This window comes from Saccostrea cucullata, unplaced genomic scaffold, assembly GCF_032062105.1.
Source record: "Saccostrea cucullata isolate Sc308-1 unplaced genomic scaffold, CSIRO_AGI_Scuc_v1 ctg636, whole genome shotgun sequence".
Lineage (NCBI taxonomy): Eukaryota > Metazoa > Mollusca > Bivalvia > Ostreida > Ostreidae > Saccostrea > Saccostrea cuccullata.
The window spans coordinates 611-72,699 of NW_026931726.1; the positions used below are offsets into that span (position 1 = coordinate 611).

General features: G+C 33.2%; 1 protein-coding gene, 1 long non-coding RNA gene and 1 pseudogene across 7 annotated transcripts; 2 read left to right on the top strand and 1 right to left on the bottom strand.

Moving 5' to 3' along the window:
- The first annotated feature begins 867 nt into the window (after positions 1-867).
- LOC134233362 (uncharacterized) lies at positions 868-3,766 on the top strand. The gene is made up of 5 exons (XR_009984979.1): positions 868-1,011; positions 2,581-2,614; positions 3,172-3,272; positions 3,475-3,544; positions 3,637-3,766. It is a non-coding gene; the product is annotated as an uncharacterized LOC134233362 (long non-coding RNA).
- A 6,137-nt stretch (positions 3,767-9,903) lies between these two features.
- Positions 9,904-31,291, bottom strand: LOC134233348 (uncharacterized). 6 transcript variants are annotated; one of them, XM_062715312.1, is made up of 21 exons: positions 31,009-31,289; positions 30,760-30,771; positions 29,353-29,382; positions 25,629-25,664; positions 25,317-25,355; positions 25,039-25,083; positions 24,198-24,242; positions 21,271-21,327; positions 19,225-19,266; positions 17,540-17,599; positions 16,446-16,484; positions 16,228-16,284; positions 14,102-14,140; positions 13,917-13,952; positions 13,777-13,827; positions 13,397-13,429; positions 13,258-13,302; positions 12,370-12,420; positions 11,464-11,493; positions 11,108-11,218; positions 9,907-10,192 (listed from the first exon to the last, which is right to left on the bottom strand). In XM_062715312.1, the coding sequence occupies exons 1-21, from the start codon at positions 31,088-31,090 to the stop codon at positions 9,996-9,998; spliced, it is 1,137 nt and encodes a 378-aa protein (XP_062571296.1). In that variant the 5' UTR covers positions 31,091-31,289; the 3' UTR covers positions 9,907-9,995. The 6 variants fall into 6 exon arrangements, with proteins under 6 accessions (XP_062571299.1, XP_062571298.1, XP_062571296.1 ...); XM_062715311.1 differs by having other exon boundaries at positions 9,908-10,192; positions 11,108-11,224; positions 31,009-31,288; XM_062715315.1 differs by lacking the exon at positions 21,271-21,327 and having other exon boundaries at positions 9,904-10,192; positions 11,108-11,224; positions 31,009-31,291.
- Positions 31,292-49,786: 18,495 nt separating this feature from the next.
- LOC134233344 (uncharacterized) lies at positions 49,787-59,071 on the top strand (annotated as a pseudogene).
- Positions 59,072-72,089: the final 13,018 nt, after the last annotated feature.

Below are 72,089 nucleotides of genomic sequence, written 5' to 3' on the forward strand. Positions count from 1 at the left end.
TCTATGAGGGACTATTTCTTTTGGTGGAAGGATATTTAGCAGAAAATTCTGCAAATCTGCACATTTATAAAATTTAATGTAATGGAAATTTAGCCTCACATACTTTTACTCGGAGAATATTTTCCGTTTTGATATTGCTAAAAATATTTAATATAGGTCTTAATTTATATTTTTAGACTAAGTTTTATACCTTCCCTCAACAAACTTTTCCAAAAAATGAAAATATATTAAAGAAGTCAAGGTCAAATTTACACCATTTTTTGCCTGAAAATCACATATTTTGACAAATATTTCAAAATTAGCATCACTGACCCCACCTTTTTCTTTCATTATTTTAAACTACTCGATACTTGTGACTGATCAGCACTCAAGTCGTAAAAAGTTTGATATAAAAAAAATTTTTATTGCCTATTAAATTTTTCAATACCCCAGATATGTTATTTTTTAGTGCAAAAAGGTCACTCAATAATTTACGCGCATTAATTTGCAAGATTTGTTTAATGATAAATATTATTCAAACTATTTTACGTAAAATAAGATTATATTTATTGCCATGCTTACATCTAATCAAATATAATAAGGGTTAAAGTAATTAACCAAAGAGATGAAATTTAAGTGCAAAAAGGTCAACTTAAGTGTACCGTAGATCAGTAGGATGCACAATGACCCCCTATTTTCATTGCGATTTTGAGTTACACTTTATGAGTACTTATCCAAAATATACTTCTCAAAAAATCCTTGATATAAGAAATTTCAGGAGTGACTTACCTTAAGAAGACCATCATCAATTTAACATTTGTTTTTATTATTTTCACAATCATTACATGTATATTTTATTTTCTTTTAAACGAGTATATAATTTATTTCATGAGATTTAACATATTTCTTTTGTTTCAACAGTTAATTTTCTGAGGGAGAACACAATTCTTTTGGCTGGAGTTGGAGGAGGGGTTCTTACATTGATCTTAGTTGTCATAGTGGCGGTTATAATATGGGATATTAGAAGAAAAAGTAAGTGTAGTATACATTTATAACTATTTTAATTCTACAAATAAGTTTATGAAAACATGATTACTAAAATTATTCATAAAAATAAGATTGTTTGCTGTTCAGTGTGATAGCTATTCCATCAATGGTGGTGATTTAGTATACTGCTTATCACGTGAGCATAAATAGCCTTTTTTTCTCTCTCTCTCTCTCTCTCTCTCTCTCTCTCTCTCTCTCTCTCTCTCTCTCTCTCTCTCTCTCTGCATTATCAAATTGAAAATCAGAGTCAAAGAAAGGAATAATTAAAATGCATTCTACGAGACAAACAAATAAACAAATAAATGAGTAAGATTATGGTATTTAAGAAATAAGGTATCATTTTTTGAGTTTTATTGAGATGTAAAACGGGTTGGTCACGTGATCAAATCCCATAAAGCCCGAAGGGCTTTATGGAAGATTTGATCATGTGCCAACCCGTTTTACATCTCAATAAAACTCAAAAAATGATACCTTATTACTTATATTTACATTTGTGACTTATTCATACTTTATATTTGCCTGATTGTTACTTTTAACGTGTGAAATGAGTTATCTTTTCAAACCCAACGGCATGTATGTAATCCACTAAACGCGCGTCGACCCTTTATGACGTCACAGAGAAATTACGTCGAACGTTTATCCAAAACGCACATCTATGACCTCTTGACCCCATACCTGTATTTACACAGTTATAAAAACGCTTGCCTTTAGTAGTGTTATATAAAGGAAAACATTTGCAAATGTAAATATTATGAGATAAAGCCTAGATCGCCCAGGAACATCATGCTACCAGGAGCTTTTTGGGGAATCTAAAGTACAAATGAAATGATTGTAAATTGGACACATGAAATGGGGAAAACTTAAAAATGAGCATTACGAAATAATGGTGTAGAATTTAGTTTTCTACCATATTTACAAGTTTGCTATCCCCCATTTAACAAAAGGGTTATATCTCACGGATGACAACACCAGATCTTAATGTCCAAGGAAGGTAGCCATCTATATCAATAATGACAATGTAAACTACCAGTTACATCCAAACGAGATCAGATACGTGTATATACCTTTAAGTTACTGAAAAAAGATATACTTAATAAGTTGGAGAGCGAATAGCATAAGAAATTCTTAGTCATTTTTTTTAATTCTGGAAAAGGTAAAGAGATGCAGGGTTTTAGAGTTCACAATCAAAAGTCGGTGTATAGATTCCAGTTTTTGTTTCAATTGAACAACCGGAAAATCACATGTTATTTCCGTGAGCCTCAGGTAGAGAACAAAACACGGGCTTTTCCGTCAAGTCGATTAAAAACCGATGCTTTGACTTTTAACTTGGTTGACGAACGAGACCAAACAATTTTTGATTTTTGTTAAAATGCATTTTAATTGCAATTTGAGAGGTTAATGTAGTTAATAGATTAAAATAAACTTTCAGTATGTTATATTCAGGTTTGCTGTTAAGGGTTTTCTTGAAAGCAACACTTGTCAATGGCAGCTTATTAATATCAACATAATTTTTTTTATACTTTAATATTATTAATTCTATCTTTGTTTTTTCAGAGAGGCAAAAACACATTACACTAAACGGAAATCAGTGAGTAGATGGAAAGCGTTGGGGGACATTGATTTAGCTATAATGAATATTGAAAAATTTTGAAAATTTAGATTTTATAAATACAGATTAGGAAAACAACTGGGTATTTTTTATACTCCTGTATTTTGGGAAAACAACTGGGTATTTTTTATACTACTGTATTTGGAATATTTTGATTTTTTGATATGCCGTTAACAAAAGCAAATATTTAATAGATGTATTAAGAAATCTGTATGTGCATATAATTTATCCCTTTAGCTTAAAACAATTCTTCACCTCTGGTGATGCTAGTTCGTAAATGAAAGCATTGCATTATTTGAAATGATGCAAGAATGAAGTCATTATCACAATATATTATCTTTGATGCCGTGATTGAACAATGCAAGCTATTCATATAAAGTCAAATCAACTATTTCCCTTATTTTTAAACTGACTGATTATAATAATCAGAACTTGCAAAATTATACTTCTGTGAAAGGTTATGTTGAAAGCATTCTAGGAAAGGTTAAAACAGGATAAGCTTGTTTTAGATAATAAACTTACGTATTCTTTTTAAGTAACCAACAAGGAGAAGCAGAGAATTTGACGACGGTCCCATCTTCCGATGAACGAATTTACGCGAGACCGTTTTCGTTTGGCAATAACAATAACGGAAAAGGTTATATATTTATACATACACATGTACACCTACTTGTAATACAATTGAGTTCTTAGTTTTTATTTTGTCCATACTTTTACAGTTCTTAACAATATTAAAATTTTAGTGGAAGACAAATTCTTTACAATATAAAGATTTTAGTGGAAGACAAATATTAGTTTTATTGATGTCCTGTAACTATAATTTTTTTTTATCTTGGTAGCTTCTACAGAAGCCCAAAGATTAACAGATCGTGAAAAGCAAATTGAACTAGAACGTAGACAATGTGCAAGGTAAAGCTGAAAAGGTAGAATTCAAAGAGAAAAAAATCAAATACAGTTCATAAAATATTAGACGTGATCCATACACATATTGTCTATTTCAGCATGTACAGCTATGGAGGATTCTCAGTGAATGAGTTTCAAGATGATGAAATCATGTACGACAACCAATTTGCCCCAGAGTACAAATAATATTTAATACTATAATGACGTTTTCAATGCTTTATTTTGAAGCTTTTTTCATATCTCTATATGTATATAAACATATACCAAACAATTTCACCCTCTCACTCCAACAATTACACAAACTCACACAATGCGCTTTCTAAACTTAAATAATGAACATCAATGTTAACATACATGTAAAACACTTAATCATAAAACTTATCCAAAATGAAAACAAATGTAACAAAAAGTGAAGATATATAAAGAAAATACAATTTTGATTTTTCATCACTTGTACGCAATATCATACAGGGCCTATGAACTAATAAAGTATATTGTTCTTACATTGAAATATTTTTTCATGACGTTTTTGAAACAATCTTATTAACTAGTAAAAAAAAATACTTCTTTCTTAGAACAACCTTCATATTTTAAATACAAACTGTTGTAATAAGTATATCAATGAAATGTCGCAAGTAAAGTATGTAAGATTCACACCCTCCCACCCACCTCAACATCAACCCAACCCCATTCACTTAAATAATTTTTCTCTGATAAAATGATTATGTTTTTTAAAGAAATTTAATAAATTAATCAGTTTCGCCTTGTGGGGCATTATTTGACAAGAAATACGATTTTTTAATGAATGAATTTATAAAAGGTCTAAACAAGCATTCTACGATTCTTTTTATGATTAAATACTTTTAAACGCTATTACAGGGCGTGAAAGCTCCCAATAATGAAGTTCGTTTTCTCATGAATGGAATATCACATTTTTAAAAATCTAATATTTGTTTTATTGTTTAGACGTTTCGTGATTGAAAATTCAAATATAATCTGAAACAAAAAGTATATTCAATACAATAACTTTTAATTAATATCTTATACATACGTAATGATATAGATAGTAGATAATATTCAGGTTTTTTGTGGTTTGATAGCAAAATGGATTTTATAATACATGTATGAGTTGGACAAAATTATTTTATTTTCTAGCAAACGAATGAAAATAAAAAAAAAATTCTACCTGGCTGAAATAAATTCAAAATCTTGCTCCACTCACTGAATTTTCCATTTTGTAGGTTTTGCCCCTCTCTTATTCGAAACGCATTGTCATACCTAGTTGACGTGGGGTCAAAATTGTGGTGAATTAAAACTATTTGGAGGATTTATTTAAGTCTATTTCAGAATGGTTACTATGCTCTTGTTGTAAAACAATGATCGATGTCAAAAGATCTATAAACAATTCAAATCTGTGAAGAGGACATAACACGGATCCTTTGAATTAAATATAGTATACAAAGGCTTAATATTCAGTATGAAACAACATTAGTCAAAATACGAACCAGTGATATTTTAGATTTGCTACATGTAACAAGGTCATATAAGTACGACACACATTTTAAGAAATGTCTACTGTATACGAGATTTTTGAAATTCATAACCATATCACAGCAACAAAAACAAAATAGAAATTTAAAGTATTTATTGCATTCCCTCAAAGAAACCTTCCTTATATTTAATACAGAGATGAAGTCGTTTAATCCAGTCAAAAATACTTTTTGCAAGTTTTCTTTGGTATACCCCTTAAATTCTGAAACACAGCTGATCCCAGCGCTGACCATGATTAAAAACGCCTTCCAGAGAGAGAGAGAGAGAGAGAGAGCTTCTTTTAGTTTTGGAAACAAGAAAAGGTCACAAGGAGAAGGACCAGGTGAATATGCAGGGTGTGGAAGTTCTATAACTTTGTGTAGCTGTAAATAGTCTCGAGTAACCTTTGTTTTATAAGCAGTAGCATTGTCATGCAGAAGTTTAATGCCTCTCAAACTGGTATTAGGTCGTCTTTTTTGTATAAATTATTAAGTCTCGGAAGTATACTTGAAGAATACGTATTTCCAGTGACATTTCTGCCCTGTGGGACTACATATTGGACTACCAAGCCATTTAAGTTGAAAAATATTGCGTATAGAGCTTTCTTAGAAGTTTTCAAGTTCTTTTTGCAATTGTTGGACTCTTCATATTCTTTCCAATCCAAACTTGATTTTTTACTTTTCTTTCTGGCTGGATTAAAAAATGGATTCATGTTTCCTCATCTCTGGCATTGCTTCCTAGAGTCCATATTTTCAAACATTTTAAAAAATTTTTGGCACTTTTATAAACGATCCCTCCTCTGATCTTTGGTAAAAATATGTGGAATCCACCTTGCACAAATGTTACATAACTTTAATTGTCCCCCGCTTGAAAAGTGGGGGATTTTAATTTGGGTCTGTCCGTCTGTAACGCTTTCATTTCCACACAATATCTCAAGAACCCTTTGAGTTTTTGCAATGAATTTTTGCATAGCAACTCCCTATGGACTAAAAAAGAAGCCTAGTGATTTTGAGGTCAAAAGGCCAAAGGTCAACGTCATAAATTTGCGAATTCTGTCTCTTATAACACTTTCGTTTCCGCGCGATATCTCGAGAACCCTTTCAGCTTTTGCAATGAAATTTTAAATAACAACTCCCTGTGGCTTAAGGAAGACCCCTATTGATTTTGAGGTCAAAAGGTCAAAGTTCAAGGTCGTAAATGTATACATTCTGTCTGTATGAAACACTATCCTTTCCGGGCGATATTTCAAGAAGATTTTGAGCTTTTGCAATGTAATCTTATACCAAAACTCCCTAGGACCTCTCTTACCCCTCTCAAAGTGTCCCGCCCCGTTTGTTTTATTAGTATTTATTGTATTACATGTCACTATTTTTAGCACTGGGGCATTAGGAGAGTTATTACGTATAAAACAGGTTCTCGGCGGACTTTATATTCTTATTACATCTATTAGAACCGTTTAATAAAGATTAAATTAGACACCATTCATTGTGTAAAATTTTGACAATATCGAACGTGAATATATGTATGTGACTTCATCTTTGCATATAATTTGTTCCAGTGTAAAACAGTTCCCTGGTCTAGTGGTATGTCTCTTGCTTCACATGTGAGAGGGCCCGGGTTCGCATGCCGGACGATCCAATTTATTTTTTTTTTTCGAAATCCTTTTTTTTAAACTAAATTGAAGTATTCAGCATGTGAAATGAAAATTTTATGACGTTTGGCTTGTACAAACTCATAAAATCATCATTACAGTGTAATAAATATTCCATATAAAAAGAATCTTCTATACACATAATAAAGAATAAGCAATCAAATCTTTATATCCATATTGGCATATTTTATTTGCTTCAGTATACATGTATACATTTAATAATTCTACAAATTTAACCAAGGGGACCCGCCCCCCCCCCCTTCCCCCCGAACTGCGCATGGTTTACTTTTTCCCTAAGCGGGGGACACAAATTCTCTGAATTAGCTTGTTTAGGTTATAAAATAGTAAAAACACTGCCCGTTTAAATTCCTACACGTCTTGCTATTTCTTTGACGGTAAGTCGTGCATTTGTCGTAAGACTATCACGAATTTTGGAAATATTATTTATATTTGGTGACTGCTCTTGGTGGTCTTCTTGAATGAAATGAGTTTTACCATTCTTAACGGACCCACTGTATAACCAAACAGTTTCTTCATATATTTCATTCTGTTCTATACCAATGACATAACGGGCAAGAATTAACTTTCTAATTTCAAGTGACTCCAGACTTCGTGTTTTACAAATACATGTAATTGATGTTCCAGTGTATTCGGGTTGGTCAGTTGCAAATGTAAGTGTGTGTTTCAGAGTGCATGGACTTGTTCCAAATTTTGGCATAATGTCAATAAAAGATATATTCATTCATGGATGACCAGATCCCGAATCGAGTGATCTAATTTATATTGAAAACCATAAGAGACAAAAAATATTGTACGCCCCTCGTAAAATGTAATAAAAAAAGCCAGCAGAAAAATCGCGCAGACGCTAATGTGTTTTTTTTTTTTTTTTTTTTTTTTTTTTTTTTTACTTTTCATAAATAAGCAATGTATTATAATTTTTTGAAAGATATAACCTCATAACTGCAACGGTGTGTGAAATCAAATTGAATAATGTGCCTTAACGCGTTTTGAAAATTTGTTTGCACACACCGTTGCAGTTATGAGACAATATCTTTCAATAAATAATGACTCATTGCTTATATTTTTTAACTCAGCAAACATAAATAGATAACGAACAGTTTTTAAGATCAAAGTCCATAAAACAATACAACATAGAAGCAAAGCAAACACGGACCTCAAATATATCAGAGTTGGGATGAGGTGCCATGTAGGAGTGAGCATCCTCTGCTGACAGGTCACATCCGCTGTGTGCTACTTGTGATGATCGGGAAATAACGGAAAAATCCTTCGTCAATTCAGTGTGTACATGTACATAATAATAATGATAAGTATGAAAAACGTCAGTCAGCATCTGACTTACTGATAAATTGTATTTGCTGTCAAGGTCATGGTATCGACTATAGAACTTACGAAATTATGACTTTAAACGAGACTGCTGAAATTTTTGTTTATATGACTTTACAATGTCATATACAGCGGCTTTCAATGCATATATTATTGCAAATGGATTTATACATTGTAAGAGATCCTCGGTTGATTGTGCCAGCATATTTTGGTGTTTTTTTTTTTTTTTGGAGTTCAATATGGCTACAAAACATGATCAACTCAAATATTTGACGTGATTGATTTTTTTTACATGTAACTCTTGACTACAAATCGACATTAACTGTGCATCCTTTTCTCCCTGAATCTATTTCGGCATTAAAAAAACAAGGAATCGATGTTTCGATGTTGCGCCGCGTGGACATACCATTGCTTAAAAAACATCACAAAGATCTTTATTATAAATATAATTTATGAATTGTGATTTATTCTATAAATATAAAAGATTATGATAACTAGATATTTTAAAATACATTCATGTACCTTAAGCGGTTTTAATTTTATGGCGCTAGTCCACGAACTTTTTGATGGCCCCTCGTATATACGGTAGCTCAGATTCATTTTGGTTCTTTGGGATATTAAATATTCAAAACTGACAGACGATTTTGAAGAATTTCTTCCTTAAAAAGGGAACTATAAATATAAGATAGATTACCACTTGTAGAATTAATTCCAAGTTCTTCTAAAACCCAATTTATATAATGAGCCTTACAAATGAAGAAAATGGTGATACCTGCTTTGACAGCAGGGACCAATGCATACTGACCATGTAATCTATCTAATTCTTTTTTCACTTCTGAATTACATATTGAATACAGAAGGATAGATGGTTTTCATACTGCCCCTCAATCTATAAATACGCGATTTTAACATGGATCTGATACATTTAATCCATCCTGGCAAAGTGTCAACGTCTTCTTTTTCATATCTGGTCCATCTTCTGGTGTAATCTTCAACAGAATCTATAATGTTTATGGAATTCCGACGCCAGTTGAATATCGGGGTTCCTTATATTTAGGACCGTTAAAAACAAGTGATCTAAGGTCCTGATTATATTATGTACGTCACCTTTAATGATATGTTCAACAGGACTATTGTTATAGGGTGAAACACATGAATACGATGGAGGATTATGTTTCAGACACTCGATATCGAGGCCATGTAAAGTGTTTTGTAATTGAAAAGTTTGGAAGCAATAGTCGATGCATATTTGTAGGAAATACAATGTGTACTCTTTAACTAAAATATGGTGGAATAGTACAAGACTATACCCTTTTGTGATTAAGAATATTACTTATATTAATCGTCAATTCCTTTATTGGCATTTTGAAGTCTGCCTGTTTTCTGGACTTGACATACACCGTTCTTAAACGTGATCATTTTGCAAAGTTATATTGCGACTTTAGAACAATAGTGTCGTATTTATATATTGTAGTTTAAAGTATAAAAATTTACAAGGCATATAAAGTAAAATGAAAAAAACCCATATTAGTCGAATTCACGACGTGGATATATTAAGGAGGTTTTTATATCCGATTTCACATACTGCACTTGCCATCCGGGAAATTATTGTTTGTTGTATATTCCCTAACCTTAAATATATATGACTGTGTGGCTCTGGGGGATGACTGGACGTCGAAAAATAATCAAATAAAACGAAGAGTTTTAATATGTAACAGAAGTTTATAACATCGATATCCATAATAAGTGTAAAATGAAATACATTTGCAATAAGATATTAATATACCTATATTTTTTCCATGAAGACCTTTCATGAAAACACTTTTATAAATAACATAATGTTAAATAAATATTTGCCTTTATATTTTAAAAATTACTAACTTTTACGAAATATTAAATGCTTTTAAAGGCAAATTTTGTTTCAATGTTTTATCAACAGCTGGTTTTGTTTTCACAAAATCTTTTAAAACATTTCTCTTGACTTCGCAGATCAGCATGGCAGCAGAAAGCACACATTCCTTTGGCGATAACGGACACCAGATTAGCGGCTGCCTTAAATGTCTCTTTACCTGTTTCCTTTTTTCTCTGTATTTGTGTAACCCCCTCCAATGTATTTTTCTTCGTAAATCCTACAAAGAAAATATAATGTGTTTGTCTAGCATAGTAATATAATTATAGCTTTAAAAAAAATTGTTATATTTATCGGAATTTCAAAGAAAAGTAATAAAGCTGATTATATTATGAGAATCTTTTTCCTTCTAAGTTTTGGAAGTTTTGATGTGCAAGTTATAAGATGGTAATTTCATTTTAAAAGCTGCACACAACTTACAGAAAGCGTGTAATGTTTTTTTGGCAAAAAATAAAATATTTTTTTAAAATCTTTTTTCGACTAAGAATGATTTTTTTTAGAAAGGTCAATAAGGTAAGTGGGTGGGAACTTTTTTTTCATAGAAAATTTTAACACCAATAATGAATTTTCAAAGTTTATTTTTTTTCGCAATACCTAAAATTGAAAATAATTGTTTCCATTAGGTTTAAGAAAGTTTTGAGCCCGTTCATTATTTTTTTCATATTTTTATACTGTCCACGTTATTTCAACTTCAGATTAAAATTAGCATAGTTTCATGAGAGATAGATAGATAGATTATCAATTTAGGTAAAATACATTTACATTGAACTTTTTGTTTCTGCATTCATTACTTTTGACTGACACCGAAAAAAAATATAAAATGCATGGGCAAATTGAAAAAAAAAATTAATTAAAACATGTATCTAGCTTATGAGCATATAACTAACATAATCAGTTGATCTGAAGTAAACGGGAAATGGAAAATAAATAAAGCTTATTCCAATATTTTTTTAGAAATAGCACTAGATGATATGGATTTGTAGAAATAGAATTAATTTTTTTTCTCTGGCATTATGGCTTTTAATTCCGACTTCAAACGAACCGACATGTCTAATTCAAATTACTGAAATGTCGGAAATGATTTTGTTGTTGTAATTTTCAGGTATTTTATAACATATTACAAAATTGAACCCACCTTCCGTTTTCATGAGACAAAGGGTATTATAGACTGGATCGTCTATATATATACACATAGGTTTTGGTCCAGTTGTTCCCGACTCATTTCGTATTTCTGTCACTGTCTTCGCTACAACTTAAAAAAAAAAGAAATTTAAATCTAATCTAGACTAGCAAAGTATTTAAAATTGTTTTGTATTTTTTTTCTATTTAAAAATTGATTAAAGAATTAAAGAATATGAATTACAAGTGAACAATAAATTCATCAAAAATGTAAAATTTAACTTTGATGTTCTAATATTCTGTATTGAGCTATATTCTAAGCCGAGTTTTAATCCAAATAAAAAATAAAAGATTATAATTAAAATCACTTACGTTTTAAGAGTGGAGTTGGCGTTGTTTGGACTTGAAAAGATGTAAAATACATAATCATTAATAAATAAGAACAATGCATGATATACAACAATGAATTAAAATATTTAACACATATATGTATTGTTAAATTGTCATTAAAATCAATTATAACTGTGTGAAAGAATGGTATATGGAGATTTACACTTATACACCATTTATCTCCGACAAATTATTTACACTCTTACGCGTTAGATATATCCCTTAATGAAATGGTAAACTCGCATGATTTTCCAAGTTTAATCGTTCCAAGTATTTCTGAAAGGATTGATGCAACACAGCGCATTACTTTTTAAATGAACCAGCACTTTGTTTTTATGTCCATTTTAAAGCTTTTAATTATTTTAGTTGATCTAATTAAACAAATTCAAACTTTTTTTTTACAACCCCATCTTCCTTGAAACTTCTGGATTAAATGTACATTGATTGATTGATTGTTTTTAACGCCCATCTCGAGAATTTTTCACTCATATGGAGACGTCACCATTTGTCAGTGAGAGCTGCAAATTTTATCCTATGCTTGGCGCTCATGGCCATTGAGGAGTGACGGATCTTTTTCTTGCACCTACTGCGACACGGGACCTCTGTTTAACCGGAGTAGTTGAAGTATATTTTTTGTTCACCTACTCTTACAATGGGTGTTAAGTATTGAAATAAGCACGCTAAGTGTTTAGTTATGATAAAAATTAATTAATTAAAATTGTGAATGTCATGGCCTCTGGTTTGAAACATGATTCAACTTCAATAGTTTGAAAGTTGTTACATGATGCTTAGATGACCTATAATTCCCATGGGCCTCTTATTTCAGTTTTGGAAGATTTTTAATCATCTTAACCTCATTTCATTTAAAAAGAATTTTCACATTCTCACCTGTTCCTGTTCTGGGAAATTGTGGATGAAATGTAGAAATGGCACTTGAAGCTGGAAGAAATAAACAAACCTTAATTTCATGGTTTTGAAAAGATTTAAAAGGATAAAGATTTCAAAAAAAAAATTTAATGCTTTTGAATAGTTAGATTTTTTTTGCAATGGCTGCAACTTACTGACAAAAAAAACCATTGTATTATTTATATACAGACAAATTAATTATTGAAATAGATATTAATAGATTGAATATTGCTACATTGATATATAGTCATTATGTATATCATTGATGGGACAGTCACTGCTCAGAAACTCTGTAGAGGTAATATGCTTATTGCTGTTTACTGACTGATAACCGGTAATGAGTTTCTTAAGAGATAAATGGATGTAAATTTATTCTTGAAACGTGATTTTTGACAATTTTGTTTAATTATAAAAATATGAGAGAAGATTTAAAGAAATCGCAAGTTTTTTCTACTAGCAGAATGAAGAAGGAACTATCTGAAAGACAAATTTTCTTGAAGATTTCCATACTTATGAAAAAACTTTAACCTTGGCCTACTTTCATATTTCACAATTGTATTTCCAGTGAGAATACCCTACTTTTAATTACAAAATATTAAAGCATTTAAAAAAAGTTTAATCTTTGCTATGTTGCCATACGGGGGCATCAGTGTTTCACAAATACAAATTGTTTTTAAAAGAAATACTTGCATTAACCTTCTATTTTATTAAACATATTAAAACATAGTTTTAATATATAAAAATTTTACTCTAACGTACATGTACTTTGACATTTGTTCAGTGCTGTGATAGTCCGATAAAATTTATATTCTAGATGTTTTAATTCCAATGTATGGAAGTAATCACTTTTAAAATGGAAAAAAGGGTTACCTCTTGGTGATGGGGTTGCTACCGTTTGAGTTTGAAATCTTCTAGCTAAAATAGGAGAAAAAAAAGAATATTCAGCAAAAAAACCCACTGTTTTTGTTGTGAATGTAAAAAAGAGGAAGACACAAATTATGTAACGTACCTGGACCCGAGGTCATTGGAGATCTAAATGACCCTAAAACGGAAATGAATTTTTATAGTGTTCGGCACAGTGTAAATCTCCTTTGCTTTACCCAATTTTCTTGAAAATAATTTGGAATACGAGTTTTCAAGCATAATATTTTTATAAAAATTGTACAAAAGCAGAATTAAATCTAGACAATGGATATATATGCAAATCATAAAGCGACATCCTTTAAGTAGTTGTTTACATTAAATCATATATCTGAGACAAAGTCGTTGAGCTGAGCCGCTGAATAAAAATATCCATTTCTGAATAAAAATATCCATTTCCTCTAACCTCATTCTTCAAAACAATATATCATTTAGATTCTAGTAATTTAATTTAGCTCAAAATTATACCTCCTCGCAAATTAGGAAATTGGTTATCAAACGTAGATATGGCACTTGAACCTAGAAAAAAGAAGGAAAATGCGTTTTTAAAATAATGTGCTTATTAAGACTTAAAAAGAAAATGATTATAGTACATAACCACTAATTACCATGAGACGTTTCTGTCCGACCCACATTGGCAACACCTAAATGGTTTAAAAGGGAACAAAATTAAAACTAAATACCAACAAAATAAGTGTATTGGAAAGATTTAAATGTCAATTAATAATAATACTTGCATTGACTTTTTGTTTTGATTACAAAAAAAATAATAATTGTAATAGTTCTCACTTACTTGCAACATCAGGATGGGAAAATAATTTATCGGTTTTCCCTGAAATAAAATAGATGACAATGGAGAAACGATACTGCAAGTACATGTATCTCACAAACAAGAGGCCCATGGGCCTTATAGGTCACCTGAGTATCATCTTACAACTTTCCAACAATTGAATTTGATTCGTGTTTTAAACCAAAGGCAATGAAATTCACAATTTTAAAAGAGGCACCATTGCTTATCATGATTATACACTTAGCATGCTTACTTCGGTTACTTAATACAAAGTGTAGATCAGAGTAACAAAGAGAAAATGCATTTCCACTTTATCAGTTGTGCACTCATCCCACAGGAACCACTGACCCTGGGGCCACATCTTTCAAAACTTTGAAAATTTTATAAATTTTATTTCTTCACGTTGTTGATTAATATCAAAGTGCAGATTTCAAAACATTAGATTATTTTCAGTCTATGCACCCCCCCCCAAGTACCTCTAACCCAGGGGCCCGGAAATTAACTATTTTGGTAGAAGCAGCTTACTTCGTCATAAATATTAATAAGATCATAGGCATAATACCCAGGAGCAAAGGAAAAGGTTTTCAATGAAATTCATGCATTTTCACTATATAAACATTAGAGCCCCGCCCTAATACAAGAAGTCCAGACCCATGGCCCTGATATTCACAAATCTCAAAGAGGCATCCTTCCTCCTCATAACTATGTACATAGTTCATTGGTTTAATACCCAGGTGCAGAAAAGAAGATTTTTAAAGAATTTATGCATTTTCACTATATAATCAATAGAGCCCCACCCTAACACCAGAACCCCCAACCCAGAGAGCATGAAATTCACAATTTTGGAAGAGACAGCCTTATTCACCATAACTATGCACTTGGTTAGACTAAGTTTATTTCATGCCCACGAACAGAAAAAAAGAATTTAAAAGAATTTATGCATTTTCACTATAAATCTATATAGCCCCGCCCTAGCACTCGAAACCCTACCCTGGGGCCATGAAATTCAGAATTTTGGAAGATACAGCCTTATTCAACATAACGATGCCCTTGGTTAGTTTATTTAATACTCAGGAGCAGAGAAGATGATTTTCAAAGAATTAATGCATTTTCATTATGTAATCTATATAGCCCCGTCCTAGCACTAGAACCCCTGACCCTGGGGCCATGAAATTCACAATTTTGGAAGAGGCAGTAATTTTCAACTCAACTATGCACTTGGCTAGTTTATTTAATGCTCAGGTGCAGAAAACAAGAATTTCAAAGAAATAATGCATTTTCACTATATAACCTATTTAGCCCTGCCCTAGTACTAGTACCCCTGACCCTGGGGCCATGAATTTCACAATTTTGGTAAAGGACTCAATGCTGATTACTATCATACCAAAAGTTTGACTGCTTGATGTCCAGGAGTAAAGAAGATTTTTAAAGAGTGCACTAATTTTAGTGGTTTTGGCCCCACCCCCAGGCCCCAGGGGGGCAAGGACCATGAAATTCACCATTTTTGTTTCCCTTGGCCAACAGATGCTGTATGCCAAAATTGTTTGAAATTGGTTCAGTGGTTTCAGAGAAGAAGCTGAAAATGTACAAATGTTAACGCACGACGCACGACGAACGATGACGGACGAAAACGGATAGCAATAGGTCACCTGAGTTTACTCAGGTGACCTAAAAATTAAAAAGTAAGCTATCTAATAGGAAAAACATGGTTTAGTGGTGATTTACTGTATGTGTACTTTAAAAAGTGGGCTTCATATTTTAGCGGCTTTGGCAGAGACAATAATGCGCTAATTCATGAATACCGGTAGCGCTAAATATTAAATTTAGAATTACGCCAACAACTCCATACCCAGTGTATACGCTAAATTTTGAATACGCCAAACTATGTACACATGTACATTAATCTACATATGCAAGTGATGAGGATATATTGCTACATAAATAAAGGAACCTGGCGGTAGTAAAGTTGAAGTTTTTTTTCTAAACATGAAGAAGTTCTTGAATGTGAATACAAAACAGATCCGCTTAAACTTAGAATCTACACTTTGAAATTAAAAATAATTGATTCTATATCATTGCTTAAGTACATTTTTAATAAATCAATCATATCTACTCACACAATTACTTACTTCGATCAACATTGGAAGATGTTTGTGAAAACGTATGCTGTATAGAATGCCTTTGATCTTTGATGAATTAAAAAAACATTTATATTAGACAATCAACTCATACAATGTCTTAAATAACATTCTCTTAATATCTTCAAGCGATCAATCAATTGGTATTAATTGTTCAAATTGATTCACCACACATATTGATCTCTTTTCACAGAACTTTTTTTACCTACCGAAATTTCGTGGTTCTGATGCTGTATGTCTGTTGTTCACTAATTTGAGATTAAAATTATTTTTTAATCATGAGAATGTTTAAAAAAAACAGTAAAACACATCATTTTGTTAATATTTATCATGCTCTTAACGTACAGCTATATAAATTTCTTCTTTCATATGAACAACAATGAGAAAGAAAAAACAAGTTTGGCTTTCCAGAAAGCCTGAAATGTCATCTCTTTGGTATCAATAATGTCAAAGAAATAAAACAGAAAGGGAAATATTTGAATGCAATGAATATATGGATTATTACACTTGAAGTTCCCAAATGACTTATATTCAGCAAACTCCACAGTAAAGTAGGCAGTTTCTTTTGGCCGCAGTATATATATGAAAAGCATGGACGTCGGCGAGAGCACCCAAGGCGATTTTTAGTGAAATTTCATTCTACTTTCTAGCGGTCTTTGTGCTTCTGGGTGTTTACAATTTACTTAAATTATAATACTTTGCTTGAACTATATTTTCTTAACTCAATACGGAATTATCAACAATAATCATCATTCATTTAAAAGGAGCTTATCATTAAAGTTTGACAGGAATTAACTTAATAAGTCCAATTACAGACTAAAAAATTAACATAAAATTAGTGTTGACCACTCTTCGTTAATTTTTTGCAGAATCTACTTTTGTGCGAGAACCAGTTTTCCCTTCGCGTCAACAAATTTATATATAGAAATCACGTCATTGTCAATTCTCCTTGTGTGGCTTACCAATTTAATAAGGCATAGTATTGAGGAAATATATATACGACACACCGAAACTATAGATATTTATAAATCGTACTTCTTTTCTAAATTTTCCTTGGCTTTCAAATAGGCCTAAACCGAAAGTAGATCACACACTCCTAAGCTAGTTCTTCTAAAAGAAAACCAGTTTACAGGCTACTTGGAACTCTGTAAAACATCGAGGACTCCCGAAAGATTAATGGAGGCTTACACTAGGACTTCACTTCCGGCATACAATCTTAATGTGTCATCTCCCGAGGGAGATGACAATAAAATTTGAAAAGCTTCCTTATGATTAAGAATTTTTAGATATACGAAAAACTTACTCATGGAATCCATGTTACGCATTGTTTGAGACATCGCTAATTGCACAGACTGCATCGGATCTGTAGACAAAAGCAAAGTTTAAATCCAGGGTAAATATTAGTTCTTAACTTGTAAACAACACTCAAGTAACATTTAAGAATGAATAGGTGGGTTAATTTTAATATCTTCCTCAGTCATGCCTTTTAAAAATATTTAAATTGTAAAACTACTTACGAAGAGAAGAAATTAAAAATTGATCTTTCGACTTTCAATTGTTTTTATACCACGTTTCGGGGTTATATAATTTTTGCCGTCTGTCCAGCAGTCTCTCTCAGTCTCTCTGTCTGTCTCTCTGATCGTCTGTTTGTCCGCAAAAATTTAAACCTTGCCCATAACTTTTCATTTAGCGGAGCTATGACTTTCAATTTTCACATGTGTATTTCTTGTGACAAGACCACCAAATCTGACCTTTTTACCTTGGCGTTTGACCCACTTTTACACAAAAATTTTGAACTTTTACTTTGGCCATATTTTTTAAACAAATGTATTTTTGGTGGAAAGACCTTTCATTGGATGGATACCAACAACCTTGACATTTTGATCTTGTCCTTGGAGAATGCCGTCCTTGTGAAAAAACTTTAACCTTGGCCATAACTTTCGAACGGTAAGGGATAGGGCCCTCATATTTCACTTATGTAATCCTTGTGAAAAGACTACTCATTGGATACCAAGAATTTTAACCCTTTGACCTTGAACTTGGAGTTTAACCTACTTTTAAAAAATAAACTTGACCATATTTTTTTAAGGGAGAGGGCTAGGGCATTCATACTTCAAATATATAATTCTTGTGACAAGACCTTTCATTTGATAGCAAGAACTTTTACCCTTTGACCTCGGAGTTTTACCTACTTTCAAAATTTCTTAACCTTGGCCATAACTTCTGAACGGTTAAGGCTAGAGCTTCCATACTTTACATAAGTATTCTATGTGGTAAGACATTTCATTAAATACCAATTATCTTGACCTTTTGACCTTGACCTTGGAGATTTTTGTATTCATGAAAAAACTTTAACCTTGGCCATAACTTTTGAACACTAAGGGCTAGTGATCTCATACTTCACAAATGTAATACTTGTGAGAAGACCTTTATTAGATACCAAGAACTCTGACCCTTTGACCTTGACCTTGGCCTACTTTTAAAAGGCAAACTTTGACTTTTACTTTTAAAGGGTTTGGGCTAGTGCTTTCATACTTCACATATTTAATCCTTGTGACAAGACCTTTTATAAGATAGCAAGACCTTTGACCTTGACCTTGGAGTCTGACCTACTTTTAAAATTTTTTTAACCTTGGCAATAACTTATAAACGGTTAGGGCTGGGGCTTCCATACTTTACAAATGTATTTTTTGTGGCAAGACCTTTCATTAGATGACCTTAAAGATTTCCGTACTTATGAAAAAAAAACTTTAACCTTGGCCCACTTTCATTTTACACAACTGTATTTGCAGTGAGAATATCCTACTTTGGTACCAATATATAAATTTGCATTGAAGAAAAAGTTTAATCTTTGATATGTTGCCATATGGGGCATCAGTGTTTCACAAACACACCTTGTTCATTTAAAAATTATTATTTAAACAGATATAAAATTAAGATACTTCTTTTTAAAAATATATGGCTAAAAACTGGATGCATTTATCATACCAAAGACGCTGGGTTGGGGTGATAGTTGTTTAGCTCTGGTGTCTGAAAAAAAAAGCAGTTAATAAAAAGTAATTTCACAGATTTTTTTTAAAAGCATATAATTACATGAATTCAATTGCTTTTTAAGGTGTGTATTTCACGGAACTGGCCATCTTCAGAAACTTATATTTCAACAACTGTTCTAACAATACTGGTTAATATATCGTAAATGTTGCTGTCGATGCCATATCGACATGAAGGAGAATAAATCGTTTCTGTTTGCTTGTTTGTCTGTTGTTTAAATTGCACCTCCAGAATTTTTCACTCAAAAGGAGAAGCAACAATTTGCCTGTGGACAACTGAAAATTTTGCCTTATACGGCACTCATGGCCAAAGAGCAGCGAGGAATCTTTCGTACCAATACCTACTGCGATGCGGGACCTCTGTTTAAAAGGTCTCATCCGAAAGACCGGTCTCCAAGTCCAACAGTGGGAATCGAACCCGCGAATAATACAATGCAAAATAGGAGTAGAGCAAACATGGACCTCCAAACCGTCAGAGGTGGGATAATGTGCCATGGAGGAGTGAGCATCCCTTGCCAACCAGTGACACCCGCTGTGTTTTCTTTGTCGTGATCGGGAAATAACCGTGTAAATAATGCACCAACAATTAGTATTAAAAAACGTCAGTCGGCATTTGACTCAATGATAAGTTGCATTTGCTGACAAGGTCATTAAATCGACCATAGAACTTACGAAATTATAACTAAACGAAACTGCTGATATTCTTGTTTCATCAAATTATTTGGCAATAATTTTCCTCGTTTTAGAAATTGTACATATGTAAAGCATGCTCTTGTGTATCGAATCAACTGAGAGATATAAATTCGAATGCAGGTGATGAAGATATATCGAGGTTTGTTGTTAGATATCCATTAACGTCTTTTTCAAGTAAAATATCCAAATATGAAACAGATTTGTCAGACTATGTGTTATGTTTTATCTAAAGCTCAACAGAATATATCGTATCGACTTTAGAATGGAAATAACCACTGTTAATTGACAATACGTCATCGATATTTTTAAATGTTGAGCTAAAGGCCACAGAAAATGTTGCTTCTTTTCACGTATACGATTTTTGACAAATTGTGCTTCATATAAATACAAAAATAGTTCTGCTCAAAACAGGGCGCAATAGGTGCCCATGGGAATTCCAATAGATTGTTTGAAGACCTGGTCTCCAAAAACAACATACATAGTGTCAATCAAAATCTCAAGAATCTTTTCGATGTCAACTTTAGTGTACATGTATTTGTGTGTACAATCAGAATGTTTTTAACAAAATAATTTTGCAAATGTCTAATGAAAAAGTAAATAAATTTACGAGTTCCATTTTTACTGAAAAACAGCTGTCAATGATATTTTTAAAAAAGTCTGGACTTTAATTTTTCGTGGGGAATGGTTTTGCATAAAGTTGAAAATTCGTAAGATTTTAAGCTGTTGATTTTGGTAAAAATCTTGTGATTTTAAATTTTCCAAAAGTTCCTTGGAATTTTTAAGTATCCAAATCTGATTTACACCACTTCTCAAATATATTGTCGCACAGTACTCTTGAAGTTTCTACTTCCCTTCTTTTAATATCTAAAATGTTTGTTTGATTACCTTTGCAAGTAGGTTTAAATTATCAATTAGTGTTTTTCGCACTATTCTAGTTATTTAATTAAATTATAATTAATGTGAACAAAACCGATTGTGCAATGTGACAGGTGTGGGTTTGTTTTTTTTTCTTTAGAAATCATGAATTATACTATAAACTTCATTTCAAATTCTACGGAAACCTGTGTGAGAACAAATTTTACTCATTAATTACAATGCATTATGTAGATCTTTAAGATAAATAAAGTCATGAAACGAATATATTTATTATTTAAGCATAAGAATTAATCATTGCACTTGGTACATTAATTTCAGAAATTTTGTTCTACTCCAGTTTCCAGCAAAGTGTTAACAAATGAGATGTTATTTTTTTTATGCATTATAATAAGACAATTTATCATTTAACACTTACTTAAAATGTTACTGTCACCGGTCTTCGACATTGCCCGATTCACTGCTTGAACAGGGTCTATAATAAACATTCGTAGAAAGCATTACTGAATGGACAATGTGTTGTTCTTCTTATAATAGACCCATGTTTCAAATTTCAACAATAATAATAAAAAACCAGAAGTCTCTGATGAGACTGTAGCTCTACTGGTCTGTACGTATAACAAAGGAAAAGTAGCACGTGGATTTGAAACTTTACAACAGGCAGCAATAAATAGAATATGCTTCTAAGTGTAGTCTACTTGTGTACCAAGTTATATTGAAATTAGACCAAAACTGTTGGAGGAGTAGTGTTTTAAAGGAATTTCACAGAAACTTCTATTTAGTAACCATGGCAACATCGTTCATCCAAATAAAAAAAGAAACGATGCACTAAATTTTGTATCTTAGTGTTGTCTACTTGTGTGCCAAGTTATATTACAATCAGACCAAAACCGCAGCGTTTTAAAGGAATTTCACAGAAATTACTATTTTTAGTAAACATGGCAACACCGTTCATCGAAATCAAAAACCGATGCAGTAAATTATGAATGGTAAACCAACTTTTATTCGCGTGCGAAAAATTTTCGAGAGATGCGCGAGATCCTCGTCATCGCGAATATTTTTCGCCGCGAACCGATCCCTAAAGTCTCTGTGCCTATTACCGGTAGTAACAGATCCAAAAAAGGTTTGATCGCGAAAATTAATCGTCGAAAACTAGTTTACCCTAGTAAATTGCGAAATAAAGTCGTCGTGAATAAAAGTTGGTATACAGTATCTTAGTGTAGTCTACTTGTGTGCCAAGTTATATTAAAATCAGACCAAAACTATAGGAGGAGTAGCGATTAAAAGGAATTTCGCAGAAGTTTCTATTTTTTTGTGACCATTTTTAGTAATCGAAATCATAAACCGATGCACTAATTTATGTATCTTAGTGTAGTCTACTTGTATGCCAAGTAATATCGAAATCAGATCAAAACTGTAGGAGGAGTAGCATTTTGAAAATTGTTTACAGACAGACGGACAGATAGACGGACGGACAGACGCATTAACATCGCATAAGCTCTTCTGGTCTCTGACCAGTAGAGCTAAAAAATGATGTCTTGGTCAAAGAGGTAGGTTCATAAACTGCATCAAGTGACCCTGTCTAAATACCAATTAATTACCCATGTCCCAAATTAATGTCCCACATCAAACATCATTATGATGTAAGTCAATTTATGACGTCATAATACATGAACTATTGTTTTTGTCCTGTCTGTTTGTCTGCAAACTTTAACCTTCGCCATAAATTTTGAACCATGAAAGATAGAGACTTCATATTTAGTATGCATACTCCACTAGTTAATCTCTTTCAAATGACACCAAGGTCAATGACCTTGTGACCTTGACTGTGACCTGTATGCTAAAAATAGTTTTTCTGTACCTTTGCCATAACTTTTGAACCACAAGAGATAGAGACTTCATATTTGGCATCCATACTTTACCAATCAAGTACTTTAAAAGGTCAATGGCTATGTGACCTTGAATGTAACCTATATGCTAAAAATAGCTTTTTATCTGCAAACTTTAACCTTCGCCTTAACTTTTGAACCATGAAAGATAGAGACTTCATGTTTGGTATGCATACTCCACTAATTAAGCTCTTTCAAATGACACCACGGTCAATGTTGCCGCCATGCGCACAGTGTTTCACAAACACATCTTGTTTGTAATTGAAATATATACATAGTCCCTAGGGTTCAACTGAAAAGTAACATATTTCCACTACAACTGAGCAGTTCTGATACTAGTATTCCTAGGGCTAAGGCCAAAAAAAAAAGGCACTAGGTGAACCTTGTTCTTTCAAACAATAAATTTAATTTTATTTTGATTTTAATTGGAAAAGTTTTTAAATAAATATTTAAATACTTTTTTGGTTATTTTGTCGAATTGAATGCCATTTTTATGATAGAATATTAAAATCATACATGTACATTAATATGCTTTTTTAACGAGGCTGGGGTGTGGCAGCCATTTTCAGACTATTTTGATCTCCTTTAAAAGAAGAGCTCCATATAAAGATATACAAAATGATCAAATTTTAAAACGAAAATATATGAATTTTTTCTTTGTCAACTGATTTGACACCATGTAAAACCAGAACTTCATGTTTGAACTTATAGCAAAGGAAGAGAAGAGTACTTAAGCAGCTGGGATTTGAAACTTTACAACAGCAATATATAGAATAATGATCGTTGATAAAGTCTCTTTATGTTCTTAGTGTAGTCTACTTGTGTGCCAAGTTATACTGAAATCAGACCAAAACTGTAGGATAAGTAGCATTTTGAAAGAATTTCACAGAAATTTCTATTTTTAGTAACCACGGCAACACAGTTCATCAAAATTAAAATTTGATATATATATACTTGTGTGCCAAGTTATATTGAAATTCAAAACTGTAGGAAAGCATTTTGAAACAATTTTACAGATATTTCTATTTTTACAACTCCAGCAACACCGTTCATCTAAATCAAAAACCGATATACAGATTTATGTATCCTAGTGTATTCTACTTGTGTGCCAAATTATACTGAAAAGGCAAAACTGTAAGCATTTTGAATTTCACCTATTTTTTAACCACGGCAACACCGTTCTTGAAATCAAAAAAACAATAAACTTGTGTGCCAATTTTATAAAACTGTTGATTTTGAAAGAATTTCACAGAAATTTCTATTTTTGTAACCACGGAAACAGTTTTTAAATCAAAAAATATTTAAATACTTTTGTGTGCCAAGTTATATTGAAATTAGACGAAAACTGTGAGGAGTAGCATTTTGAAAAATTTTTATGATAGAATATTAAAATCATACATGTACATTAATATGCTTTTTTAAAGCAATAATATCTTTTTCTCAAAAGTAATTTTACCTAAAAATCCCTGATCAACAGACATCCCATTGTGTGAGACTTCAACTGAAACGAAAATTATATAAATGTATGAATATTTTTTTTTCATTTCTTTCTATAGATCAAGTTTGTTGCAATGCAGTTTTGAGTACTAATAATTATATTTTCTAATTATCAAAGTGGGTAAAATTATTTCTGAATAGGGACTAGTATCGCGTGATGAATGAATCCGGCTCTCCGATATATCTTTGTGGTTTTAACAAAATTTTGACTCTTTTTTGCTTCAAACCTCGACAAACAAAAATGTGCAATGAAGTAGAATTAGTGGAGTAAACAAAGGATAGTAAATGTTAAACTAGGGATTCTGTGAGCACTTAACTAGCAAAGTAATATTTCCGCTCCCATCTCAGTATAATTACAGAGTCCAGGTTTGCTATGAGAAAAAGAAATAGGAGGTGAATGATGGTTTTAAAATATATTTCACCTGTTGAAGTTTCATTAAATCTTAATCGGGGTATGATAGGAGTTATATATCCCCGATTTGAAGTCCAAGGTCTGCGATGGGAAACTTCAATCATGTGTACGAAGAAACCTATTATAGGTGACACACAATGCCACCATGCAATAAAACTTTTGTGAACGATTCATGTATGCAGAAGGAGTTGTGGATTATAGATTATCCCAGTATGTTTACAGATGTATCGAAAGGAAGGACTTACATTCTATGGACGCCTAAGCCTATCACAAAATACCCGAACACATTTCAAGAGGAGGTATAATAATGTTATGACACATAGAAAATCTTGAATTAATTAAAAAGCAACATGATATACAAAATATGGAATACAGTTAAATAACATACCTACTCTGGATTCAGTGTGGATTTGACCCGACGGATCTTTGTGAACTGCAAATATTAAAAGATTAAAAAAAACAAAAAAAACGTTACATTCATATATTGCATGAAAACAACTATTTCACAGTAGAGCACTGGCACCAAGCTTAGGTTGAAAATACTAAATTACATTGAAACATGTAATTTGAAAAGCTTTATTTCATGCATTTTGAACATTTATTTAAACAGCCATTACTAGCTTTGTAAATCCAAATATAACATATAACTTTAATAAGAATAATTACCAGAAAAAATCTTCCCAAGCATTCTAGGTCCCATTGATTCTAAGGGAGAAGACATCATAAAGTGTATTACTATATAGTATTGTATATTGCAACTTAATCATTCTTTCATTGTTACTGATCAGTAAAGAAAATGATTTGTCTTTTCTTGCAAATTGCAAAAGTTTGTTTTAAATCAAGAATGCACTTAGGTTAACAATAATAATAGTTCATTTTACTACCTGCGACATTAATTAATTCAAGCAGTAAAGATTAAACCATAGGATAAAATCTTGCATTAATTTTTCTATTACGTACAAAGGGAATGAGGTTTACCTGTCTGAAACGACTGCGTAAATTCCCCAGTTGTACCTTTAGAATTCAAAATATAATAATAAAAAAAGTTGTCTTTGAGACATGCATATTTTTTGGTATGCATAATTATTACATTTCTGCAATAAGTTTCGATAAAATATTGAAGTTGGCACTATTGTCTTTTAGAGGGTTAATTTGACTTCTGGTTATGAACTTTCGATGCAAGAAAAATTACATTATTTATTTTAGTAGTAAGCATAATTAAAAACCATAAAGCAATTTTCGGACAGGGCAAAATGTACAAGCACAGGTAATTACTAGTGTGTGTGAATCTTGAACGTGTACGTGAAATTCAATTAAGGTAGGATTCTTCTCATATTTCTTGTATTTAAAAATTAATGAAACTTTCACAGAATCAAGAAGACAATAGCACAAATTGATGGTATCAGTGAAATTAAATTTGACTGTTTTATATTAGAGACAAGGTCAGGTGAAGGCCATTACCCTTTTCCTGGACATTAATAACAAAAAGTTAACTGTTGCCAATCATGCGACCCCTACTTGTATTTCAATTTGTATTTGGCTTATCCGAATTTTCTCTACTTTTCTTAAATTGTTACGATATATTAGTTCATTTTATATGCTTCCTATATTTAAATTCTTCACATTTTCATATGGTAAATTTGTCACATTAAGATACAAAATGATACAAAAACAAAATTTTTTGATCGTTTACTAGAGAGAAAAAAAATACATTTTACGGATTCTTGGCTCATTCTGATCTCATATTGGAAGCTTAAAAAAGCTACATTGTAACATAGTTCTAGTTTGTTTGAAAAATCTTATTTATTTAATATATTTAGGATTTTTACTCCCTTATTATTAATCAAATTTACATGTAGAAAGTTCAAGTCTTTGATTGTGAAAACTATTAACTAAATCCATTGTTCTATGATAATTTTGAGATGCCGAAAATAATATATTTTCATACACCACCATTCCGCCAGATATATAGTCCCTGCTAGTAAGTAGTTTTCAAACACGGTTTACCATTTCTATTTAAAGTTGTACAATTGTAATGAGGAAAGAAAAGTATGGTCTTTGAAATCTCTTGCACCTAAATACATAAGACATATAAGCAAATGTACATTGAGTATTTCATCTAGTCAGAAACCAGAAAAAAATCCTACCTTAAAGACATGGAATGTGAGAAGCATATGTACTTTTTATGCTTTGTCACAGACACTGTTTTCTTTTCTTCGAAACATAAAGTCATGCATACTCGTATAATAAAACTTTAGTTAACAGATATCTCAATTATAGCATGACTTAATTCAATATCTTTCTTAGTTTTCGTGTACCAAATGATAAAAACTTGGATTTACGCTATAATACACAAAAGTATGGATTGATGCGATATTACAAAATATTTTATTGTCACCTATGACTTACCACACAGGACATGCAGTTATGGCATCACAGAAAAGCCTTAATTACACAATTAAAGGTGAACATTTATCTTTAAACTGTTGAGGGTAATTAAAAGACAAAATGTTATTTGTAAAAAAAAAAGTAAGACAGAATATGACCGACCTGCACGTTTTTATTTGTACTTGCATGATACTTATAATTGTCTGTAACTAGGAGTAGTTCATAGCACAATGTTATTCCAACATTGAAATGAATGGCCAATCTTAAGAAAAAAAATATTTATTATTTTTCTAAGGTTTTCTATCAACCATTGTGTAAAAAACTGAAATCTTTTTATATCCAACTGTAGCCCACGCTAGGTTTTAAACAATCTCTTTTCGAAACTGAGTGAAGACTCCGCTGTACTTGCTTTACAAAGAATCCGCTGTACTTGCTTTACAAAGAATGAAATATTGATTGACATTATGATATTGCATAATATTGTGCAAATATCACCGTGGTTATTGATAAATTTAGTATTTGTCTGACTGATAAAAGAACACGCCCTATTTTACTTAAGACTCTGCAACAGACTGTCATCTTAAAACATACGTGACAGAAATTGCAAAATTTACAAAGTAATAGAGGGCTTTTGTCTATTATCAAAGTAAATCAAAGTCTCAGAATCGAGTGAAACGAAACAATCTATTGTCATTACGTAGATTTACAGGATTTAATGTAATTTTTCATCAGATTTTGGATTTGGTTGATTTGCGATGATGTACTTAGAAAATTCATTGTAATTCGATTCCCTTACATGTGAAATCAAAGCTGAAACATAGAATATATTTTTCCTTACTATCAACTTGCTATATTTGCTTTAGATGTACGAGTACTGAAACGTACAGTATGTCTCCAATGCGTGTAAGCTAATTAAACTAGAGGTACTGTAAGCAATGAGCTCACTAAATGATACCCCCGTCTCCAATATGAATATAATGGCAGTGTCCATGTTTTGCAATGGGAAATCTAAAACATGTGTCGGATCAAAAAGTAAAATAGGAGGTGCACAATGGCAATATGTAGTAAAGATTCTGTGAAAGTCTCATCAAATTTCATCGAGTGGTATGAGAGGAGTTGCGGATAAGAGATTAGTACCCCAAACAGACGGACGGACAGACGTACATCTCGATAACTATATACCCTCCCGCTTTTCCATTTATGAAGATTGTGATAAGATTTCACCTATAATTAATTATGAACTTGATTTTCAGTTCATACCGGATTTTTCTCATATTATTTTTGCAAAAAAGAATTGACCTAAGGAAACGCTATTTACGGAAAAAGTAATTACTTTATTTGTTGTAATTACCGTATATATGTATTTTTCAAAAATACTAAAATTTATTATTTACATACAATAAATCCAAAGTTTAAACACCATTTTGTCCCGATTTTTTGAAAAGCGGGAGGGCCCCTAAATAAAATTATATATAGGTTAGGATGTAATGAATAATTTAAGATAAGAGTTTTTTAGGGGCACCCCTGCCCTGGGGTCGAAATTCACAAAAAACCTACAAAAATTAAGGAAACCTGATTTTCATACTCTGCTTTAAATTTATGCCATTTATTCTTATAATCAGACTAGCTCAGTTGATATACTCCTCTCACCTTACCTTTCTTTTGAAATAAAATTTAATACTTTTAAAGTTTTAAACTTTTTCAGAGACTATTTTAATTTTCTTCTATAGACTTGTGTATTTTTCCTTCAATTATCTAATCCCTTATGCATGCTCATTCTTGATATAAGAAACACTAAAGAGATATCGAATCGTACAAATCCAATGTACAGTTGTCAGTTAGGCGGAACGAACCTCAGTATAAGCACACTTTCTCCGAGGACAAGAATAACTCACCATGTGTTACTCAATAGAGATTCTCTTGGCAACATTGAGCTGCGATGAGTTTCAATTGTATATACTCCTTAGAGTTGAATCACATTGATTTTGGCTTCATATTTCAGTAAATGCACTCCCTTGGATTTCATTAAGGCCTATATAATTTGCACACATTAATGACATGTTTTAATATCTCCACGGATAAATAGCTTAGACATAAGGAATAGTTTATGACATTAACTTTATGCATAATAAGAAGTAAAGACAAATATCAATTATTACATTTGTGAAAATCAAGAAATTTCACCTGACATAATTAGGAAAAACAAAATATGTAACTTGTCATTTTCAATTGACAAGCTTTTTTCTCCTATGCAAATTTAGAAGTGATCCTTTAATGTTTATTCATTTACATGAATTTGCTGTTAAGTACCTACCCAAGTTTGAATTTTCAATCATCCATTTTCCTGTAAAAAATGATGCTTACAATATGAACAATTACTCTTGTAAAATACAAATTAGAATTTAAAAATAAATATATATATAAACAGGTATTGTTTTGTTAATTCATATAATTATTTGCAACGTTTTCTGAAAATAATCACATTAATGTCTGCGACATTTGTCTTTTTTAATGTCCTTTATATACAAAATAAATGCATATTAAATGTGGTTTTAAATATCTGTTTTAGTGTCAATTGCATATTTGCAAATAAATACAAATGTATATTGTATCCAGTATTTTCCTAAAACAATGGTTTTGGTTGGAACATACTGGTCTTTGCATTTTTTTTGGTGTCATATGATTATCATATTGTATTCAGCTATCCATATACACCAAATGTCTTGACATAGATGTATAACTATTAATGAAGAATTTGGCGTGAGGTTTACCGTCGATGCGTAGTAAAACTTGATTAAAGGATCGTTAAAAATAACTAACATACATATGTCTTATTATTTGACCGATATTTTAAACAAAGCATGCATATTATAACATCTCCGATCACCATTATTAGTTTATGCCTGATCTTTTGAACACTCTTAATTAAGTTAACGTTTTCGGAGACCAAGTTTTCCAGCAAACAGTTCGTATTTCGATAGCCCTGTGCTCCTCTCTGAGACGACCTATTTTATATTCCTGTGGCTGAAAAATTTATGAAAAATCTTTAACGTGAAAAGAGGAAAACACCTGATGTGGTCCTCAGTTCGACTGACCTTGACATGTAACAAAAGTCCATTCATATGTCGACTCCACATATCCCAGTGAACTTGAAATAAAAGGTACTTTTGAGTCTGTTACTTGGGCCAACTAACAACTAAATTCTATGACAATTGAAATGACTTCAGCTTCAGCTATAAGATACCACAGAGTCTTACACATCTGTTTCATATTTGGATGTTTACAAGAATAAGACGATCATGGTAATCAAACAACCAAGCTTTTGCGTTAGAGTCGCGAAGTAAGGAGTTGATCATTACGTCGCGGGTTCGAATCCCATCTTGGGACGTGGAGACCGATCCTTCGGACGAGACCACATAAACCAACGTCCCGTGTCGCAGTAGGTGCTGGCACGAAAAAAACCCTCCCTGCTCAATGGGCCTGAGTGCCGAGCATAAGACAAAAAACACAGCTCTCCACCTGCGAGTGTTGGCGTCTCCTTATAAGTGAAAATTATTGAGAGGGACGTAAAACAATAAACAATCAAGCAAACTTTGTCAAACGTACATGAATATCACATCGTAAGTAATGCTATTTTTATACTTGTAAATAAATGAGATTTCCTGATATATTTTATTGTGGTTTTTATAAGAATTATACACATGCACACACAGGATCTTACCTTGAGGACGCCCTGTCATTGGAATAGATTTCTATTTATTTTTCCAAATGATTTTAACATATTATGGTTAGAAACTTGATAAATTCATTGTTAAATCTTTAAAAATTGTTAAATCTTTGAAAGATTTCAGCATTTAGGATCACGGAGACAACATAAATGAATTCCAAGTTTCGATGTCATAAATCTTCCCGTAATAGAAAATGTCGAGCTTTTAAGACAATAATAGACAATTGCAAACAATTTTCTTACCTTCCAGTGGCATGAACAGGGCATAAGCTTGATAGATGATTAAATAGAACACTAAGAAAAAATAAGCAGAAATTCTCTCCATCGTAATGAGTATAATATAGTCAGGTGCAACTCTCAAAAGTACACCTGCTGATAAATGTTAAAACTGACACAAACTCCAAGCTCGATCGGCTTTGTGTAAAAATCTAAAGAAGGTTCTCCGGTCTTAATATTAATTCAGTGTACTGATATGGTAATTAATTTAAGACAGAAATTAACATCCACCTATAAAATGAATGTCAAATTTTTATCAGATGAAGGTTATTTATGACAAAAGAAAATTGTCTATTTTTTAAAGACAACTTTATTTATATTCAATGAACATTTTTTTATTATTTAATCTTCAAGCAATTTGCACAATGCACTGAATATATCTTTCACATTTAGGGTAATTAATTTGATTGTAAAACAAAACAACCATCATAATTAATCAAATGAGAAGCCAATATTATGTAATAAAGGGATCAAATAACAAAAAAGTAGGACTTCGGAGTGTTTATTATGAGAAACAACATGGGGAAAAGTTTGCCATTCCGTTGAATAACTGAAATGTTACTGAGCGTTTACTGAAATGGTTGTATGGCAGAGTTACCTTTATAAACTTCCGGGTCTCTATGTGACCATTCAGTGGACTGGGAGGTCAGTGGACGATAAAAATAAGTGTTTATTTCTTCTACTTTATTTTAGTAGTTGGCTGTTGTGGCCAGGATCGACATAAATAATACAGAGATTATACTTAATTGTTTATGCATCGTTATAACCATATTATTCATAAACATTATTCTTACATTCTTTATAATTTTGACGCGAAAAATTTAAATAAATGCTGCAAATATTGTCCTTTCACTGCAATCTCATACTGTAGTAAAAGGATGAATTTTAATTTCCATGTGCTTTATAAGCTATCATCTGATGAGCATACAGTGAATGCCTAAAACAGTGAATGAAAAGTCCACATTTCCACAGTCAACTACAACCACTCCGCCTTCTTATGTTGTGTGTGGAAGCTGGGGATATTAATGTAACCAGACGCTCGGCTGTCTCCGTAAGCTCCGTTACGTCATGTGTTAGGGCGGGGCCCTATTGATTATATAGTAAACATATTCCTACATAACTATGGCTTTATGCGTCAAAATCGTTTTAAATACTTAACTTTTCAAGAAAAAATATAATTGGTTTTGAAAAAAATTATCACGCCCATCAACTCATTTAACAGGTTTAATTAAATATGTATCTTACTATTTCAATCGCTAACGGATAAATTTAAAAGCTACTCTATGTATACCTTTTATGCCCCTATAAACGACGTTTCGGGGGTAAATAGTTTTTGTCGTGTTCGTCCGTCTTTCTCTGTCTGTTTGTCCGCAAAAACTTTAACCTTTTAACCTTGCCCATAACTTTTGATTTAGTGGAGCTATGGCTTTCATATTTTACATGTGTATTTCTTGTGACAAGACCTTTCTTTGGATACCACCATATTTGACCTTTTTACCTTGACCTTGGAGTTTGACCCACTTTTAAACAAAATTCCAAACTTTTACTTTGGTTATATCTTTTAAACAGTAGATACCAGGACTTTTATACCTCATATATGTATTCTTTGTGGAAAGACCTTACACTGAATACCAAAAACTTTGACCTTGGAGATTTCCGTACTTATAAAAATGTTTAACCTTAGCCATAACTTTTGAAGAGTGAGAGCTAGAGCTTTCATACTTCACATATGTAATCCTTTGACCTTGTTGTCTGACCTACGTTTAAAAAGCAAACATTGACCTTAACTTTTAAAGGGATAGGGCTAGCACTTTCATACTTAACATATTTAATCCTTGTTTTGAACATATTTTATTGACAACATGTCAAAGGGATTGGACACAAGTTCTTCCAAAAACAAAAACTTAGATAGTCCTCTCTCATGAAGAACTTTAATCCTTGTGACAAGACCTTTCATTTGATATCAAGAATTTTGACCCTTTGACCTCGGAGTTTGACCTACTTTTTTAAACTTAACCTTGGCCATAACTTTTGAAGGTTAGGGATAAGGCTTCCATACTTCACATATGTATTTATTGTGGCAAAAACTTTCATTGGATACCAATTACCTTGACTTTTTTGACCTTGGATATTTCTGTACTTATGAAAAAACTTAAACCTTGGCCTACTTTCATATTTCACAATTTTTATTTCCAGTGAGAATATCCTACTTTTGGTTCCAATATATTAAATTTTCATTTAAGAAAAGTTTAATCTTCGCTATGTTGCCATACGGGGGCATCAGTGTTTCACAAACACATCTTGTTTTTACCAGGGTTGGAACAGTTTGCACTTTTTTGTAAACAGCTTTATCGATTATATATCGTCCTCTGCCTCATTTCAGGTTATACAGTATATATTAGATATTAATCTATTAAATTCATTTCTGAACAGTTTAAGTACATAATTTGTTAGCTACTTAAAAGTAAGATATCTTATCGAATAAGATTTTATTTACTACACAAGTTTTGATACTTTGCTAAAGAAGATGGGTGCATTTGGCGTGTGATCTGCAGGAATGATTTGTACGAAACATTTATGGTTTAAATGTCCATGATTTGGTTGGCTGAACATAGCTGGTCAGATTTTACAAACACGTCCATAGGTTTTTTTTTTCATTTAGTTTGAAAGATTTTGTGAGATTGTAACATTTATGTCCGTTTTTCGTAGGGGTACTATAACAAAGTAATGTTTCACAAAAAGTAAACACCTAAATATTTAATGCATAGATGCATGATACGTGTACATGTGCATTATAGAATAGAAGATTGGAATTGAATTCGCTCGAGAACCAAACTGAACCAAAATTTATCTAGTTCAAAATTTTAATACATCAGTTCATAAAAAAACTGACAAAATAAATGGTTGTTGCATCAAAACATAATTAACGCCCCATGCTAGGCTCGAACCAAAAACCTTTAGCTTCGAGTGCACTGAACAGGTAGCCCAACTTACTGAGCTATCACCGCTACGCACATACAGATGATTTTAAAAGGACAAAGAAGCACCACATTCACACATTTGGACTTTTTCGGGAAAAGTTCATTTTTCGTGGTCTCTGGATCTTCTCTCCATGTTTTAAAAATGTGTATTCCTTTTTGTGAATTAAAATACAAATAATGTTTAAAAATCATGGAGAGAAGACCCAGAGATAGAAAAATTTTAGAAAAACTTGTTTAAAAATGTACCATTTTGTACCAAATGTCTGATCTGGTCAATTTTCAAGTTATTTTTTTTAATACAAATCAAAGCAAAATTTCGGGAAAATATTTTCCTTTCCTGTTGCACAGGAACCAGATGAATAAAAAAAAATGTAAAAATTTCATGTGACATATCGATAAAATTTTCACTTTTCAATTACGTCCACATTCCTGCTGAATGCCAATCAAAAGCGCCCTCGTTCTTTAAAGTGTGATTATTCTGTTTTGCAAAAATGACTATGTTATTCTACCCCTTTCGGTCTTTCAATTCTCACAATTTTAATGGCTCATTGTACCTGAACTGCATTTATTATTATGTAATATAGTTTAAATGTAAAAATTATTGCAAAAAGGTATAGGTTGCCATACGATTATCGGTGGGAGACATAAAATAAACATAAATAAACAGAAGTAAATGTCAACCTAATAAAAAAAACGTACCTTTTTTGTAAACTATTGTAAAAATTATATAGAAACTTGTTCAAATGCATAATTTTGATGCTGAAAGTTCCGACATACTTAAATGCCCTTGTTAACCTTTCTTTTTGAAAATTGAGTAATAAATAAAGATTTTTTTTTATTATTTTACTTAACAATGTTTATCATTACAAATATTATTTAAAGCACTCATATGATTTTGTTCTATTGGGTATGAATTTAAACTGAAAATAGTTTTTGCAAAACCTTTGACATCATAGGAGGATGTATATGGATGGATTGATTGTATATTGTTTAACGTCCCTCTCGATAATTTTTCACTCATATGGAGACGCCACCTCTTGCCGATGGAGAGCTGCTAATTTTGTCCTTTACTCGACACTCAGGTCCATTGAGCAAGGAGGTATCTTTTTCGTGCCAGCACCTACAGTGTACTGCGACACGGGACCTCGGTTAATACGGTCTCATCCGAAGGGCCGGTCTCCACGTCCAACAGTAGGATTCTAACCCGTAACGTTAGGAACAACTCCTTACTTAGCGATTCTAGAGCAGACGCTCCAACGACTGCGCCAGGCGGGCGACTAGGAGAATGGAAATACCTTAATTAATTAATCTGAAGCAACAGTATATTTGTCTCAAATGTGATTTTATTAATATTTGATAATGTAGCTTAAAATAGTCTCTTATGCAGTAACTTCCAGCATCATGTACATTCAGAAAGCATTTTCATGTCGATTCTCATTATATCGCGGGTTCAGTGGTATCGCGGTATATTCCAAAACATCAGATACATGTACATAACTCATATCCTTTTCGTTGGAAAAACTGTCTGTCGTCTGAATGTAAATTTTTGTGATAATTAAAGGTATGGAATATGCGTCGGGAAATTCTTTATTTAAATAAAACGTAATTTTACAGATTTCCATCCCCGTTGTTATTTAATTTTACGCCACTAAATTTATAACCTAGAAAAATCCATCATAAAGTTCATATTTTGAACGTCTTAGTTTGTGTAATTGTTTATTTTTTTTATGTAGAATTACATCGTACATTTAAAAATAAGATTTACGTTCATGTCAACCACAAGTGTCCATGTATTCCCATACCGCGATACTATGAGACTCTGCAATTTAGGAGGTAAAAAAGACTTCCTGTTTTAAAAATAGACTACAAAATAAACAATGCAAGTTTTGGAAATAATTTGATGCTAAAAAGTAAGGCCATAGTTTGGTTTATGAATATCACTTGATGAAAGTTAAATTAATCAATTTGAATTACACTTTTTATGCAAAAGTTTTAAGTACCGCGATATTTTGAGACACCGGTATATAAAACCCACTTCTTTACCCTCTAAACCAAATGTGATGTATCTTTCATGTTAACATGCTTTTACCGTGATTGTTGATGTAATATTAAGACATGAATGCAGAAAAAAAAGTTGCAATTAATTCGCATATGAAGGAGGATTCTTCGCCATAAAAAATCCCCCGACAATTCAGTGTGTAAATAATGGTCTAACAATTAGTATGAAAAAACATCAGTTTTACTATATATGATAAATTGGATTTGCTGACAAGATCACTGTATCGACTATAGAAATTACGAAATGATAACTTTAAACTAGACTGCTGATATTCTCGTTTCATCAACTTTACCTCGTTTAGAAATTGTACATACGTAGAGCATGCTCTCCCGTATCGAATCCACTAAAAGATTTAAACTATGCAGGTGATAAGGATATAATGCTGCATAAGTAAGGGAATATGACGATTGAAGGTTAAAGTCATCACGTTTATCATAAAGCTTGGTTGTTAGGTTACCATTGTCTTTTTCAAGGAAAATATCCAAATATGAAACAGAGGTGTCAGACTCGGTGTAATCTTCAATTTCAAGCTCACGGGGATATATCGTATCGACGTAAGAAAAGAAACTAGAGGTACTGTGAGCGATGAGCTCACTAAATGATACCCCCCCCCCCCCCCGCCTCCCACATGGTTATAACTGGTGAAAAAGTCAATGTTTTCCCGTGGCCGGGAAACCCAAAATATGTGTCGGATCAAAAAGTAAAGTAGGAGGTGCACAATGGCAATATGTAATAAAGATTCTGTGAAAGTTTCATCAAAATTCATTCAGCGGTATGAGAGGAGTTGCGGATAAGAGATGGGTACCCTAAAGCGTAACAGACGGACGGACGGACGGAATTAACGATTACTATATACCCTCCCGCTTTTCAGGCGGGGGGTATAATAACCATTGTTAATATTGACAATACGTCGACGATCTATGGTTATTTAAAAGAAAATTTAACAGAAGAATAACATCGTTAAACAATCTCTTTCTCTCAAATCTAATCCTGTTCTTCAATATAAATGTCGTGTAATACACTTGTAGGTTTTGACACGCACACCATCATGTAATGAGAATGTCATGGATAAATAATTATTTAAGTTTTATATGTACTTCACTATGATAAGGTCAACATTGTTTTCAAACCAGCTAACAGTACATAATTTCCATGAAAGCATTTCGAAATGTGTTCCCGTGCATATTTCATAAGCTTATGCGAATTTCCAGTATGTTCTATTCTTCATAACAGTTACGACAAACATAGTTTTATGTGTAAAAGGAAGACAGAGCATAAAGAAGTTAATTTAATTAAAACATTTGCTTTTGTTCTTGCTCATTCGAACACAGTAGGATTCGAACCCTGCGACGTAAGGATCAACTCCTTACTCCACGACTCTATAGAAAACAAGTACATGTAATAGCTTTTCAAAAAGCTTGCCTGACTAATGCCATCAATATCTATAGAACCTATAATCACGATTAGTTATAAACGTTTACATTATGGGGATCGAGGGGGAGGGGGAATTTCACTAGTGTAAATTATGAAGATGTTGCACAAAACATCATGAATTCACTTTAAGTTGTATGGTACTGATCAGAGCAATGGAAGAAGAACAAATTTTATATAAAACGTAAATATTGTTTGTATCTCAAATAAAAAATGGAATGCAAGGTACATATACATGAATGTGGATAACGAAAAGAAGAGACTGTAATTTCTCGGGTTGAATTTTTGACAATGTCAGGAAAATGGAGAAAAAAAATATGCTGTGTGTCAAAGACAGATGGAGAGTTTGCACTCAAGACCAATGAGCAGTAATCTTTTTCATACTTGGTAACAAATACGTGTACTGCGACTCGGGACCTATACGGTCTCAACCGATATGTTTTTATCCAAAGCTCGATCCAGATTCCGACAAAAAAGAACAGACTATATAATTCATGCTGCAGTTTTCATTTCCATTCAATAGAATAGTCCAGGAAAAGGGCGCAAAAACTTGCACGTGACCTTTTGGCGCGAAATCATTGTGTCACCCCTTACTTAGAAGACAAAAGGACTAACCCAGTAGTATAGAAACGCAGAAAAAGGGTCAAACGGATATGTTTGTATAGGAACTTGCATGAAATAAATAGCTGCATGCAAAAAAACTAAAGGAAATAAATACATCAATAAAGTGTATCTGTAATATGGTTATTTTTCTGCTAAATGTTGTTCTTGAAACGCAGGTAACAAAATCCGATGATAATCAGCATGCACAAAATTTTGCTGGCTAGCTGTGACCTCTTCGCTTCGCACCTAGGAAATATTGATCCTTAGTAGTGCCTCACGCCGTGACTTCAGGTAACAATCGACCACTGCGCAACGCTGGTGATCAAACTTGCACGAAAAAGAAAGCTAAAAAATTATAGCCCCATTAAGATTTTAAATGTTATAATTATTATATTAAATTAGTAAAAGCTTAAGAAATTATCTTTAAGGTCTTTCCATCCTCACAATTTTAATGGTTTAAAGTATAAAAACTGAATTTATTTTCCTTTAATAAAGTTTAAATTTACCAAATATTGCCATGTGTAGGTCGCCATATTATTTAAGATGGGAGACGTAAATAAACAGAAGGTTATGTAAGCATAAAAAATCGTACATTTTTTGTAAACAGTATTATAAATATTAAGTAAAAACTGATTCAAATGCATAATCCTGATGCTGAAAGTTCCCAAATACTTGCTACTTAGAAGATACTTTTGAATTGTGAATATCAGGGAAACTATTTTACATTAGAAGTACAATAAAGAAAACGCCTGAATGAAGCTACCTGAGCACGAGTTATTGCCCTTGTCAACATTTTTAAAACATTGAATTATTGATTAAATAAAGAAAATATGCATTTTTAAAATTCTTGTACTTAACAATATTTATCATTACACTATCGAAAATCATTCTTCCAAAAGATATTGTTCTATTGGGTATGAATTTAATTTAATAACAGTTTTTACAAAAACATATGACATTTTAGGAGGGTGGAATTACCTTAAAAAAGGAAGTAAGAATATTACAACATTCTTGGATGAAAGGGTATAAACCGAGGTCCCGTGTATAAAAAGAAAGGGCAAAAACAAGTTATTTTAAGACCTATGGTTTTGTTTGTTTTTTGCTCATCCGAAAGACCGGTCCCAACGTACCACAATGGGATTCGAACCTGTGGCGTATGGATCAAATCCTTATTCCGGGACTCTAGAGCAGGCATTCTACCTCTGCGCCACACTGGCGACCAAAAATGCATCAAAAAGAAGACTAAAATTTTATAGCTGCATTTAAATTTGGAATGTTTAACTTATAATAAAATAAGTAAGAAAATGTTTTGTAAAATATTACATTCTCGGATTAGACCATATAAACCGAGTTCCCGTGTCATAGGTGCTGTCACGAAAAGACCCCTCATTGCTCAGTGGCCCTAAGTGCCGAGTATAAGTCATTATACTTTGCAGCTCTCCTTCGGCAAGCGGTGGCGTCTCTTATGAATGAAAAATTCTCAAGAGGAATATTCATCAACAAACAAACAAAACGTGTATTTTTGACATTTCTGTACAATTTCCTTTTTTTTTTTTTTAGCTCTACTGGTCAGAGAGCAGAAGAGCTTATGCGATAGTAATGCGTCCGTCCGTCTCTCTGTAAACAATGCTACTTCTCCTACAGTTTTGGTCTGATTTCAATAGTACTTGAAACACAAGTAGACTACACTAAGGTACATAAATCTGTTTATAAATTTTTGATTTCGATGAAGGTGTTGCCGTGGTTACTAAAAATAGAAATTTCTGTGAAATACTTTTAAAATGCTACTCCTCATACAGTTTTGGTCTGATTTCAATATAATTTAATTTCACTTGTATCAACCAATTTCATTGGCGGAATCATTCAGAGGAAAATATAATATTTTGTATAACATAACTTGCCTACGTCACAATGAGTTACGTCAAAAACGTATTATTCCGCTTGACGTTACTTTTAAAATAATACTCAATTTGAAGCTTTTTTCCGGAGGAAAATTGTCTCATTGTCTACACTGAAACTAAATTATAAGGAATGAAGTTTATTTCAACTTATATTATACGATATAACATAACTTGGGACAGTTTACGCTTTTTTATAAAGCGCTTCGCGGTTCATAAAGCGTAAACTGCCCCAAGTTATGTTATATCGTATAACAAAAGTTGAAATAAGCTTCATTCTTTAAATAACTTGGCACACAAGTAGACTACACTAAGATACATAATTCTGTATATCGGTTTCTGATTTCGATGAACGGTGTTACCGTGGTTACTAAAAATAGAAATTTCTGTGAAATCCTTTTAAAATGCTACTCCTACAGATTTGGTCTGATTTCAATATAACTTGGCACACAAGTAGACTGCACTAAGATACATAATTCTTCGTATCGGGTTTTTATTTCGATGAACGGTGTTGCCGTAGTTACTAAAATAGAAATTTCTGTGAAATCCTTTTAAAATGCTACTCCTTCTACAATTTTAATCCGATTTCAATTTAAGTTGGCACACAAGTAGACTACACTAGCTAAGAAACATAGTTCTATGTATCGATATTTGATTTCGATGAACGGTGTTGCCGTGGTTACTAAAAATAGAAATTTCTGTGAAATACTTTCAAAATGCTACTCCTCCTACAGTGAGATACATAATTATCAGTTTTGTGTTTTTGATTTTGATGAACGATGTTGCTATGGTAACCAAAATTGAAAATTCTGTACAGATTTATTAAGAGCTACTCCTACGGTTGTATTCTTATTGCAATCTTGCCACAAAAAAGAGTTAATCAAGGATCATTATTCTTTTTATTGCTTTTGTAAAGTTTTATTCCCAACTGCTACTTTTCTCTTCCTTTATTATAAGTAAAACCAGTAGAGCAGTCTCGACAGAGACTTCTGGTTTGTTTTTATCACTAGTTTGTAGCACTATGTTAGAGAGAATAAAACGTAGTCCGTTTTAATTACTTAAATCTTTATTACAAAACAGTGCATAAAAGTTCAGTATTTTAATTGTTAAAATAATATTTTAATGATTATGTTTTGTTTAGTATGACTAAATATGTAACTTCTTCGTTCTGTTATTATTATTTTTCTTCAAAAGATTTTTCCTCGATGTTTGTAATCAGTATTGTCCTGTCGTGATAATAAAATGATAAATCTTCAATTCTACTTTTTGGCATGACAGGATCATTTATGTTGTATAATTCTGAGTCTACGAAGAAAAAGTCATTGACATTTATAATGCACTAGGTTTCAGTGCAGTGATTCATGATATAATCATTTTTCCTCTTTGAACATGGGGTAAAACATAATAATAATCTTTTTTTTAAAAGAAGAGTTTTTTTTAAATCAATATATATTAAGATATTTTTGTTTATCCTTTTGGAGTTATAAACCAGCTAGTGTGGGCTTGATTTCCATGGTTGTATTAATATTACAATTGAGATCAAAAATTGTATGAACATTAAAAACAATATTTAATTATATCGCTACATTCCAACGAATGTTCCGAAATATAAACAAGCTATGATCATAAAAGTATAATTAATACATGTTATTTTAAGCCAGTCATAATTATTCGGTTTGCCCATAAATATTAAAGCTCCAATATTTTTTCGGACGATTTGAATGCCAGTCAGGATCAACTTTAGTTCCTTCCGAAAGTTTATTCTTCTCCGTAGAGTATGAGAGTCAGTAGCTATAGGCTTCCTAAATCATAGACAAAAAATCAACCTGTATATACTAATTGTACATGTATATATAGTAGGTTTTATGCGCCCGGATTGATAGATCCGGGGCGTATATTGTTTTTGTCCTGTCTGTCTGTTTGTTTGTTTGTTTGCAAACTTTAACCTTCGCCATATCTTTTGAACCATGAAAGATAGAGACTTCATATTTGGTAAGCATACTCCACTAATTAAGCTCTTTCAAATGACACGAAAGTCAATGGCCTTGTGACCTTGACTGTGACCTATATGCTAAAAATAGCTTTTTATCTGCAAACTTTAACCTTCGCCATAAGTTTTGAACCATGAAAGATAGAGACTTCATATTAAGTATGCATACTCCGCTAATTAAGCTCTTTCAAATGACACCAAAGTCAATGACCTTGTGACCTTGACTGTGACCTGTATGCTAAAAATAGATTTTTTGTACCTTTTCCATAACTTTCGAACCACAAGAGATAGACTTCATATTTGGTATCCATACTTTACCAATCAATTAAGTACTTTCATATGACACCAAGATCAATGCCCTTGTGACCTTGACTGTGACACATTTGCTAAAAATAGATTTTTAAAAATTTTGTTGCCGCCGGCGCATAGTGTTTCACAAGCACATCTTGTTTCTGTGTGGTTTTAATTTATGCTATGTGCTGGGAAAAAGTACGTTTACAGTATACGGAATGAAGAAAAATTGATTCAAAATAATGAATGTTAAGATATCGAACAGTAATTAAGCTCAAATATCTAAGTTTTTGAAACAAATTGTTAACAGAGCTCATCCATGGATCAAACCTGTCGTGTTCTTCTTGTCATGATCAACATGGTAAACACAATTCTTAATTTTCCACAGTGGGAGAAAAAATTTCAGATGGGTTATCTTCACCTAAGAGATTTTTTCTCCCACATATTTGTTCAAATGGATTAAATCCCACGGATATTGACGATGAATTATTTTCTCCAATACATTACATTGTTATAGTTGGAATATATTCTATGTATTTTGATGAGAGATTTCTCATTGTCATAATTTATGGGATATATTCCATGTTTCACAGTGTATAGGAGAAATTGTTTGATTGTCAATATCCGTTGGATTTATCCCATTTGAGCAAATCTGTCGGAGAAAAAAATCCTAATGGGAGAAAATATCCCATTTGATATGTTTTTCTCCCATGGGAGAATGGTGGGATAGTTGGTGGGACTGAAAATCCCATCATTCTTCCATGGGATTCTGAGTTTTAGGACTTCATATCTTAAGAAGTGGAGATGTTTGTAAGTTCAACAGGAGACCCTGGAATACTGCTTAGAAATCCCACCAAGTGATATAAAATATTTTGGATGTCACAATTAGAAATGGAAGTAAAAATTCTGGACTATGTCGTGTCCAGAGTTAAACGTCGTACTGTTTTAACGGTGTTTAAAGACTTCTATAACAAAATAAACTGCACTGTCTTGTTATGGAACTGGTGTAAAGTTCACGAGTCCGTAGCATAACACCCAGTCTCCTAGCAAACAGTGCACATTCCTGACCAGTTTGCATTGGTCTACACACGTTCCATGCGTTCGATGAGATTGTCAAACGCATCTAGCGAGCTCGGAGAAACGCGTTTGTTTTGCCCAGAAGTTACGATGACAGGTCCGGTTTTGTGTAACCATTCTGGTTTAATTTACTTGAATTTTCAACAAGAAAACATAGGCCTAGTTCATCACCGTAGCCAATTTCTATTTAAGTTCGTATGTGTTTTGGGGAGGGTGAGGTCTTTTTCACAGTATACATATATTGTGAAAATATTTTAATTTTTGTTTTACACTATGTTAAATCGACATGCAAGAAGATACACATATTAAGGGTCAGATTTGTTTAAAATATTGATCATCTCGACATATATAATATTTATAATTCTACAATTAACTGAAACAGTTAAGCAGTATCAACAAGATGTGTTAGTAGCATGGAGTCCAGGATAAGCTGTCAAGGTAGGAAAAGGGCCATGTACGGCCCGTAGTCGTCGAGCAAATTGGATTTTTGAACTTGAATGAATCGCACCAACCGAATACTGAATTAGTCTCGAAATCTTTCTGACCAATCCCAGATCTTTTTGTTAAGGTGCGTCCCCCGAAAACACGTTGCTATCCTGGTGTTTTTTTAGTTGAGGGTGGGACAAATTTTTCTGGATTTTTTTACGATAAAAACCTAAGCCTCCTGTGATCAAAGTCTTTAAACGTACAATAAATTAACCAAATAACTAATTAGCTATTTGTAATTCAAACCATATAATAATTAAAATATCTCATAAAATTCATGATTTATGATTGCTTAAAATAGAACCTTCCTAATGCAAACTTATCAGAAAGGACATTGCGCCGTTTCTATTTTCAGCACTTTGTAAGTTCACTTTGTTTTTAATTTGTGCTTTCTAATAAAGATGTCAATGAAGAAGAAATAATGTAAATTCAAAGTCTATTACTTAAACTCTTGAATAAGTTGAAATTTAAAAAAAAACGTAACTTTTATTGTTTTCATGCATGCATGTACATGTAAACAATCTTTACTAAATGTACTGCTATTGGATATTGTTATAATAATATTTTAATGATTATGTTTTGTTTAGTATGATTAAATATGTAACTTCTTCGTTCTGTTATTATTATTTTTCTTCAAAAGATTTTTCCTCGATGTTTGTAATCAGTATTGTCCTGTCGTGATAATAATTGAATCAATTCAGAATTGAATCAAAAATTAATATTTTTGACGTTTTCCCTCTAATATTTTTATCCAATTAAAGCATGAAACAAAATGAACTCTTAGTTTGTTTTAAAAAAGACAACTTTAAGATTGTGACTAAGAAAAAATTTCAAATTGCTTCGCATAATCAATTATTTGACCTTTCTGCACTAATAAAATGTGATTTTTCCGGCATTGAAAATTTAATAAGCAAGTAAATTATTTTAAAGTCTTAAACTTTTTCTGATTTTAAGCAAATAGGTCATAGGTATCTTGAATATTTAGAAAAGAACATCAAAAGTGGGGGTATATGATGTAAATTTTCAGATATTACTAAAAAACTGTCAATTTTACGTTAAAATTGACGAAATTTTTTCCCGGGTTTTCAGAATGTATTTACTATATTTGTCACACTTTGTTGAAAGAATTCATAAGAAATAATTTAATAGATATTTCAGAACCAGCATAACATATTTCACTGCAAAAAACAGCTTTATGTGCAACCAGCATGGAACAATAGGAATCCAAAATTAAAAGTACTGTTATAGTTCAAAAGGGGAAAACTGATCATTTTCGTCTAAAAAAAAAACCTTCCGCCACAAAATATAGTCCCTAGCTTAATTCTACTGAAATGAAATTTAAGCGCGGTTTTTTCATTGAATACAGTTCAATTTGCATTGTAGAATTCAGATTTAATGTTAGAACGTAAAAATGATGCAGAATTTTATAAATAATGGACATGACCAAAATCCACTCAAAAACTCGGGATCGACCAAAATCCTCTAGAGGGAAATAATTTTTTTTTTTGCTTGAAATTAATGATATTTTGGGTCACAAATTTGGCCAAAAATAATTCAATTGATTCATTGTGACAAACCTTTATCTTAGAGTATACTATCAAAATACCTACCGACATAAATGTATTTTAAAAATTAATTATCAAATGTTTAAAATATAAGGTTTTTTGAATTTGATGATAATGTTCATAAAGTGATCCTCATTCATCATCAAAATTAATGTCTCCATCAATAGAATTAGAGCAACTTGTGGAACAAACAATACCATGTCGTTTACAATTGCAACGTTTGGATTCACAATTTGATTTGCAGTTACAGCGAATTATTTCCAATAATTCCTCAGGTGCAGGGGGGAGATGTGTTTTCGTTGGAACCAGAATCCTGTTTTCCAACTTCCATCCCCAGTCTTTTGGCTCCAGGTTATTACCTATCCATTGTTGTACTTGATGGTATACTCGGTAAATGTGATATATTGCAGCTGCATATGTCGGTGGGAGACTGCATACTTGTACCTGTTTTTCAACACGGGATGTTTTGGTGACGAATTTCCGAAATCTCAGTAGGTCTAGTCCTTCGCAAGGTTGAGCGCCAAACAAACCAGCTATAACCCCCTTGAGATGCAAGCATTTCTTTAGATGGCATCAGCGAATTTGTTAGAAAGTAAGAGGAATCCTCTTTGTAATAAGCTGAATTAGCTTTTACTTTCTTTAACATTTGTCCCTTACTCAATCCATATATTCTAGAGGTAGTGTCACAACCTGTCAATGCATGTAAAAACAAAATACACTCGCAAACTTCGTCTGTTAAATGTATCGTTGTCTTTTTAATGTCCCATATTTTTCCAGTTTTGTTAACTCTATCAGAGAGAAAATAAACTTCTTTGCTTTCCGCAAGATCCATATGATGCTATAAAAGCACTAAACGGTCTGTGTTTTCTCCAATAAGAGCGACATTATTTTCTTTTCCTTGCGATAACGTCGTTTGAACAATCAGAAGGTCTGCATCACAGTCTGCATTTATTGTGCAACATTCTGACTTTTGTAGGTCATTCTGTAAGAGCTCGATAAATTTCTGTTTGTTTGATGGATTAGACAGAAACACTTCTTTTTTTTTAACTAAATGGTGTATTTTCGTTGAAGAAAACATCACGTCCTGTCAGCCCCTTGGAGCGTCTGATGTGAGCAACATCTTTGGTTGTGGGGCCGTTTGAGTAACCATCAAAGACAACCATGCAGTTTGAAAATTTGGAAGCAACGTATCTTGAATACATTTTGGATATATCATCAAATGTTGATTTGGAAGTCCATGGTAGTTTGTGCAATAAAGACCCACCATCCAGTACATATTTGGTATCGACTGGTAAGGCATCAAGCCCGCATTCACCCGACGTCCAAATTGTATCTGCAAGGGTGCTTTTGTGCGCTTCTCGTGGCATTCCCGAATTATCAAACAGAGAAGAGGGATGACTTGACAGTTCAAATGTAAAAAGTTCACTCATTTTGGGAAATGCGTTTCGAGCTACATTTGTTATCCTCTGAAATAAAAGTTGGGGATCTACTTGGGCAGTTTCATTATCGATTGTTAGGGCTTGTTTGGTGTGCATGGTTATGACTTTGTTCTTTTTCTTGAAAGAAAAGGTGGTTGCATCATTTCCAGACAATGAAGAAATTATCTTAGATCCAATCTCACTGCATCTGTCAACATTCACATCTTTTTCTGCTGTCCTCCCTGTTTCGATACCGTGGTACTTCGAAGTTGATCAACATTTCTATCAAAAGGGTTTCGCTTCGCTATCCGATTCACAAGCACTAACAGGTCTGTATGATCTCTTTCTTGTCTGCTTTTTGAAGTTTCTTTATGCTGCTCACTTGTGCTGTAGTTCACTTCTGTCAATATCTGTAGACTCAGAGTAATCTCTGCACATATTGGGCTGGACAACAATCACAACGCTCTTTGATACTCGGACATTCCTCTGCCTCTGGTTAGTCCACCTGTTGTTTTCAGACTACGCATCAAGATCTGTTTGGTTGATAAATCGGTAGATAATCCTGCCCAGTACTTATTGGATCTGCGAACAACGTGATAGCCTGCTGCAAAAAAGACTATGGACATCAGGATGTGTCTCTTCTAGTTCACACATTTCAGTCAAGTAAATGTATGCAGATTTAACATATAGATTATGTCCAGCAGCAGCTAAATATGGCAGCATTTTTTAAAACTATTTGTAGGTGTAGAAACCAATCCCCTGTCCTTTCAGCTTTTATGAATGTGTGCAGGAGGGAAACCATGTTAAGGTATTCAAACCAAGGAGTAGCTGTGCGATTCGAGGAGAGATCTCTCATAAATCCTGATATTTTGTCTTTTATGCCCTTAAAAACGTCATTTTTACAAGTTTCATCCGCTGATGTTTTCATTGCACATATCGTCATGCATTTCACAAATAATTAGTAAGTCAGGATGCCACATGTGGAAGCTATCATCTCTGCCACTCCAGTCCTCATCTGCATTACCGCTGTCCTTCTGTGCAAGGTTGCAATCTGACGAGTTTTCTGCAGAATGATTCTCCATATCTAAATCTGTGTCATCAGGTAAAAGTTCCCTTGATTCATCGTTTGGATTTTTTTCCCCTCCATTTTCTTCATTTGGAATTTGTATTCCATAACCTCAGACAGAATTAGGGCATAAAAAGTAGATTCAACCAAAACATGACCTCTGACGGCTCTTGAAACAGCATTTCCACTGAGCATATGTACAACGGCATTTGGAGCAGAGACACATTCAAGAAGCTCTTGTAACCCTGATCCACCCATGATATGACCAATGGCACCGAGGAAGCTCATCTGTAAATGAAAACCTCCAAGGCGAATCACTATTCCTTTTAAGTCACTTTCTCTTTCATTTCTTGTAATAAGAAGCGCTTTCCAGTACAAGGGTTGATCGAAGGTTATTACGGGCGTTTTTTTGTACCTCGAAGCTTCCTTACCAACAAATTTGAGTGTTGTGTAGATGCAAGACATGTTACTTGGATCAAGGTCTATCATTGGGAAAAAAAAAACTGACGAAGACTGTCCAGGGAAGGTTCCACTACTAAACATCTGTAAAAATCCAGACCATGCAGGTTTTGGATATCTCAACAGCCAAATTATGGGTGATATGAAATCTAATTCCCAAAATTTATTTTTTGCTTCCAAGATTCTGAGTTTGGCAAATGGTATCTTTTCAGTCTTTGTTTTCTGCTGGTACAGAGATACATCAATTGTTCCAAAGTTCAGTACTTCCTCTTTTGAAACATCTCTTCTTGGAACTTGAAAATCTTTTTTCACAACTGGTGTTATATTGCTGCCATGATTCCCATTCCATGGAAAGCATTCAGACCATCAATCGTACAGGCATCGTGATCAACATTGTCTGCGATAAACTGTAAACAAGACTCCACTCCAATATCAACCTGAAGTGAATTGCCCTGTACCACAGCAGCGGATGATTGGAACTTTTTTTTATTTCAGACTAGGATGAGCAGAAGCCAAGATTATGCAAGGTGTCGATAATTAAACGAGAGGCAAAATGTTGATGCAGAACAACACCCAGACTGATTTGTAATGGTGAAATAATGACCCTTGGCCTTGCCGCCTGAATCATCGCTTACAAACATCTCCACTTCTTAAGATATGAAGTCCTAAAACTTAGAATCCCATGGAAGAATGATGGGATTTTCAGTCCCACCAACTATCCCACCATTCTCCCATGGGAGAAAAACATATCAAATGGGATATTATCTCCCATTAGGATTTTTTTCTCCGACAAATTTGCTCAAATGGGATAAATCCAACGGATATTGACAATCAGATGAACACACAAAGGCATCCTCAATTTCTGCAATGAGTGTGTAGATGAAAGGAAGTTTTTCAGTAGTTTGTTTCACATGAAATGGCAAATATGTAAAGTTAACATCAGATCCTTGTAAATATAGACTAAGTATGTGCAGTGGCCTCAGAGCATCACACAGCAATAAGATCATTGCAACTACTAATGGTTTCAGAAGTCCTGGCTCCGGGGGCATAAAAACTTAGCCAGCTCACTTTTGAGATCAATCTAAAAATCTCAGAATCCAGGCTTAACTTAGACTGTCTCACTTTTAGTGTGCCATAATGGAGACTGAGCTCATTTTAATTTTTCTCATTTGAGACAGAAACCGAGACCAAAACCGAGCAGGATATCAAATCCGTTGGGGGATATTGTTTACATGTGACAGTGCCACGCCCACTAGGTATTGCGCAATCTTTTTGAAAAATACAAGTATTATCAAACATTTCTTTGTTTTGTTGTTTTCTTTTCATACAATTTTTAAAATTGTTAGGTCATTTTGACCATTCTGACGTAATTTACGTTACCCCTCAGCGTCCGCCAGCGTCCGTTTTTGCAAAACCTAAATATGGCTGAGGAGGGCATTGCATTTTTACTTACCAAAAACACTAAAAGTAGTAATGAGCCCTTTTGGACTAAATTAGAAAAGGAAACAGCCTTACTGAAGCGGGCCGATGTCCTAGATGGCAAGTTAAAAGGAGCCCAGTTGGGAAAAGAACAGGGCTTGGGAGGAAATCACCGCTGCGGTGAACGCGTAAGTTTACAACTGATTTTAACATATTTAACAATTACATGAAAAGAAGCTGAAAGACCCTCCTTGGAGGATATTGAGGGAGGTTTAGAAACGTCCACACAAAAAATATCAAATTTATGTCAACCAAGTAAACAAATCTTAATGGAAAATAAATAAAATATATTTGTATTAATTTTGCTGAATAAGCTAATAATACACTGACATTGTGAATTTATGTACATACATATACAGTTATGTTATATACTCAGTGACTTTAAAAACTGAGTATATATTTAATACCGAGAAGTTTCGTTATGTAAAAAGAACAGCAGTCAGTGCCTAACACAGATATTAACACAGAAGAACTGCCGGGACCATCAAGCTGCAGCACAACACAGTTCACTTCTATCCAGACAGAGACATTTAAAGATACAGTACATCCTGAAAAAGAAAAAATAATATTAATGACATACATGTAGAGGTTTTATTAACTGAAAAAGAAAAACTTAAATTAGAAACAGAATACATCAAACTTAAAATGAGAAAAATTGTCATCAGAAAATGAGCTGATTGAAAAAAATTCTCTGATTGATATCAAATTGTCTGTCTCTTTCATAGTTTACAGAACTGTATACGCAGATTCTCATCTGTTCAGATATGATAGGAGATATTGTTTTGAACATGAAGATTGATGAAATTAATAAGATTTCACGTCTTATTGGATATACAGTATGTTAATTTATTTTCGTGTTTTAATAGATTTCCATGTTAATCACTCTCAGTGTTTGTCATTTGTTTATTGTTATAAGCACGTGAATACCTTTTCAACTGTTCGCTTTAGAAAACAGAGAGAATGATACTCGCTCTCAAAAGTAGTTCAAGGCTATGTGGTCACGTACAGTTTTGCCATCCCACTCATCATTTATGACGATGTCAAAATGACGATTGACGATAAGACGATTGGCAAAATGTCTCCACGCATAATGCTAATATTGTGTAAGAGGCAATGATGGCTACAAAGGCACTTGGGGGTGATACTCGCAATTCAGTATGTAAACATTAGAACCTATGCTTAATGACGCCAAATGTCTGCTCTATTAACACTCTTGTCCTACAGTGGATAGTATTTATGACTAAGTAAAATGAAATACATGAGGTTACTTACAATGCCATAGTCTGTGGTAATAGCTTCTTGAATGGAGTCTGGAAGATTTCTAATGTCTAATGACCCAAATGCTTGGAGCACTGGTGAACACACAAAAGCATCCTCAACTTCTGCAATGAGTGTGTAGATGAAACGAATTCCTGCACGTTCAAGGAAATGCTGTGGAGTTATGTCCACAAAACCCCTTCTCCTCATGGTAGATTTGTTCTGTTCAATATTTCATTGCAAGATGTGTCTGCTTTTGAAAATTTCGTTGATTCATCATGATTGTTCTTGAGGGAATCAATGAGTGAGTGCAGTTGTTCAGTAGTTTGTTTCACATGAAATGGAAAATATGTAAAGTTAACATCAGATCCTTGTAAATATAGACTAATTATGTAGACCAAAACATCACACATTTAAGATCATTGCAACTAAAGTCCTGCTGTAATACCATAAATTTCAGGGTCCTCCTTTTCATTGTGAATCTCATCAAGTATATCCAATACCTGAACAAACCTATCACTCAACCTTGTGCATGCTATTAAATGTGACAGCCATCTGGTAGTTGCTGCCCAGATTAAAGTAAGAGGTTTTAATCTATAGGTTTGTTGAATATCATTGAACATAAGAGAACTTTTGTGGTGAATATTCAAAGAGTTTCCATACTGACAATAGAATACTGTGAACTATAACCAACAAGGGATATTCTTTCATTAGATGTTTCAAACACAAGGCGAGTCTATGGTTCCTGCAGTTTAAGTAGATACTGTGGGGTGACAGGTATCTCATTCTTCCATGTAAACCTAAGAAAATGCAACATTGAAATTCAAATTAAAAGTAATTTGAGTTGGACTTTTATTTTATGATCATTTACAAGAAAAATAATCCTTGTTCTTGATTCCTATTCTTATTCGGAATATAAACATAAACAAATGATAACAGTTATTTACTCTAATATTTTTCTGTCATCATCTGAATTATATAATAGTGTTGTGTTTTGCGTGCACTATGCCTAAATAGTAGTCAGGGTGTGACACATGGTGCACGAGCCGGAGGCGATGTGTCAAACCCTGACTACTATTTAGGCATAGTGCACGCAAAACACAACACTATTGTTATTATTATACTGACTGTTGTTACTGTATAAAAACGGCAATATTTTCTCCATTCCCAATGTTTCATCACCTGTTAAATTCGTTCTATTCTATTATGACGTCACCTTGTACAACATGTACGTCATGATCTTTTTTCTTTCATTTTGAACTTTCGTTGCATTAGGTATAATCTACAGATAGTTTTAGAGAAAAGTATTTGAGTGAAGGAAGGAGGTTGAAAGAAACTATTTTATAAGAACTATTTTGCTTATTTTTAATCTCAAGTGTAAAATATTTGAAACTAAGTTTATAGTACAATACTATAGATGACGGCGTCTGTGGCGTACTCGGTAGCGCATCGGACTGATATTCTCGGGGTCGTGAGTTCGCTCCCCGGGATGGGCATTGTCGGATTTTCTTCAGAAAATGAGGCCGTGCACTATTTCGGCATAGTATGCTTACGCTATATAAATCCTTAGAACACTATGCGAGAATAGTTGGGAATGCTTATATAGGGACAAACTGACAGGAAGCATAATAATTCGCAGTAGTGTTAAGGCTCCCCGAAGCTTTAAAAGCATTCAAAATGTAACACTGCGTTGCAAGATCGATTTTGAGTTTTATTTGTGAGTTATGAACTCAGTTACGGCCAAATCATATAGAGCGTTCTCTTGGCTATATACTAACAATTGTTACGACATCACATGACCTCGATGATCACTTGACGGTTATATTTACTTTTTTGAAATGTTTCACATAAATCGCTTCGGCGCAGGTGATTAACACAATTATTCTTAAAAAATTTTCATCTTAATAATGTTCATGTTAATAATCTTGTCGCATCCTTGTGAATCCGAAATTTGCTTAGGAAAAGTTATACTATTACTCTGGTAAAAAATATTTCACAATAACTTCAACTTACTGTCAAATCTGAGGGTATTTTCAACACAATTTCGTCGTCTTTAAAACAAAGCCATCACACATTTTTCCCAAGCAAGATTCAGTTAGATGGGAAACTCCTCTTACAGATTTCCACAAAAGATCTCAAATAAATCCTCCGAGTCATTAATCGACTCTTTTATTTGCATTTATCACCATATTGTGATAAATGCCTTTAACTTCAGTGCAAGCGCGATAACTCTTGAAGCCTTATTCCCGATGAAACAATTTCAAGCTTTCGTAAGACCATGAATGTTATTTACGTTGAGTAAATAAAATCAAGCCCCCAGCGATACTGATTCAGAATATTCTAGAAGGAAGAAAGCATGGAAGCAGCCGGATATCTTTAAAATATTTCACCCGTTCAGTCGTTCACCCTTCAGAAAGTATAAGAACATACACTTGCTGTGTTTTTTTGCACATGGAGAACTTGTATCTGATGGACTCTTGAGAATGATATGGACAATGCGGAACAGTGGGACAGTTCTGTGAAATAGCCGAAATGTCATTGATTAGCAATGGTTGCTAAGGAATAATTGGTTCTGTTTATTTTTCAGTGACGGTGGCGTTTATAGCAATGTTAATTGTCCATATCATTCTCAAGAGTCCATCAGATACAAGTTCTCCATGTGCAACTTTCTTGAATTTCAATAGTGAACAGACTCCATTCACTGAAATCACAGAATTAAAGAAAAAAACACAGCAAGTATCTGTTCTTATACTTTGGGAAGGGTGAACGACTGAACGGGTGAAATATTTTAAAGATATCCGGCTGCTTCCATGCTTTCTTCCTTCTAGAATATTCTAAATCAGTATCGCTGGGGGCTTGATTTTATTTACTCAATGTAAATAACATTCATGGTCTTACAAAGTCTTGAAATTATTTCATCGGGAATAAGGCTTCAAGAGTTATCGCGCTTGCACTGAAGTTAAAGGCATTTATCACAATATGGTGATAAATGCAAATAAAAGAGTCTGGCGCAGGTGATTAATGAGGATTTATTTGAGATCTTTTGTGGAAATCTGTAAGAGGAGTTTCCCATCTAACTGAATCTTGCTTGGGAAAAATGTGTGATGGCTTTGTTTTAAAGACGACGAAATTGTGTTGAAATACCCTCAGATTTGACAGTAAGTTGAAGTTATTGTGAAGTCTGTTCACTATTGAAATTCAAGAAAGTTGCACATGGAGAACTTGTATCTGATGGACTCTTCAGAATGATATGGACAATGCGGAATGGTGTACACAGTGGGACAGTTCTGTGAAATAGCCGAAATGTCATTGATTAGCAATGGTTGCTAAGGAATAATTGATTCTGTTTATTTTTCAGTGACGGTGGCGTTTATAGCAATGTTAATAAATACTTTGGCTTTTTGACAATGTGTAACACAGGTTAAGTGTAACAGTTATAGTATGCAAATGCATAATTTTTCTTTTATTTTGGGGGATTAAGGTAAAGTCTGAATGGTCACAATCTTGGACGGGGGCTGCAGAGTTCGGGGATTACCACGAATGAGGATTTCTACCATCTCTGGCTCAAAACACTGGGTAATCTATCCTCAGTACTGGGGAAGATTTAGGGGTTATCTCAGTGGTACCTGAGGGACCGGCTTGATCCTTGTGGTACCAAGGGCAGGCTTTGGGGGTCTACCAATGGGGGTGTTATCCCCAAGTAGTTCTGCACAGGGGAGACATTATATAGTGTGGGCCTGAGTCAGAACTTGAATTCCCTGTTCGTATGTGGCAGTCCCTCTTGTTGGTACCAAGAGGTCTGTTCCCACCAGTTATTTTCCCTGTAGGGGCGCTATCGCGCCAGGTTAGTAGGGAGGGCATCCCGATAGGCATGAAGCGATTCGACCAGTTTACTTTCATATATAATGTATAGATTGTGACAAACGCGTGCCATGAACTGTTAATGCTGTTTTAATAATAAATCGAGTTTAATTGATATGTTGTTAATTGTTCTGTGTCTGGAATTAAACACATATAAATTCTACTTCTATCCCGAGCCGAGGTATAAAAAAGGTTAAGTGTCAAACTTATTTACATGTATATCGTATATATTTCGAACACGCTGACTTTTATACAAGAGTATTGGAGCAAAGTATTCTAAACTATTCGGATATGTAAGATTTTTTTTAAAAAGATTAAAATACGGTTATTTTACACTGGTTTTAAGATATATTATATGCAGGTTGAAGTAAGACGAAGTTGATGACATTCTCCCCATCATTACAGCTCAAATATGCAGTGACTTGACGTCATTGAAAATGACGTCTTGACGTCATTTTGAATTATGACGTCATACATTTGTAGTTCAGAGAAGTGAATGCACAGAGTACACTGTGATATTCTCTGGGAAGCCTTAACGTACCTACGTTTACCTAAAACATAATAAGTTTATCAAATGTTTTATTTTCATGGTCCATAATTAACTGTCACTTCTCCACTCATTGTATTTGTTCCTTCAAAACCAATAAACCTCACTTTTGTGAGAACAACATTTCTGGCCATGAAGAACTGCTCAATGGCTGTCAGCAGGCTAAAAGCATCCGTTTTTAGCTGTACTGGTCAGAGACCAGAAGAGCTTATGCGATAGTAATGCGTCCGGCGTCCGTCCGTCTGTCTGTCTGTCCGTCTGTCTGTAAACAATTTTTCAAAACGCTACTCCTCCTACAATTTTAGTCTGATTTCAATATTTCTTGGCACACAAGTAGACTACACTAAGATACATGGAATAGTGCATCGGTTTTTGATTTCGATGAACAGTGTTGCCATGGTTACTAAAAATAGAATTTTCTGTGAAATTCCTTAAAAACGCTACTCCTTCTACAGTTTTGGTCTGATTTCAATATAACTTGGCACACATGTAAACTACACTAAGATACATAGAATAGTGCATCGGTTTTTCATTTCGATGAACGGTATTGCCATGGTTACTAAAAATAGAATTTTCTGTGAAATTCCTTAAAAATGCTACTCCTTCTACAGTTTTGGTCTGATTTCAATATAACTGGGCACACAGGTAGACTACACTAAGATACATAGAATAGTGCATTGGTTTTTGATTTCGATGAACGGTGTTGCCGTGGTTACTAAAAATAGAATTTTCTGTGAAATTCCTTTAAAACACTACTCCTTCTACAGTTTTGGTCTGATTTCAATGTTACTTGGCACACAAGTAGACTACACTATGATACATAGAATAGTGCATCGGTTTTTGATTTCGATGAAAGGTGTTGCCATGGTTACTAAAAATAGAATTTTCTGTGGAATTCCTTAAAAACGCTACTCCTTCTACAGTTTTGATCTGATTTCAATATAACTTGGCACACAAGTAGACTACACTACGATACATGGAATATTGCTTCGGTTTTTGATTTCGATGAACGGTGTTACAACGGTTACTAAAAATAGAATTTTCTGTGAAATGCCTTTAAAACGCTACTCCTTCTACAGTTTTACTTTAATTTCAAAATAAGTTAGCACACAAGTAGACTACACAAAGATACATAAAATAGTGCAATGGTTTTTGATAAGTACAAACCAGTAGAGCTACAGTCTCGACAGAGACTTCTGGTTTGTACATGCATCAGTCCCATATAGTGCTCTTTAACATCATTATTGTGTAAACATTTGCACATTCTATTACATATCGCCTTTCGGCTCTACGAGGGTATCATATAGCATTTGTTTCCTTGTGTAGCGAAGCATAACTGAGAAGATCTCAATTCAGAGACTTAAAAATAGTGTGTCATGTGACTACACTCGGAACCCAACCCATATAAAAGCGACTGTCCACGTGTGGATATCATCTTTTTTCTTGAGCGAGCATAACATACGCACATTTGTATTCGTGTTGGGTTTTACATTTATTGTTTTAAGTCTATACGTCTCTAGGACGAAGACCAGAGAAAATATAATAAAGTGACTTAACTATTTGTAATCTTACCAAGAACGCTGTTCTGGTCGTTTTACTTAGTTGTTTTTTCTTATACCTGTTGTAAACACGTGTTTTTGTCTTATATTGATAATGTCGGATTTGGACGACAGAGACGATGTCCTGTCGCTGGGGGGGGGGGGGGGAACAGTGATGAAGAGATTTTTGATAATGAAACTGAAAAAATGCAAACTAGGTCTGATAAACTGTCACAGTGTAAAACACGTGGCAATAAAAAAGAGAAAGTCAGCCATAGAGCCCGGTGTCAACACAACCGTCACTGTTAAACCGTCTAAACAAAGACGTGTAACGAAAAAATCAACAGGAAATGATACCTGTTTAGACATAAACGAATTAAAATCTGCATTAGGAATTGATACTATGTTGCAATCAATTTCTACTCTTGCTGAGTCTGTTAAGGATATCCGATCCTCAGCCAGGAAGGATAACTCCAAAAATACATATTTAATTTGAAATGCATCAAAATAAAGCTTGAAAATGAATTTTTTTCATGCAACAATTTTAATTATATTCATCTTTATAAGATTCAAGGTTTTAGGAAGTCTTAGAAAAGGTCTTATAAAAGTTGACATTCGTACCCTATAAATGGAAAAAAAATTAATACAGTTTTAGAGAAATAAGATTTTCTTGAATCCAGCCTTATATACCAATGATTATTAGCATGATATGAAATAAGAAGTGATTTGTGGTGTCTTGCAATGATAGCAAAAGCCTTTTACACTATGTATTATAGAATACATGACGGAAATAGAAGACAAAAAATACCAAATAAGTATAAAAAGCATGACAATTTCTCTGAATGCCTGGATACCTATCGTTTTTTAACCTAAAATATATTTTTTGATCAATTTGCAATTAAAAAATGCAAAGCTAATATTCCTATTCGCTTTTTCTGCAAAAATATTGGAGATTTGATGATTTTCCCTATATAATATGATTAAATTTAATCTTGAACTTTAAAGAAACACTGTGGATAAATTTACATAACTTTGTGGATTCAGAGATACTTTTATGAGTACTTTTGATTACTTAACTGCTAATTTTATAAACCTGAGGATCGGACTACCTTAAGAAAATTTCAGATGTACATGTAGGTCAAAATTGGCAAAGTACGGCGCCCAATACGGGAAATGAGACAGTTACTACTGGTCTGCCCAGTGCTACTGTGTCTAGACCTATATCAAGTTTAGATCAGGGTGAATCAAATTTTTTTGACAATGAAGAGACTTTGAACGATTTTAATTTGAGCTATTTGGATACCCCCCTAGTCCTTCATTGCCTGCATGGGGTAGATCCTCAAGTTGCCTTTCAAAATGCTTTTGAGTCGGTTGATAATGAGAAGCCTTTAGATGATGATTCATCGTGGAATATTCCACAGCTAAATCCAGATGAGGTTACCGGCCCTAAAATTGGGTCTGGTCTAGCCAAAGCAGTTAACGCTGCACTCTCTGTTAAATCTTCAAAAGAAACCATGAATGACATTGGTTAAAAATATAATAGACCAGAAAAGTGTACTTTGTTGAAAGTTCCACGAGTAAACAAGGAAATATGGGATGTTCTCGGAAAACAAGCTCATTCTTCTGATTTGTCTTTTCAAGAGATACAGAAGTCTCTGGCCCAGGGTTGAGTACCTATTGTCAATTTAGCAGATCAATTAGCAAATAATAAAGAAATAGACAATCAAAAAACAAAAGCCATGTTATCTGATTCAATCACGGACAGTCTTCTTGGTTATGGGTTTAACAATTTGTCAATGAAAAGACGACATGAGATCAGAAATCACTTGAATCCTAGGTACAGGAAGATATGTAGTTCTGATGTCCCTATTTCTGAAAATCTGTTTGGTGACAGCTGTATGTCAAAACTTAAAGACATGGGTGACATAAATAAGTATCCCCTTAGCTCTAACAGGGGTTATAGCATCGCGAATATACGCGTGTGTGTGTATGTGTGTCCATTACAGCTTGTGGGCAATATTTAAAGAGAACCATTGGACTATCAATTCTGTTTCCACAAATTTTTGTGGCATTGTAAAAGAAGAACCCTATTCATTTTCAAATTACGCGGTGAAATATTTCTTAAGACATCGCATTTTTACTACCTTCGAACCCTGACATTTTATGTACGTCTTGACAATGCACACTTCCGCTTAATCATTCTGGAAAATTCTGGAAGCTTTGATAGACATTAAGTGTATTTTACGTTGAGTAATTGAAAAAATTTGATGAACGTCGCGGATTCATTTTTTTTTTCCAAACGTGTCTGTTTACAATATGGAATTTATTCTTGAGGCGCACGTTATTCCTGAAAGCTATAGTTTCATTCACCTCTCAACACCGGTAAATTGTCATCTTTCATTACGAAAAAATTTTGCTTCCGCGGGTATTCTCTGATTTTCTTCATAATCCATGCACCTGTGAGATATACCTAGGTAGCTAAATTACTGAAACTTGGAGCATACGTGACATGTATCTGCTAGGAATAAGGGAAACTACCCAATTACATTATGCATGTTAACCCCTCCCCCCCCCCAATCCCACCAAGATACAACGCACTTCAATTTTTGTTCAAAATGGACACTCTCAGATGGTTTTGTGAAAATTAAAATTAGTTATCTCCTTGAGTATCTCCTAGATACCCTTCTTGAGAATTTTTCTCTCGTAAAGAGACATTGCCATTACAGGCGAAGTTCCTACTGTGAGGGGATGCCCAGCTTAGCGTGCCCTAGCTTGTTTGACTACTTAAGCTGTAAATCGATAATTTCTTCTAGCGGCCCACAACGAGTTTTCTCTCTGGCCAGCTGACATGAATGCTGCCTCCATGATCATACCCGAAGAGGGACAATGCTTTAAGCAGCTCCGAAATATTTTTATTAAATAATTATAATTACGCAAGCAGAAATTTTTCTAATGATCCTTTACATAAACAAAGTTTATGTTTTGCCCATAATCTGGACGAGATCAACAACCGCAAGCATTCAACGTCACCAAAGCGGTGACGTTGAATGAAATTAAACACCTGCTATCTTGAAAGTAAGGACGTGCACTGAAAGCGTATGCATTTCATTTACTATATGTGAATGAAAAACTGGTATACTCTCTATCTTATGAAATTTCTGTACATTTCATAAAAATACGACTTAAATCCAAAATAATGAATTAATATTCACATTTCATTTTAAGCATTTTAATATTGACAAATGCGAGTAAAGTATAGTTGGAAAACGAAATTTGACGCGACTTTCAATACCCAATCGCATTTCACGAAATATTTTTGTTATATATTTTTTATATGATGATGTCAGTTGCTGATTTCAAATTCGATGGAAACAAATACTGTCTTTGGCTGAACATGACGTCACATCATACAAGCGTAAGTATTCAAGATTACAAACTCTAAGCGGACTTTGAACCGTACGATGAACAAACAAAACAAATAGATAGATAAACAAAAATGTCAGAAACATGAATTCATTTTACATTCAGAGTTTTATGATAAATTATGTTGATTGAAAAGGCTAAGAAAGAATTATAAATCTCGTAGTCATGGCTTGAAGTAATTTTCTCTCTCTCTCTCTCATATGCTGTTTAGAGTGGATACTATAAATACACAGATCCTTTAGAAGAAAATACATATACAATTTAATAATATTGAATAGAAAACTATTAAGAATGAATAATCTCATTATATTAAACGATGCATGCAGAGTGCATTTATTTATTTATTTTTTAAATGTTTGCTTATATATCTAATACCAAAGATACTACAAGTAGTCATGAAGTCATGGGACGAAAAAAGAAAAATGTCTTAAGTCAAAAAAGGCAATTAGTCCAGCAGCTTAACCAGCAGAGGCTGTTATCAAAAAGTATAAAGCTAGTAGATACCCTTCATCTCCATCTAAAGAACAAAGAGTCAGAGGAGCACTTTAAGATACTAAATACATGTTTGTGGAACACTATGCAACCGGTGGCAAAAAAGTTCGAAAAAGCTACTTATCCCATTAAGATCATAGTCAAGGTCATTAACCTTGGTGTTGTTTGAAAGAACGTAATAATTGGAGTTAGCCTACCAAATACGAAGTTTCTATCTCATATGGTTCAAACGTTATGGCGTAGGATCGTAAAAACTATTTTAGCAGATAGGTCACAGTCGAAGGCCACAAGATCATTGTCCTTGATGTGATTTGAAAGAGCGTAATTAGTGAAGTAAGCATACCAAATATGAAGTCTCTTTCTCTGAGGGTTCAAAAGTTATTGCGAAGGTTATAATTGACAACAAACAGACAGAGAGGACAAAACAATATGCGCCCCTGATCTATCGATCCGGGCGCTTAAAAATTGTCGAGTGGTAAGAAGGGAAAACAAAAAGCCTCAAAAATTCAAATTAAGATTTTAAGTAAAATTAAGGCTGCAGAGAAAAGAGAAGACAGTGTCTGTTGTATAGGGTGCCACATGTCTTGGGAGGATGATCAGGAAATTGCAGCTGGAAATATATGGATTCAATGTGATGCATGTCAGAACTGGTTGTGGAAGCAGCATTCCAGATTCAGATTCTACTCCTTTCTTTTTCAATGAATGTATTACATTGATTGATATGAATACGTTTTTGTGTCTTCAAATACATTTAATCTTAATCATTGATAGAACTGCACATAGATGTCTCCATGTTTTTATGAAAACATTGTTGTGGAATTTAGGAATATTAATTTTTCAGAAGACGATTTCAAAAGAAAGATCAGAATAATTTGAATTCATTACAACAATATAAGGATTTCCACGGTGAAAAGAAACATTTTTATTAGAAATCTGTGCGATAAAGGGTAATCATCATTTCTAGATAAGACCCCTGATACCGATCCTTGCCGATGCTACCAGTGGACAGATGAGAGTATACAAATATCCATGACCTTAATATAATGCATGTCTCATTTGGATACCTCCACTTGATACTTTCAAGCATAGACCTAAAACGAAGGGACCGCCGACTCCATGACGTCACAATAGATATTACTATACGATCTCCCTCCGATTGCAGCGCCCTCACCGGGATGCATAGAAAACATCCGGCATTACAAAGATTACGTTATTTACATCTACATTGTCGAGATATTCTAGCATGGAATGAATTAAACTTTTGCCGAATGTACAAAATTCTTTTTACTTATACACTAAAGAGTTCTTTGAGCAGTTTTTGAGGTATTTATCTTGTTTTTAATGTGTAAAAAAAGCTATACAGTTTGAGTATTTAAGATGACAGATGATGACCATGATCACAGAGAAGCTGTCAAAATGCATGTGAGGTTGCTCAAGATGCTGCTCGATGAAAAAAAAGTTCATATTTAAGAAACAGATAGGCCTATTGATACGTGAATTTTTTAAAGAGCAAACATTTTATGCTTAATAGGGTTAAGTGATCAACGTTTCTAAGCGGCATTTGATGAAGGTTCTTATGGATTCCATAGAAGTTTTTTTTTTTTAAATATGAAAAGGAAATAATATGCGCAGATAAATTTAATTGATGAACGTAGCAGTGTTTGACAACGCTGATATCGCAACAGGCCCCTGTCATGTTGTAAATTTTGAATTTACCGGGTGGCAGTAAACACAAAATTTTGTCATGTTGTAATTTTTTTATTTACTGCCACCCGGTAAATAAAAAAATTTACAACATGACACCCCTATGCATGACTATGGTACAGTAACACAAGTAATGAATACCTTTGGCAAGTTTATAGCCACCCCATTTTTTATTATAATGTAGGGAAGAAGTTCGATCCTACCCACCCACCCACCCACCCCCGACAGGATTTTCGAGTTTGTACGAAATTGTACGAAAAGGACACGTTTTTCCTATTTTTAGCTTGTCAAACTTTTTTTAGGGTTTGAAAGTTACCATAGGGCTAAAAGGGGTAAAGTTGCATTGGCGTCGGAAGCAAATTGAAAGTTGGGGGGGGGGCTAAGTGTAAAAAAAAAAAAATTGTACCTCCAAAAAAACCTGACAAGCAAAAAAAAAAGGGAAATGTCTATTTCCCAAACACGAAAATCCTATTTATTTCGTGGGAGGGGGGAGGGGGGGGGGGTAGGTAGGTTCGAACTCCAGTACCAAAACTTTTCTTCCAAACTCCACCACTTTCCCCATTTTAACCTATACTGAGACGTATCTGTGGAAAGTGAGGGGGCTAAACTTACGAAGATATGTTCAATGTCTATACTAAGTATATATTTGGAAAAAAGTGGGGGGCTAAGCCCCCCCCCCCCCCCCCCGGTTCTGACGCCTATGAGTTGTTCCCATTTAAATATGATTCTTTTAATATAAAAAATAACATTTTCCCTAAAGTCCTACCTAACAAGGTATAGGGAGTAAAATTTCATAAAGAAAAAAAAAACCGATAAGATTTACAAGTGTCTGTGTGCTTTGAGCTACAGTAAGTTATTAAAACTTCTATTTAATTAGTCGATTCAAGATCAAACACTTTGATCAGATCTTGCATATATAAAATAATTACTTACTAGTGTTTGTTCTTCAAAGCTGCTGATAAGATTGAATATGATGCTCAGGGATTATGATTTTGCTTTTTGCAGTTGTGATTGATACATTGAAAATAAATATTTAAAAAGACATTAAATATGCCATACATGTACATCTAAAACAGTGCTCACCAATATAAGCTCACTATAGAAAAGGAAAAGTCTAAAATTAAATATAACAATGATTTTAATAATATTTCATTACAGTCACATTAAATTACATGTATTTAATATTTATACTGGTATTGATGCAGTTTGTCTTTGAGTTATGATATACAAAAGTTAATTATAATCACATTCTGGATAAACACAGTATAGTTGAAAAAATTGGAGTTCTTAAAACATGATAATTAAATCATTGAAATCCAGTCATGTGCAACTCAGCCGTGCATACATGGGACACACCACTTGGCACTTTTGTTGATTTAATCCTGTGCAGGTTTGTGACCAGTCTTTGTTCTTTCACATTTAACTCATCATACCAGGTGGTACATGGCATGACCATGTTCTAAATTAAAAACATTTTCCATAGAGTTTGGTGTGCTAGGCAGACCCCTATTCTCATTTGAGAAGCGGACAGGCTATCAACACAACCTGTGGGGAAAAATGAAAAAAATAATCTCTTAGAAAATCTTTCCAACACTGACAATGCTGTAATCCTGAATTAACACGATTACATAAATTACATAAATCCAACTTTTTAAAAATACATAATTATGTAGATCATTCACGGGAACATCTAATCTCAATTTATTAAGTTGTTGATCTAAAACCTGTAAACGGCACAGGTGCTTGAGGACAGGAACCCCCCCCCCCTCCCCCAATATAGACCCCCGGGCCTGTTAGACTTTTTCACATAAATATAGACCCCAGGGCCTGTTAGACTTTTTCACATAAATTATATATGGATGACAAATTTGTGATATAATCTATCCTATCAATTCAGAAAATTTGATTAAACTAACCTTCTATAAAAATTTTACCCCACTCTCGTTGATTTTTATATAGAGTTTTGGGTAGATTCTAAAGAACGTTTGCTTCAGGTAATTTTTCTAATTTTTGGTAAAGATCTTATCACAAATAAGTCAATGAAGGATTATTTATGAGAAAAAAGCCCAGGGGTCGAAAAAGGGGGACGGGGGTCCCGTCCTCAAGCACTTATGGTAAACAGCACTTCACAATGTATTTATTATTTATATTAATTCAGCGAAGATCTGAAATTGGTCGTTGTTCAAATATTGGTAGATAAACTGTGTCCTTATTTTGTAAAATAATTAAGAAGATAAACATGTACTACCGTAAAATATAATCGACAGCATTCAAGATATGTCACGTCGTAGTCAGCTGATGTCTGCAGTTAAAACGTTTCCATCGACTCCATAGCGTAAAGTTATAACTTCCGAAGTAGTAAATCGAGATCATTTCGTCGAAGAAAGCTTAGATAAGTGATTGATTTTTCTAATTTGTTGTTATTTCCTCAAAGAATGCAGAAATCCGTGATGCGACAACATTGATTTCATTACAGGAAGTCTGTTTCTATACATCCCGGTGAGGGCGCTGCGAGCGCAAGAAGATAGTGATTGTGACGTCATAAGTCGGCAGTCCCTTCGTTTTAGGTCTATGTTTCAAGCAAGAACTTGATGAAACAACCACCGACCCTAAAAGAGGGTGCTGCCAAAAGATGAAATGGCCCTTCCAATAGGTCATGTGCCGAAAAGTTTATCAAAATCTTTTTGAAAAATTCTGGGTGAAAAAGGATATTTTTTTAAGGAGTAACTGATGATCTGATGCCAATTTTTCCACCATGGCCAGCTTCATCAGAATGTGGTGGAAGTATTGTGATTCCATGTAAATTTCATTTTTATCATGTCAAGAAAAAAATTGTAATGAATTTGCTAAGAGAATCATTAAGTAATAGTGGGTCATTACATCAGAGTACAGGAATTTTTAATTTCAGATAGCATGTAATCAAACTTGGAATCTAACAGAAAATACCTTTTATTACCCTTATATCAACTCCTAGAGGAAGTTGTTATCTGTTTTATCATATTCAAATTTTGTTTTCCAATGTATCATGTGAGCGAGATAAATATTTGATATGAAAGATAAATACGAATCTCTTCATTAGTGCACCTCCATGAATATACCAACTGCCTTCGGTTCATATGAGCTAAAAAGGGTTGGAAAATATTTATTTAATTCTAATCATTGTTTGTGTTGAAGATTATTGATAAGCATAAATTAAATAATTCATAGTGAGAATAAAACTTCAATATTTTCAAAAGAAAATTAGACTGGTAGACCCTTCCACTTCTGGTTTGACATAATATTTTTTGCCAAACTCGAGGTTATCTGAAGGAGAAGGTAAGAGGAAGGTACAGTTTTGGCTATATTGTGCCCAAAAATTTAATGTTCTTCAAAAGTTATGAAATTGACTTTAATAAGAGTTGAACATATACATATGATAAATCATTGAAGAATATTGCATGTTGGATGATCATTCTGAAAATATGACGTCAATAATATGGTACATTTCTTAGTTTTGTGCAAAAGCCTCAAAATGACTCATTTCTGTGTTTATTTTCCTTTTGAAAATAGTGTCCAGAGCCATCACCCACATTTTGGATATATTGTGTAAAATGCTTTGAACAGTCACATATCTAAAAATCTTTGTGGGCGATACATGTGCTGTATGTTTTCTGAAAGAAAAAAATCCACTGAAAATTGATGTCTTCTGCAACTTCTTAAGGAAAATACGGGAAAATGCACAAGTTCATGACGTCACAATCAGCATTTAGGAGGTCATAATATAAGAGAAACAATTTGTAGGTTTTGACTACATTGAATTTCAATAATTCAGAAAAGATGAATGTTAATGTCTTACATCACTTCCATATTTTATATAAATACTGGGCCAAATTTGTATGGAAAATGTACCTTGTTCTTTTAACATCTTGATATTTTGTAGAGGAGAATCATATCCTGTAGGACGTTTGTGATACAACTGCAAGCAGATAGCAACAATTTTTGGCCGTCTACATACCGGAAGATTTAATTTGAATTCCTCTTATCTAACTAGAAGCATAGTCATTTTATTGTAGTGTATTTGGAATAATAAGTTTCTTGTAGAAGGTTCTTTCTCTGTCTATTTGTGTTATTTCATGTAGGGGACCCTTTTTTACCCCATTTCTGTAAACGCCAATTTTTTTTACAATGTTAGTTCTGTTCCTTGTCAAAAGTGGCACAATTTTGTCACATTAAACTGAACGCAGTTCGAAATCTTGTCCACATTTCCATCTGATTCAGTTTGAATCATTTTTATGATATGATATCGAGTACATTTTTCAAAGTTTAGTTAAACAGAAATTATAATCTTTCGATGTATGAGAAATGAAGCACTTCGATTACAAATTTTAACTGAAGGATATTTTTGGGGTATTATTTGACGAGAGGACAAAAAGGCTTTCTTTAGGAGGAGTAGCATTTTGAAAAATTGTTTACATATGTAGATGGACGGAAACCTTAATATCGCACATGCTATTCTGGTCTTCGTCTCTTCGACCAGTAGAGCTATAAATCATCTAACTTTGCAAGGATATTGTCTACTCTACAGCTGCCTTTTCTCCAAGTAAATTCAGGATTTCACTTCAGAAAACACTGGCTTCATGATAAGGCCACTGCATGACCTTTTTTCAACACCGAACCTCGTATGACATACATCAAAGCTCACTCCTTATTTTGCTTGCTTACTGCCACTGAAAGTTGGGAGCTTAATAGGTGTGGAGTTGTTATTCTGAAACAGCAGAGCTATGAATAACCACAGCGATAGGTAAGATCTGAAGCTTGTATATAACCTGGTAAGAATACATGAATTTGGAATACGGTACTTGACCTAGAGGCGGTAATTTGGGTATAACGCACCTTCACGCAAACCTTGCTCATTGTAGGTGTAATAGTTTGAATTTTCTGCGATTTCAACATATCAAATTCTTTCTTAGGTATTATCCTGTAACATTTGATCTCTTTTACTCATGCTTTTTATGTTGATTTGAGAATAATCAGAAGAATGACAACAAATCACAAGTTATTGCAAAGTGCATCTTTCACCACCGTTGTAATCATACAATCGAATTCTGTACAAAAACATATATATTATACACAATAAACATTAAAATATATACTCATATAGACCTGTCTGTCCAACTGTACTGTAGTTTACAAGCTATTCTTTGGTTGAAAGTGCTGCAAATAATATAGTGATTGCGTGCAGGAAATAAGTAATTTTCAACTATTATATAAATATTACATATAGTTGAGTGTATTGAAAAATTTCACCCCAACAAAACCATTGTCAACCGATGCGCAGCTGAGGTTGACAATTGTTTTGTAAAGTGAAAATTTATAAAAATTACATTCAACTACTATACTACATGCAATATTCATTATATTAAACTGAATGTTTTTTTACTAATACATATTACAGTGAACCTTGCGCATTAATTCTGCGCAGTTAACATTTTTTGGAATATCACCCGTCGTCAAGCAATGTTGACTGTTGCTAAGCGGGTAATAGTGTTTTTAACAAATGTTTCTCGACCAATCAGAACCACCGACATTGACAGACAAAAACACCGACAGTCAAAAATAGAACATTTGCAGCTCTCCACCGGTAACTAGTGGCGTCCCCATATGATTGAAAAATTCTCGGGAGGGACGCTAATAACAAACAACCATTGAATCAGTAACTTTTTCCCTATCAATTAATGACATTTTGTCTTAATTCAGCGATTTTTTTCACCGGCTTATAAAGTGTTATATAAAATAGCCCTCTTTGGGCTTTTCATCTGATGTCCATATTTTGTAGAATTATAAATCTTCAAATTCAATTTACTATGGAACAGGCCCAACCTGTGGCAAGTGTTTCATAGGGCAAACAAATCAATTCAATGCCGTGTGAGGATTCACAAACAACATAATGGACAAAACTGTCAGGTGCATGTTTAGAATTTTTTGCCGATTGTGGGAAAGGAACATTTAACATTTTCCCGTCTTTCATTTTAGATATTTTTGCTAAATTAAGGTTGAAACGTCAGTTGCAAGGACGATACATCATGGACATTGACTGAAAAAGAAATTATTAACTAATTCACGAATAACAACAGGTGCTACAGCAAAGATTGGATAACATGTTGTCAATGGTGACATGCTTCATCACATGGAAAAGGTTGCAAGTTTATCTATTGAGAGATATCTTGCAGAGATTACCGAGTGGTTTAAACAATTTAACAAACCCATTCTTGTTTGTCATAATGGACGGGTATTCAACGCAATCATGTTGATCAAAGATTGTTAAATTATTTACGTAATTCATTATCTATGGAATGTTTTGTTGACCGTTTGTGTGTGCTTAAAGAAGTTTTGCCAGGTAGGACGTATTACAAGGTAGAAGCTTTAGTGAAAAGATTGTATGTCTAGGTCCTATAAGGTCCAATTAGCTCTTGAAGATATACAGGCATTGCAATCATGTATGGTTAATTTAAATATAAGCTTTCACATTTTATTGAAACACAGTTTTTGTGTAGAGTATGTAATATTTTCGATGAAGACAAATAAATACTTAGTATCTTTCCAACCTGTTATAAATTTTTTTCATTGTTTCAAATTAAATGTTAGGAAAAATAGCCCAGTCTGGTTAGAAATACCAACATTTGGAGATGGTAAATGAAAGAGGAGGACCAGAGGGAAAAAATTTTTTGAGTGAACCACTCAATACCTGACTCTGAAGAAGTGGTAAGGGTTACCTGAACAACGTCTGTGTTTGCAAAGTTAGTCACTCATTTCTCTACCTAGCTGAATTCATTTTTCTATGGAATATGAATCAAGCTTTTTGTTTTTAAGTGCAAAAATGTAATTCATGAACTTCTTTAGTTTTCCAAATACAAGTGAACCTTTAATAACTTTTACATAATTAATATATTATATAAGGGGTATCGGAAAACTAAACAAATGTAAGACAAGAAATAAAATTAAGTATGATTCTATTTTTCTTGGAGATGTGTACATAATTATTCAGTACAGATCCGGTAGGTAGCTATACTCATTTTTATGTTTATTATTGCATCATGTTGTGTTTATTTCATTTCTTGAAATATTCATGCATCATTCAAGTTCTTTTTCATGAGTCCGTGTGTCCGATGTTTGCTTTATTGTAGCTTTGTTTGTCTTTATTTGTCTCTTGTTCTGTTTTTGTCTTCTCTCAAATTCTACATTTCTTTTCAAGCTTAATCAATTCGTATTTCAAAATATCCATGTGCCAACTTCAAATGTTTTTGGGCTTGTTTGTTTTTTTTTGTATCCTTTGTGTAGGTGTTTGTTCTGTGTTATTTTTAAAGTGTGTCTTAGCAGTTTTCTTTTTGTCTTGTGTGTGTGTTTTTTTACTGCATAACTAAACACGTTCCATTATAATTCAGTGACTTTTTCTTATAAACTTATCAAGGACTTCTTTTTCATATCATATATACACATAATAATATTGAATAATTAATTCATTTTTGCATTTTGCTCACTAAAATGGACATTGATAACAAGATAGTTTAGACCAGGTAAAATAAAGCAAGATAACTCTTTTAATAGGATCTTTCTTACCATATTTTCTGTTACATGTATATCTCTTTTTTCTTTATTTTTCAATTTTGTTCAATTGTTCTCTTTCATCTTACTAAATTATGAATAATATTTTTACAGTTTTTATGGGATTTTAACCAGCATATTTCCTTCAAAGTATTTTTTTAATGATTTTTTTTTTCTTTTTTGTATAATTTAATAAAAAAAATATTCAGCATTCATTTATGATGTTTTGGTTTTATTTCACGTTTTCATAACATTGGATTTCTTTACGTAATTGAAACCCTTGAGAATTGTAAAAAATGTCATATATACAACTGCACTGGCTGCCTTTAAAACAACGTGTTGTGTTTAAAATGCTGACTACCATGCACAAGTCTCTACACTCCTCCTCAGCATCACCGTATATGAGAGAGTTATTACCTACTTACCAGCCACAAAGGACTTTAAGATCATCGTCTGACGAATGGAAACTAATAGTAAAGAATTCATCAAACATGGTGCAAGAACCATAAGCACATTAGGCGCACAGCTGTGGAACAACCTGCCTTTAGAACTACGAGAGCTTGAAGCACATGGAGCATTCCGCAAGAACCTAAAAACACTCTTGTTCAAGCGTGAATATAACCTATGAATGTAAAATTCCAGCACAACATCAAGGACTCCATGTGTAACCTCTCGTAAACTCAACTTCAGAAGTACTATCCTGTGTACATATCAGTTTTTATTTTCATTTTATTGCCTTATATACGTTAATCAATTTCATATTACTACCATGTTTTATATAAGGTCCTTCTTAGTTTTATCGATTATTTACTTTCCATAACAAATTTATAGGTTTTATTGATATTGTTATTAAATGTTAGCAAAACCATTGTACAGCGCATAGAAACTATATGTGATTTTGCGCTTTATAGATTAATAAAATAATAATAATAATAATAATATACTGAAGACAATAATATAAAAGTGATGAACCTTTTCAGTCAATCAACGACTTGCTTCTTTTTCTAACGTCCCTTTCCAGAATAGTTGACTCGTATTGCGACGAAACAACCTGTCGGTGGAAGGCTGTAATTTAAGACCAATTGGTGGTATTACATATATGTATACATGAATAAATCTTTTATATTAAGACCATAATAAATTACCAGATTCTCATCCGAACTTTTTTAAAAAATCGAGGCGGGCGGGCGGCTTTTATTCTATATTTTTTATTTTTTCAATTTTTGCATATTTTTTTTACCTGGTCAATCGGTGTAATTTTATGTACAATACTCGAATAAAAGTCATAGTAAAGATTCAATTATCTCTAACTTCACATCATCACCAGTTTTTTCAACTAATGACCCTTGTTTAAGATATATACGCATGTATTACAGCAATTACCATCTTTTCAGCTGTCAAAATCATGTCGACTTTCGCGGGATTTAAGAAACGAAAGTAGAATTGTGAATGAATACCGATCCCGATCAGAATTAAGACGAAGAAAAACAGAAATAAAAAAAATCGAGGTGGGGTGTAAAATCGGGGCGGGCGGGGATGAGAATCTAGGAATATTTTTATTATGGCCTAAATGGAAGCTATCGTTTCTGTAAAAAATTCATTAAATTTGTCCAAAGGATTGGCGAAAAAACTACTGGACAAAATTCTACACTTTTCAAACATTTTCGGCAACGGTATCCCTTCCGAAGCTGAAAATATCACGGCTCACTTCATAAATAAAATTGGTGATAAATTCTAGTGAAAACTTTTAGCATAGTCATCCGCAAGGACATCCGAGTACAAAGTTATATGACATACAATTTGTATAGCGCCACAACTTCCTTGGGTAACAAAAAGAAACAG

Bases quoted from the DNA above. Each gene is read 5' to 3' on its own strand.
- LOC134233348 (XM_062715311.1), bottom strand. From the start codon at position 31,090: ATGGAGAGAATTTCTGCTTATTTTTTCTTAGTGTTCTATTTAATCATC. The intron at 25,356-25,628 runs GTAAACCTCATT...CTTCTCCCTTAG, and splicing joins TACGCAGTCGTTTCAGACAG to AATCAATGGGACCTAGAATG. The intron at 13,303-13,396 runs GTACGTTACATA...CTCCTATTTTAG, and splicing joins TCCAATGACCTCGGGTCCAG to CTAGAAGATTTCAAACTCAA.